The sequence below is a fragment of the Lepidochelys kempii genome, chromosome 27, assembly GCF_965140265.1.
Source record: "Lepidochelys kempii isolate rLepKem1 chromosome 27, rLepKem1.hap2, whole genome shotgun sequence".
Lineage (NCBI taxonomy): Eukaryota > Metazoa > Chordata > Testudines > Cheloniidae > Lepidochelys > Lepidochelys kempii.
In genome coordinates, this window is record NC_133282.1 from 16950426 (window position 1) to 17019599 (window position 69174).

Consider the following 69174-nt stretch of genomic DNA (forward strand, 5'->3'; position numbering starts at 1 on the left):
AGATCTGATCCCAGAAGAGGCTCCCAGGGCTGAGCAGGGAGCGTAAAACCTTCCTCTGAAACTCTGGACATCAAAGTATGTAACAAAAGTTATAAATAGGAGCAGCTGCCAAAATGCAACAGGGTGGCAATAGAATGGCAGAAAATGGCTCAGCAGCATCCAGGTACTGCCAGCAATGGCTTCTACGCAGGTCTGCAGCATCTATTGCTCTGGGAGGAGTTTGCTGATAAAGTCAATGACAAGAGAAGCCGGCTGCACAGTGTCGTACTCGGCAAAGAGATGACAGACATTCTCGGCATCCGTTTGGCTTTTGGCTACAAAGCCAAAGATCCTTTGAAAAAGAGAGAGACCAAAAAAAAAAAAAAAGGCCCAGTTAGCCTGCACTCAGAAATGGCAGAGAACAAGCTGAAACTAGCCGCAGAGTGAACGTCTGAGTCTAGCAATCCCACCTGGCCCATTCCCCAATCACGTTCCAGAGAAAAAACCATACTGGGGTCGTGCTTCTCGCTGTCACCTTCCTGACTGTGAAACATTTCTGGGACACAAAGTAGAGTCATAAAGGAACTTACTTCCTGAGTACTGAGAAAACTTTGGGGGAGGATTAGGGAGTTGAAGGATTTGCTGGGCTCTTTCCACTTAGGGTGAAATTCACCCCGCTGTAGCTACAGCAGAGATCTTACAAAGTTTGGGTCTCTATGGGTAACACTTGTTTCCCCCTTCCATTCCAGGAGGGGTTCGTTACAAAGCACTGATGAATTCTCCTAACTCTGTTCAAGCCAGCCACTAAAGTTTGTTTCTCCTCCGATCACTGGGGTTTTAATTTTTAAGTTTAAACTGCTGTTTGAAATGTGTCCATATAAATAACCAGAACCCCGTAACTGAAGCCCCTTTCCTCCTGCGTTTTCGGGAGGTTTCTTTGGATGAAGCTTACCTTGAAGACTTGCAGTACTTTTGCCACCTGAAAGGAAAGAGACGAATAAGCTTACAAGAGAAATCCAGATATTTAATTTTATTAGCTGCGTATAATTACTGTGTAACTAGAAAACTGTTACTTTTACTGGGGAAAAAAGCTGAACTTCAGATTAGTCTTTTCTGAAAATCTGGAATTTTGATCTGTTCTTTCAATTTTGACTTTCTACTCAGGTCCAGTCCTTGGTCCCATCCGGTGCCCACCGGGCATGAGACACATGGCAGTTATTTTCCATCAAGGGTCAGATGAACACTACAGCACCCAGCCTGCACCCTGAATAACTTAACTGCCCCGACTTGCAGAGTAAGTTGCAACTTACTTTCTGTTCTCAGGATCCATGCTACAGAAACTGAGGGCAGCGAGGGGATAGTGCCTTCGGAAAAACACCCTGCAGAGGGGAAGAAGAAGAAGAAGAGAAGGCTTTAAAAGGGGCAGCGTCTGGATAGCTCAATGGGGAGAAATACACTTCTTCAAAGTCAAACCATTCTTGCTGAGCCAAGGAGCCCATCGGTGCCTAAGGGCTGGGATCAGATCCATCTCGGCTGAGCAGTGACATGAATTTAGCGCCCGATTCTAACTCCCATCACCAAAGGGCCAGTGGCAGTTACAGTGGCTTTGCTCCAAGTGGAATCCTGTCCCTGTACTAGTAAATGTAATGGGTCAAATACAGCCTGGGGGTTACGCCTCCAATTACAGAAGGGATTAATTTGTCCCAGAGGACCAGTTTCCCCTGTAATTTACATGGGGCTTGCAACACTGGAACCGGGAGGAGGCTTTGGCCCCATTTCGGAGAGGAAGCTCAGGATTAAGATAACGAGGTTGTATGCAGCCCTGTCCCCATTCATGCTGGAATCTAGCCACTCGGCCAGCCCTGACCAATCCCAGCATCTCCGCTGGACCGGGCAGGCTCGTCCCAGATGACCGTCCTTACTTTCTCTGGACGTCGGTCAGGGTTATTCCTTGCTCGGTCACTTTGAAGTGAACAATGGTGGGCACGGGCAGCGTCTCCGGCTCGAAGGTGGAGGAGACGGCTTTCTGAACCGCCGAGGCGCCGGTCAGCGTCTCCACGCTCACGGAGTTGAGGTACAAGACATTGCAGGCTGCAAGGGCACAGCACAAAACCAAGGTCAGCGCCACGCTGGGTCTGCGGGTCCCGCCTGCCTGCTTTGAAGAGCGAGCAGGGGACCAGCTCTTTGTTCTGTGTTTGTACAGCACCTAGCGCACTGGGGCCCCTGCCCACGGCACGACAGTCAGACCCGCAATAATTATACTACATTTCTCTCCCTGGTCCTCAGCCCTCGCCCGCAGCGCACCTGTTACTGGCTGCATACTCAGGACAGGAGAATGACCTTTACATCCTGCTAGCCCGGGAGTCTTTACACTTCCCCCATTAGGCCCCCTATGCTTGTCCGCACAGCAGCTCGAAGCAGCCACAACAGCACTGCCCCAGGACCGCCAAATCCCAGGTGTTCAGAAATCAGTAGTCGGGTTCTCTTCCTTTGCCTTCGGAGGTTTGAGCCGTTTGCAAACGTTTCTCAGGCATGAGAGCTGGCTGCTGCCTTTCATTTTAAAGCAAGCTGAGATTCTCAGGCAGTCCCCGATTCCTGGGATTGGGGCTACAAGAAGAACACCAGGGGCCACACGACTTGTGATAAAATGGTGCAAACTGGCACCGCCGCTCCCCTCCCGCTCCCCCAAGCTCAGCTGCTCCTCCACTGCTTCCGCGACTTGTGTCAGAATTGATCACAACGGTGAAAAAAAAAATCGCAGTGTCGGGTGCGTTACAGGTGAAATCACTCTGCACGGGGTGAAGTCCAAAGGCCTGCAGGATGGCGACAGTTGCCCCTCCAGCAAATAAAGCCCGGAAGAAACCTGGTTGCTTTTCTTTGCTCACCAGCAGTTTGCTTCCTTGCAGAAAGTGCAGATTCCAGGGGGGTCTCAGGGCTATTTTCTCCGCCAGCGAAATCTGTGCAAGGAACAAACAGAACCGTGAGGCATGGACGGAGCAAGCAGCTCTGAAATCAACGGTTGGCCAGGGGTGAAATTCACCCTCTGTTCAGAGGACACACAGAGCCCAGGAGCCGGTTAAGTCTTAGGGTCTCTGCACGCGGGTGAATTTCACCCGCTGTGAATAGGCCACATCTATTCAGGGATCCAGGGACATCCCCCACCATCACCCTCCACCTCTTCCAAGCCCTTCGTGTCTGTGTCCTCCCTCCACCTCTGTGATCTGACCCCTCCTTGTTCGTCCACACTGCTCCGCCTTTCCGGCCCTGATGCAGATTGTGGTGCTTTGCGGCTGCCGGGCCAGCTCTCCGGAGCCCTCTTCCCAGCCTAGGGGTCTCTCTACGGGCTCACGTGCACCCCCCACCCCTTGGACTGCTGCAGAGGCTGCTCGCACCCCGCCCGCTCGCTGGGTTTAGCAACGGCAGCCGGCGGGTTGGTATCGCTGCACGGGATTGAGAAGACAGCGTCCGCTCTGCCCACAGCCAGGGAGGTATTGGCCAGTTTTCCTCATCACCCCTCACCACAGTGGCACTTACAGCTGCCAACCCTTCATGCCTCTCCCTGACCCCCGACCCCACCTACCAGTGCTGTCCCCCATTCCCACTGACGTGTCCGCACTGCGGTAATGGCCAGGCCCTATGCGTGCCATGTGCTGGCCCCTTCCAAACTCCCATTTTGCTGGACTGGGGGAGAGGAGGGCCATTCCGCAGCTGTGAAGTCCAGACGTGTCCGCAATGGCCACCTAGCCGCCCCCCTCGCTAACTCCCAGGATTTCTGCCCGCTGGTCTCCTCCAAGTCGGCCCCGTACCTCGTGTGGGGATGGCCAGCTTGCAGGGCAGGGCTAGCGGTGTGATGGCGTGCTGGTAGACGAAGGCCGACAGGCTCCCTGCAACCGAGACAGCGAGAGGCTTACCGGACGGCAGGAACACGTGAACCCACCAGCTCCCACGTCCTCCCACCTCCCTGCCCCGGTCTCAGCTGGCCGGAGCGAAGACGGTGGCGTTGGTCTATTACCTAGCGCTTTTACCCGTTGTATGCGCAGCTCTGACTGGTCACGCGGCACACGCTGGGAGGCGTCTGCCACAAGCATTTACGCCTTGGTGTAGACAAGCACCAGGCACAGCTGCGGTCGGGGCCCTGGTGCTACCATAATACATGTAATACTCCTCCCGTAGCTGCCGCTCCAGGACAGACATATCCTTACCAAAATAGGGCTCCTCGCTGGCCCCTTTAAGGTGCACTCCTTTGGCAGATGACTCAATGAGGAAGTGTCGGACCAGGTCGCTGCTGTCCTCACCTTCAAGCAAAATGCAAGAGAGGCTCTACCACAATCTCCAGTGTTACTGCCCACCCTGTTTTTGACCCTCCACTTTCCCTGCATGCCTCCGGGCTGGGTGGTAACTGCATGACCCCCTTTAGTTCAGCTCTACCTGCAGGGTGGGATTTTCAAAATGCCATTTCAATGGTGCTTCTGGGCCACCTCCAGGCAATTTGGCACTGACCCTTACGTCCCCCTGCAGGCCTGTTTTGAGGTTTCAAGTGATGTGTGGCCCTTTTGCTGACCCACAGGGGGTGGGTCCCTAATCAAGCAAAACTCTCATTGCTTATTGGCTCCGTTACAAACCGCTGAACCTGGCTTACACGATTCTCCTGGAAGTTTAGCTCTGTGTTCTTAAGAGGCCTCTCTGTACCTGTCTCGCAGCTGGATGGTGAGCTGAGAACCTTCATCGCCAGCCCGAACGACCCGCGGTACGATGTGCTGTCCCGCATGAGGAAAGCCCCTGGTTCCGCCTCCTTCAGAAGTTGGATGGCTGAAGGCACAGAGGAGAGGGTTACCCATGCAATGCAAGCGGCATTTCGGCATTTCTGAACTCAGCATTCCCTCTGTCTAGTGCTGTAACCATCCCCAGGGGGGAGTGAAATGCAGCGGGGTGGGTTTCAGGATGCATATGAGTATTTCCTTCAGGCATGTGCAACCCAAGCTAACAGTCTGGTGCTTTGTCTCCCTTTAGTGGCTAGACCGCATATCCTCATTTAATGAATCTGCTAATGTTAGGTCCTCCGAACTAATGGACCTGCTTCTTTAGCTGTTGCCTCATTGAGCTTTTAAATTCAGAGGTCCAGGCTCTGTCCTTGTAGAAGACCTGACCAGAATGGTGCTACTGCACAGGGGTGATTCAAGAAGCATTTGACTTCAGCCAGGATCCGTATCCTGGGAATTGAAAAATACAGTCGGCCCTTTCCAAAACCAAGCTCACTCAACTGATTGGTAGAAAGGGGAGCGTATTCTTCTCGACTCGGACAGCACAGACAGAGTGAAGACCTGGTGTTTCCTGAGCATCATCTGTAGAGTGGTGAGTGGCTCTTTCACTCCTGTAACACCAGCTTTTATTGGGTTAGGATGCAATTAGGAAATAAGTCACTATGGGACCTAAGTGATGCATAGCGCGTCTGCGGGTCCTCTGCCACCCCATGAGACGAGCAGCTCTCCAAGAACTATGCAGAAGGGTAGATTTGGTAATGGGATAGGCCTAGCAACAAAATCTCCACTCTTTTTACCTTGGTCCCTTGTAATGCTTGGCTTGAACCAGTATTTTGACGTGTCCATCACAAACTTCATGGTTGGCTCACTATCTTTGGAGGGACCTGCAAGAGACAATGGCATTCCCTCATGCATGGCACATGACACGAACCTCTCTCTTTGCAGAGAGACCTAGGCATGTGTTATAGGTATTTAGATCCCAGGGAGTCTCTTCCCTGGCATCTTTAAGGGGAGAAGAACCCTAACAAAGACTGTTTCTCTTTTAACTGAGCTTGGATTTAAATGTTTGCTCAAGTCTTTCCATTAGAACTTCCTCTCCGGTTTCCAGCATAATTCGCTCCCCACTTCATTGTCTTCTTGGCAAACCACAGTCAAGATCAGAAAGATAATAGGCTACTCCTCGGCTGGTGTGTATCGGCCCAACTCCACTGAAGTCAAGAGCGCTATGTTGAGAGACATCCCTCTTTTCTTTCCCGGGAGAGTCCAGATGAAAAGTCTCTGTCGGGAGCTACCCCCGTAAACTATTCCAGAGAACAATGGCCCAGTTGTTTACTCTTGAACTAGGAACCTCGTGTTTCCCAAACTTTTGGTATCTTTAGATGTCCTCCAAAAACAAATGGGGGCAAAAAAGTCTTAGCCCTGAAATAAGGATGAAATTAAAACATTATGGGTCACGTTCTCAGCCAGTGTAAATGAGCAAAGCTCCATCTGCTTCAATGGAACTACCCTGGTCACGCCAGCTGAGGATGGGGCCCTATAATTTTACAGAACCTCATCGTTACCGGATGTTTTTAATCCCCTTTTTAATGAACAATTCTTGAACATTTCTGCACACAATTTTCTGCAGGAGAGAGTTTTCATTTATACGACATCTTGGTCACACTTTATATTGGGGTTCCACTTTATGAAGGGTTAAAAATGATGACTAGCTATTTCAATAAATGATTAATCAATCATTCTAGATCTTGAGAGAGTCCAACAGGTTGCTTACAACCATGACTTATAACCATCTCTAACACCTCTGATGACGGGGTTATCACCATCAAGGACACCGTCAAGGATATCTACAATATCTATTAGTGTCTTATTAACTATTTATACATGAAAGCTTGATTGGAAGTGGAAACACAATCTCCAGTTTCATCCTGTCTTTCCACCTTGGTAACCCAATGGGATTCTCTGTGTTGGATAACTTCACTCTGAAGCAGAGAGTGGTTCCAACTCAAAACAGGCACAACTTACCGTTCGTGGAGAAGGAGAGAGACGTTTCAGAAGAGGTCTTATTCAAGCTGCTTATCCCTGAGAAGGAGCTGGAACTGGGTGGAATTTTCTGCTTGACGGAACCCTGGAAGTCTTTGCCCATCCTGGGAGACGTCTCACCATGTTCCAGACATCCGTTGACCAGCAGTATGGGGATATCAGCGACGGAGTTAACAATGGACGGGGGACAGCTGCTGGCGTGTCCCTTCTGGAGTGGCAGGCAGGAAGAGGTGTTCACTTTGTTGGAACTGGGACCTGGGCTAAAGGCTTCTCCAAAACCATGGACTTGGACGCCTGGGGAAGTGAGACAAGGGCTACCGAAGGAGCCAATAGATAAGGGGCTTTTCTCCACTAATCTGTGGGCAGGTTGGTAAGAGTCGGAATCATCGTTGAGAAGCGACTGGGTGCTGCTGCAGAAGAAAAGCAGAAGGTACAGGGAAATTGGAGGGCTTGTTCTCCAGTTGACGTGCTATGCAGCAAGCCAAATAAGAGGTTGCCTAGGGGCAGGGTGGAGCGGGGGGAACCTTGCCTGGCTCCTGTGACATCAAATAACCACCCAAGGGGGGAATAAAGCACTGTGGGATTGTGCCGGCACAGCCAGCTCCCTCTTCTGTCCTTTCCTCTGCTCCCACTCTCCAGTCTTTTCCCGCGACATGAACCGCTCCTTGCGGAAAGGCAGGAGGGGGGCACCAGCACATCTGCTGTTTCCTGGGAGAATGCAGCACTGTGGTATGTTAGGCTTTGAACCCCCCAAGAGCTTTCTGCCCATCCCCACCCACCTGGCTTCTGAACGGGGCCATCTCCATAAAGGTGGAGAAACTCTCTGCCATGGCTCGTTCTTTGCGGAAACACACCCGAGCCGCTGAATGCACAGACATCACAAAGGCGGATTTACCTTCCGAGCACGTAACTGGTATCTGATCCCGGGCTCGTGGAGAGCATGGAGACCCTGCTGGTTCTCTGCTGAGCCCGGCCAATGTACAAAGCCCTCCGCAAACTCTCCAGGCCGGGAGAGGTGGCAAGGAGAGTATTTGGCCTATAGGAGATGCAATCCTTCGGACCACGCTGCGGGATGGACACACATTCAGACACTCTGTAGCTGGTCTGGGGGGAGCTCCCAGTGGGTGGCTGATTTTGAGGAGCTGCCTGGTTGCTGTCGGGCCCGGAGGGGCTCGAGAAGACAAGACTGCCATTCGGGGTGCAGTTGTCCCGGGCTAGCGCCCCTCTTGGGAGCAGGAAGCAGTTGCCTTGGGGCGACATGGAGAGCGGAGTGATGCAAGGACTGGCAGAGCCTTGCATCGATTCATGGCTCTTGGCTTGGGTGGGGGTCATTTCGATGTACTTGATCTCTGGGGGGAAAAAGGGAGGGGTTAACAATAAGGTATTTGGGCAGGTTCATCAGCCAAACATAGGAGGAGAATTATTATGGATTTAGGCTGCAATTTCCAAAACCACCCAGGGGATTTTGTTACACAGTTCCCATTTACTGGGCACCCAAATTCCTTAGGTAGCTTTTGGAACCTCAGCATCATATTCTGACAGCACCTCCCAGCATCAATCTGGATCAGGCCCCACATTCACACTGAAGGTGACGTGGTCCCTGTCTGGGGGAACTGACAATCTAGACACAACAAGGGAGCGCAACGGACAATTGCAAGTGCAAAGAAAGTTTGTGTTTGATGGGAATTTCAACCCCCCCGTGCCAAACACAAGACCCACAACGGTGCTTTCCCTGCACTAGTGCTTAGATGCAACCTCAATGCTTCATTAGGCCTGGGCTGTGGTTAATTCCCTTCTTCATAAGCCCGCAGGGGCTGCAGGCATTGTGTGGCCATTAGCCAAGGAACAGGGAACGTTACAGAGCCGCTTCCTGCCAGAGTTCTGAGGAACCCCTTTCTCCCAGGTCACAAGGCCAGGCCTTGCATTACAGCTCCCAGAAGCAGATTCCTACCTCACCTCTCTGAAATGGTGACACTTTGCTTCTAATTACAGCCGGAATGCCCTGCCCCCAGCCTAACAGGAGCAGCCCCAAGGAAGACAGGGTTATGTCTGGTCATCTTGGAGAGCGCAGAACCCCTTGTGATGATTACATGTTGATGCCTGTAGCAAAGGGTGGATGCGTCTATTTGTCTTCCTTAAACAGCAGTTCAGTTTGTACCTGACTAAAGAAAAAAACATCTGGCTACTCCCAAGTGAGTGATCACATCAGACGCATGGGCAAAGGGCGTGTGAGGCGGGATGGGTTTTCTGGCTCCTGCATACCACTTACAGCTCACCTGGTGCACAGCCCCGTGTTTGGCTGTGTGCACAGGGTGTACTTCGCCTATTCCCAGGCGTGGCTGGATGCTTGGAGCATTGCTAACCATGCCCAGAATCAGCGTGGTGCCATTTGTGTGCAGAGAGAAGCTGCTGGTTACAAGGCACCTGCACATTTCTAGCTGATCAGATCCCGGGCTGAGCATTCCAGCAGCAAAAGCAGCCGGAACCTGGGGCAGGGGAGCAGTTCGGTCGAGTCCGTTGTCCCAATTTGGGCAGGAGTCCTTTGGTTACTGAAGTAGCTCTTCAAGGCGATTCAAGATCTTTCAAGTATGTGCACCCCAATGTCTATCCCAGAACTGCTCTCCCTCACGTCCCTCTCTTTCATGGGACACCCCAAAGAGAACACGTATGTATTTGTATATTGCTGTGCCTGTCCACACACTTGTGAAGGGGAAAGTTTTGTTTCCAAGCAGATCTAAGAAAGCCTAACCTTCAAAAATAGATTTCTGCAGACTTGTGCACTCACACTAACCGGCTTTCTTGCTCTGGAAGTTAAGAGTGGGATCCCAGGTTCTATTCCTGGCTCTGGTAGGGGAACAGAGGGTCTAGTGGTTAGAGCAGGGGGGACTAGGAGATAGGGTTTCTGGGTTCCATGCCCAGCTCTGCCACTGCCTCATGTGACTCTTAGCACATCATTATTTAACCGCTCGGTCCCTTAGTTTTCCCGTCTGTAACACAGGGATCAAAACAGCTAACGGGCAGGAGGGATCGTGACACTCAATTAGTCAATGTCTGTAACTTGCTTTGAGATCCTCACTGAGAAGAGCCAGAGAAATGCCACATACTAGGGGCCAGTGCATGGTCACCGTACGCTGATTTACAATGGTGAGCTCTCTGGGGGCTCTGCCGGCGTCCCTTATTCATTAACAAGTGCTGCTTTCACCAGCCCATCCTGGTTTATTTTTAAATAGGAAATAGCCAAGGCCGTGGTGTCTGGTGGGAGATGACGCTGGGCAGAGATGGGGCTGGGACTGCTCACTACCAGCATGGAACAAGGTGCTTCCTCAGCTCTTTGGGCGGTTTCCGGCTTTTGAAAGGCAGATACCACAGAAGAGACATGCGCCCGACTCAGCTGTGGGCCAGAGCACATGAAATCTAATCTGAGCTACTCTCATCTTCTATGGACATATAAGAACTGTATAATTCAGTGGATTCAGAGCCCAGCGCCGGTGGGTGGACACCCACTCCAAGTATTTCTAGATTCCTAGATTTTAAGGCCAGGAGGGACTGTTACGATCATCTGACCTCGGCACAGCACAGGCCAGATTTCACCCAGCCGTTCCCGCATCAAGCCCACTTTTGGCTAAGCTACAGGAGCTTTTCGAAAGAGACGCCCAGTCTTGATTTAAAGCCTTTGGGCGACGGCGAATCCACTGTGCCCCGGGGTGCGTTGTTCCTGCACCCTTAACACTGTGCATTGCGTTTCTAGTCTGAATGGGTCTAGCTTCCGCTGCCAGCCGCTGGGTCTTGTCCTGCCTTTGAAGCTGGGAGCGTTCCTTGCACCACTGTTAAAGGCATCAGTAGGATGGAATATTTTTTTGCGTAATAAAAAACTGCTCTTAAAAGTCTTGTGTTTCTTGCTGTTCATTTGACATGCCTGGTTGCTATCTTATGGCGTGTGGTTAGTGAGTAGATGACTCTGGGAGGATGGTTAATTGCCAAAGGCTGCGGTCACTGCTTCTTGTAAGAAACAACTGGGCCTCGAAGGCATCAGGTTCTAGGACAAGTCCGCACAAAAGTTACTCTTTGGTTGCCTTCTTGGTGCCAGGCCCCGAGGCAAAGCACTGGCAGACGTTCAGTTTAATTGGGCTGGTGAATCTGTCTACTGTTGAGAAACCAATTTTAAAAGAAAACAGGCTATGCATAGAGAACACGCAGAAGGGAGCTGGATCAGCAGCAGAAGGGAGCTGGATCAGCAGCCCCATCCAGCACATCAGAGCCCACGATACTCACGGCTGCAAGGGTTTCCCTTGCAGGCAGCGATGCCAGGCCTGCTACAGCAGAGAACACCAGCCCTGGGGCCCCACCTGCCAGAACTGGGCTGGGCTGATCTGACGCTGCCATTGCAACTCAGACCTACCCGAGACTGCTGCCCAGTGGGTGAGCCGGGGAGCACGAAAGGTGCTGCAGCCCGCCAGAGCGACAGGGCTAGGGGGATCTGCCGGAAGCTTGTCAAGTCCTTTAGAGAAACCCTGACTAAAAATAAACACGCGGCAGTTCTCTCTCACGCCTCAACCTTTCCCCCAAATCTCCCCTCCCTGCTCTTGCTAACAAGCAGCGATCACCCTGTCAAAGACAGTCCTGGCCAGGGCTCGGTCACCAGTTTGTCCCTGTGTCAGCTCACTAGTGTCCAGAGCCCTTGCGACCAGCTCCTGGCTGGACACACTGTATCCAGGAGGTCTCCCTCCAAAGGAAAAAGGAAGGAAAGATTGTAACTCAGAAGGGTCCTGTTAGGAGAAATAATTGGCTGTTTCCAGGTCATCACTTTAACCCAGCTGTGTGCCTGCTGTCTTGAAGCTCTTGCCAAGGATTTAATATTAGCTTATGGTCCTAGCTAATTTTTTGGCACCAGGAAGCGGCAGGTTTGACTTCAAAACAGCAGCCTGACTGTGACCATGCTGTGCAGGGCCCAGAGGGCCTGTCTAACATTCTCAGCCACTAAGTACTAGAGAGAATTAGCTTCAGCCATGAATATCTCCCATGAACACACCGTGGGTTATGCAAACTCTCCCTGAGTGGAAGGTTCAAACGCACACACCAGGATTTTCATTCCTCAAAGAATGACAATGGAAAACCTGCAGGTGTACCCAGGGCCTTTGCAGAAATGATTTCTCAGGGGCCACCGCATCCCTAAAAGTCTTCACTCAACACGTTACTTTGTGCAAGCCACTCTCTGCCATCAGTCCCCCTCCACTCTCTGCCTTGCAAAGGAATTCGCAGCAAGAACCCAGGGGAACGTGTTGCCATTCACAGCCGCTCCCCATTGTTCCTTGTCAATATGCCCGGGCTCATTCAGCTGCCCCCTTATGTCATTCCCAGCATGACGCTATCTGAGTGCCTCCCCAGTTGTGAAGGGCTTAGCCTCACCGCACCCCAGCAAGGTAAAGCAGTGCTGTTAGCTGCATTTTACAGATGGGGAAACTGAGGCACAGAAGTTGAGCACACACTAGAGTTTTTTAGGAACAATCCCACAGCTGTAGAGAGCGGCCTCCATGGTGGTGATGGTGGGTGCTACGTTCACCAGCGTGCCGGCGAACCCGGCTCTGCGCAGGGCCCAGTGGCTAAGCCTTGCTCTCCCTCTGTTGCTGCCAGCGGCGGGGTTCGCTCTCACAGCTGGGGACAGACTTTCGAAGGAGCTCGCTCTGCACCTGACACATGGGGCTCTGCTGAAAGTCCAGCCACTCCTTTGGGGGCCTAAATGAGAGCGGAGCTCCACCGGAAACAGACTGGCCCAGGGTCACACAGGGATTCTGCAGCAAGGCTGCGAACTGAACTCAGAGCCCCAAGTCTGTCTCAGCACCTTAATTAGCCTCCCTCTGAGGGCGGTTCCCCCCCCCTCCAGAGAAACTGCAGGACAAACAAAACTCAAACACACCTCTCCTCAGGCCCACAGGCTGCAGGCTCGGGCTGCTCTGATCTTTATGCTAATTCACTCGCCCCCTGCGCCTTACTTCTGAGCTCCTGCCTTACCCATTAATCCCTCATTAAGCCACACACCTGCCCTGGCTTTAAGTCCAGCCAGGTGACTGTAAACTGTTAGCTCCTCCACTAACCTAGCCTATCTGTGCCTCAGTTTCCCAGCTGTGAAATGGGGATAACAGCTCTGCCCTGCAGCACAGAGGGTCTATGGGGATAAATACATTATGGATTGAGAGCGGCCTCAGACACTATGGTGATGGGGGCCCATGGAAGTCAGAGAGAAAACTTGCCAGCCCAGCGACAAAATCAACTTGCCTGTCCCTGATGTGATAGGCAAGAAGAATCACATCCAAACCCTGACTGTACTTTGGGTAAAATTACGTTTCACCAGTGTCCTTTTTGAGGACTTGGGCAGCACCTCCACCTTGTGCCTGCCCGCTGCCCGGGGTGAATTCTCTGGGATTGCACGTGGCACAGGCAATGCATGGAAACACTTTGGGACTTTCATGCTACTTTGCTAGGGCTGAGCTCGCTGTTCTCTGGCTCCACTGTACGTTGATGACCCTCACCTCACCTAATAAATCTGGGTCTGGTTTCTCAGTCACAGCCGCGTTGCCAGGAGATGTGGGTTGGGCAGCGTACTTCTTGCTGCTGTCTGGTTTGAGCTGGAGGGGCTGAAAGGTCGGGTCGATTTCTAGGATCAGTTGGTTCAGGCTTTCTATCGACACGTCCAGGGTTGGAGATACTGGACTGGCCTCAGGATTCCCCTCAGTCTCCTCCTCACCCTCTGGCTGATGTGTGGGACCGGCTCTTTCCAAAGAGGCAACAGGACGCTCTTTCCCGGGTGGGGGAAAGGCCACACAGGTGAACGTGGCATTCGAGTTAGGTCCATGCAGTCCCCCATTTGGCAGCAGCCGTGCTTTGGTTTGTGCCATCATAGGCTGGCTGAGCCAACCCTCGGCTGAATAATAAGAACATTTTGTCGTCAAGCTAGAGCAGCAGGGGCTCCTGGCTGGATGTAAGCTTCTGCTTTCTTCCTGGGATGCAACACGTATCGTCTGGCCAACCCGCAGCACGTGGCTGGGTATGACCTGAGACATCACTTCGGCTTCCTGCCTTAATATTCAGCCTGGGAGCGTTGTCTTGGAGGCGAGTTCTCCACGTGCCTTTTTCCGCCCAGGGCCACGACAAACCTTTTCTTTAATCTGCCGTCTCAAGCGGAAGGCACACGAAGGGAACCTACAGAATGCAAAGAACGAGCGGTTAGACACTAGGCTCTCTGGGAGCTGGAACCTACGTTAGCAGAGTAATATCTAAAGTAGGGAAGCAGGGGTCAAACTTGGAATTCAATTGGAAAAAAAAAACAAGAAAATGACTCTGCAAATTTTCCTTTGCGCTTGAATCCACCAGTGTGACCTGAGTCCCCCGGTGCATTAGGGCAAGCTGCAAATTCATCCTGACTGCAACAGCTTTCGACCCCCTCCCCAGCCCTCCAGAGAGCTGAATTCTCTCTGCCCCATTTGCATCCCATCTTTTCCTTGGCTGAGAATTACACAACCTGTCATTGCCTCAATCTAGCCCTTTGGATGGCTTCCGAGAAAACTGGGGCCCTCTCAAAGGTGACAGTGATAGACAGGTGACCCTAACCAAGACGGTGAACTCTTGCGATGGGTAGGAGGGCTGGTCTGATTGCCAGTTCAGATCGTTGCATGGGGATGACCGTGCGTCGTCCCATTGTTTTGCTGATAAAGTGTGACCCAGGGGCTGGCTGCATAGGAGGCTGAAGTGACGCACTAGGAACGTGGTTAATGTGAAGTTCTGTCTAGTCCCTGAGTGCGTTTGGTTTGTGTTTAAAAGCCCTGGGTGGAAGCAGGAATCTGCACTGAAAACTGGAAGCCATCACTTTAAATTCTCTGGGGTTTTCCTGGATAGCTTGTAGCCTCTGGGTCTCTATTGGGAGGCATGTGATCTGGGTCTTTCAGCAGTTAGTCTGCAAAGATCCATCCTAGAGCAAGGTAGCATGAATTGTGCAGCCTGTTTTCTCACACTCTGTTTTGTGTGTTTGTGGGTTAACCCTACCCTCACCAAGATCATAGAATCATAGAATATCAGGGTTGGAAGGGACCTCAGGAGGTCATCTAGTCCAACCCCCTGCTCAAAGCAGGACCAATCCCCAACTAAATCATCCCAGCCAGGGCTTTGTCAAGCCTGACCTTAAAAACTTCTGAGGAAGGAGATTCCACCACCTCCCTAGGTAACACATTCCAGTGTTTCACCACCCTCCTAGTGAAAAAGTTTTTCCTAATATCCAACCTAAACCTCCCCCACTGCAACTTGAGACCATTACTCCTCCTTCTGTCATCTGCTACCACTGAGAACAGTCTAGAGCCATCCTCTTTGGAACCCCCTTTCAGGTAGTTGATGTGTGACATTGCAACCTTCCAGCAAGAGTATTTTATGTTTCTATCTAATTTCTCTGTATGTCCTGAACATAACACAATCAAACCTGGGCCCGCTGCATCTACAACCACAAGCCCCTCCTGCCTGACCCGAGTCCCAGCTCTGACAGCTCTGAAATGCGAGCCCTGGAGCACCTTCCGACATCCACCAGTCGCAAGAGGACAGAGACACAGGCGTTTGGGGCTCGAGAGCAAACGACGCCCTCCTTAGTCATCGGAGGCCTGTTCTGGGACTCGCCCGGATTAACAGGGCGCGTCAGTGAAGTTGAGGAAAACATTTGCCATGGTGATGCCGGCTGTGTTTTGATTGCCGAACAGAAGCCATATCATATAGCAAGTATTGATCTGCCCCTGGCTATTAGGGAGTTAGCACGCCAGAGCACGAGGCAGCCTGTGCTGGTGGAGAAGCCGGAAGCTGGGTCTGACTGCAGTGTGTGGAGGGGGAGGTTGAGTTTTCAGATGACAGAGACTCTTCTGAAAACAGGGATGACTCTAAATAGCCAGCAGCACCAAGAAGGCTCTTAGAAACTTGACACCATGTTGCCAACATTCACATTTTGATCAGGAGTCTTATGCTCTCTGGTCTTTTTCTTAAAGCTCCAGCTCCTGGAATCATGGGATTGCAGCAGAATCCCATCTTTCATTGGGAAAAGGTTTTTAGCCCTGCTGGTTGCAGAGAAAAGCTTGTAAACTTGACCCCTCAATTTAAAACACAAACAAAACGCCCCAGAGACGACAAAAACCCCAACTGCCCCAAGTTTATGTTTCGTTTGGTAAAATGTCAGGACTGTTAAGCCAATCCCAGGACTTTTGGAACTGGACGTGTGACTTTGGAACAGTCAGGGCTGGCAGGACTGAATCTGCGCGCCAGTCAGCCCCCTCAAGCCTCGCCTCGGCCCGTAGTGAAGAGAGACACGCTGCTTCCCTAGCCACAGGAACCTCAGCACAGCTGCACTGCTCAGCCGTGGCTGCTGTGTGGTTCCCTCCCTTGCTCCTCGGAGAAGCCGAGCTGTAGGAGTTTGCAGGCGCTTTGCTACTTTGACAACTTGGGAGAACAACAGCTGAAAACTCAGGAAAGTAAAATCTGAATCCTATGAAGGGGATTTCAGTTCAAATAAAATGAAATAAAGTCCTCTACCCAGTATTAATTAATCAGGGAACATCTGAGACAAGATACCTAGATTGGAGGCTTTTCCTCTCCAGGGATAACAGCAGGTTCCTTAGCTATGGCATGGATTTTCTATCTCTGCCACTGATCTGCTGGGTGACTGTGGACATGTCATGTCCCCTGTCTGTGCCTCAGTTTCCCCACCTGTAAAATGGGGGTAATGGTACTGGCCTTCCTTGGTAAAGCACCACGGGTGAAAAGTATCTCTAAGAGAACTCAGTATTGTCTCCGTGAGCATGTTGTTGTTTTGGATGGTGCCCATGCCAAAGGAGCATCAGCCCAGAGAAGCTTTTTTGCAGGGGTTGTCTGACCTCTGAAAAAGCTGGGGCAGGATACCCCACTGAAGTCACTGAGATGAGGAGGCTCAGCCCTTCCTTGGACTGCCCCCCACCCACCATCCTTTTGCCTTGGGGGATTCTAACCCAGATTTTGATTGTTTTTTGCTTGTTTTTCTTTGGGTTCAGATCCTAGGAAATCCCTCGCCTGGAAACTGTAACCCTGCACAAAGCGCCCCGCCAACGGCCAGGCGCTCTTCCCTCTGCCTCCCGTCTGCCGGCCACGGCCCTTTTGAGAGAGCACCACTCTATGGCCCATTTCTAACCAGTATAAATTCCAGACCATGGCAGTATCTACAGTGGTTAGAGCACTGGTCTGAGGCTCCGCCCCAGCTGTGACCTTCCACTCTCTCTGTGCCTTGTTTCCCCTCCAACCCTTTGTCTGTCTTGTCTGTTTGGACTGTAACCTCTTCGGGGCAGAGCCTGTCTCTTGCCTGTGCCTGGACAGTGCTTGGCCCAATGAGCTCAGCTGGGGCCTCTAGTTGCTACCCTACAATAATAATAAAACCGAAAGCCCCGTTATTAGGCAAATGGGACAAGAGGCCTGAGCTTCTTTCAACAGCTTATCTCCAGACTAGCCTGCCACTCCAAATCCCTCCCGGCCCTGCCAAATGCATCATCCCTGCTGACTTTCAGAGGCTGCAGGCTTATCTGCACTTGGCTTCTGGACCAGTCCTTTTCCTCCTGACCCCCCCAGACTGCAGCACCTCCAGCTAGGCAGACGTCTCACTGCAGGGGGATATTGCTATTGTCTCAACTCTCAATAGCACGGGAGGAGGCTGCAGCTGAGGGGGGGGACTCAGGCCGTGCTCCGTTTCTGTAGGCTAAGCAGGTGTCCGTTGTCCCGAGGGTTATCCATCCTGGTGCAATGTGCATGTGACGTGCATCACTCAATGGTTAAATATGCTCAAACCCCAACCAGGGAAGGAAAATCATACGTAAGAATAAAATCAAATAAAAATTGAAAACAGTAAGAAACAAATCTACTCCTATGGCCTCGGAATAAATCTAAAGCCCTGTAATGTCCAACAGATCATCCAACACCCCCTACCCTGAGTAAATACAACTGGTGCCTTTGCCAGTCCGCTGCATTGTTCAGACAAGAACCACCATGTCCTGGCTAATTTGACATCTCTCCTGGATATTTGCTCTCAGGGGAAAAGAAAAAAAAGGCAGGAAATAAATCACCAGCTAAAGACAAAGCAGCAGAGGAAGGAGAACAATAGCGAAGAACAAGATGAACTGATGCAATTTGAAACAAAACGAACGGGAAGATTCATGAGGAAAGACCCCTGGAAAACAAGGTGCATGCAAGGCGAGCACTCCAAACAGCGTACCTGAGCTGCACTTCCTTGCGCCTTCCCTCGCCCCGGCTCCTGCTGCAACACCTCCTTCGGGAACTCTGCTCTTTATGAATCAGGGCAAGGGGGAGTGTGCAAGTGCCTGCGTTTTAACACCAGCCCTTTCCGCCCACGTCAGGTTGAGCTGGCCACGCCTGCCCTCCCCCATTCCCCACACTGCCACGCATGTTCTAGTCCAAGCCCAGGTGTGCCGTAAAAGGGATGGTCCAGATGCTGTAGTCTAAGGGAGGATCCCAGTGCAGCTGGCAGAGGGTCAGGCTCCTTCCAAAACTGCTGGTAGGTAGCTCACAGGAAGTGCAGGAGGCCTGAACACCCGGAGCTGTGCAAGTACCATGCATGCTCCTCTGAGCTGCAAAGGATAGTGCCAGGGAGATGGCAGCAGGCTCCCAGCCCAGCCCAGCATGGGCACAGGTGTCACCAACACCGGCCACGCATGATAATAATTAATTCTCTGGGGGGTGCTAGCCCACTTTGAGATCCTCAGAAAGAAAAATCTAGAGATGGGCAAACTATTAATCTTTTTATTGGTTTCAGAGGAGCAGCCGTGTTAGTCGGTATCCGCAAAAAGAACAGGAGGACTTGGGGCACCTCAGAGACTAACCCATTTATCTGAGCATGAGCTTTCGTGAGCTACAGCTCACTTAGTCGGGTGCATTCAGTGGAAAGTACAATCTTTTTATTACTGACCTCGACACAAAAAGTGGGAGTGAGCTAATAAAGTTTGTGGATGATACAAAGCTGGGAGGTATTGCCAATTTAGAGAAGGACCGGGATGTCATACAGGAGGATCTGGATGACCTTGTGAACTGGAGTAATAGTAATAGGATGAAATTTAATAGTGAGAAGTGTAAGGTCATGCATTTAGGGATTAATAACAAGAATTTTAGTTATAAGCTGGGGATGCATCAATTAGAAGTAACGGAGGAGGAGAAGGACCTTGGAGTATTGGCTGATCATAGGATGACTATGAGCCGCCAATGTGATATGGCCGTGAAGAAAGCTAATGCGGTCTTGGGATGCATCAGGCGAGGTATTTCCAGTAGGGATAAGGAGGTTTTAGTACTGTTATACAAGGCACTGGTGAGACCTCACCTGGAATATTGTGTGCAGTTCTGGTCTCCCATGTTTAAGAAGGATGAATTCAAACTGGAACAGGTACAGAGAAGGGCTACTAGGATGATCCGAGGAATGGAAAACCTGTCTTATGAAAGGAGACTCAAGGAGCTTGGCTTGTTTAGCCTAACTAAAAGAAGGCTGAGGGAAGATAGGATTGCTCTCTATAAATATATCAGAGGGATAAATATTGGAGAGGGAGAGGAATTATTTAAGCTCAGTACCAAGTGGACACAAGAACAAATGGATATAAACTGGCCACCAGGAAGTTTAGACTTGAAATTAGACGAAGGTTTCTAACCATCAGAGGAGTGAAGTTTTGGAATAGCCTTCCAAGGGAAGCAGTGGGGGCAAAAGATCTATCTGGCTTTAAGATTAAACCCAATAAGTTTATGGAGGAGATGGTATGATGGGATAACATGATTTTGGTAATTAATTGATCTTTAAATATTCATGGTAAATAGGCCTAATGGCCTGTGATGGGATGTTAGAAGGGGTGGGATCTGAGTTACCCAGGAAAGAATTTTCTGTAGTATCTGGCTGGTGTATCTTGTCCATATACTCAGGATTTAGCTGATCACCATATTTGGGGTCAGGAAGGAATTTTCCTCCAGGGCAGATTGGAAGAGGCCCTGGAGGTTTTTCACCTTCCTCTGTAGCATGGGGCATGGGTCACTTGCTGGAGGTTTCTCTGCTCCTTGAAGTCTTTAAACCACAATTTGAGGACTTCAATAGCTCAGACATAGGTGAGGTTTTCGCAGGAGTGGGTGGGTGAGATTCTGTGGCCTGCATTGTGCAGGAGGTCAGACTAGATGATCATAATGGTCCCTTCTGACCTTAGTATCTATGAATCTATTATTATAATCAAGCTTAAGAGGTCAGTGATGCAAACCCTGGGGAATAATATTGTAATCCAGCCAGCAACCACTACTCCTGGGGGAATTCTGCACCAAAAAAATAAAAATTCTGCGCACAATATTTTAAAATTCTGCAAAATTCTGCATCTTTTTTGTCAAAATAATGCAATATAATCCAGCTAGTTTCAATTATTTTGGTAATTGGTTTAAACTACAATACAGTGGATAGAGGATGGGAGTGGGAAGCATTGGAGGAAATCCCCAAACCCTCTCTGTCTAATAGTAATGTAGCTTGTATTGACCCTTTACCTCTAAGTATTAGTCAACAAATATATGCAGACATAGTGTTATGTGTTACATCATAGGCAACTGAAGAGCAAGTGAGGGCTGTGGACTCAAACTCACAATTTTTTCTGAGTACTGACCAGCTCCAGAAAGGTCAGTAGCAAACAGTTCATGGAGCACATTTTGATAGGAAATTTTTTCAGGCCAAAAATTCAGACCAGTTCTAATCACTGAAGCACCATAAGCATTTATAAGGTGACACTGTCCTTTACAATAAGTCTCCTTTACACCACTCCGGCAATGTAAGAAGCCTTAACATTTTTACACCTGTTTTATACTCCTGGGGGAATTCACTAAGAATAATGGGAACAATTCACAAGCAGGCAGACTGCTACATTCTCCTCTGCCAGAGGGAACAGAGCCTGCCCTATGCCTACCTCTTTGGAAATACCCCAAAGCCCTGCTCCTCCAGGCTGAGCGTGCTGCAATAGCGAATGAGAGGGACAGTGTGTGTCTCTCTCTCTCACACACATGACTACCCAACCTCCCCCCAGGCAGTGATTTACGTCTCTACTGGCTGCTCTGAGTGCCCAAACCGACCTGTCTGCACTGCCAGGGAGTGGGCACATGACCGTTCTTGCGGCTTCCATTTGCTTCCCCGTCAGAAGTCATTTTTCTGTGGATAAGCCAAGAAATCTGTGGGGGCCATGAATTCTGTGCATGTGCGGTGATGCAGAATTCCCCACAGGAGTAAACCACCTGGGATGTTACAGCTCTTTCTATGTTGCACTCCAAGGAGATTGAGAACTTCATGGTGACAGTGAGGATAGAACTTACCCTCCTGCTCCAAAACCCCAAGCCTTTAACACCCGAATCAAGGGGGGATCTCCATTAGAGGTTAGTAGTACAGAACTCATGAAACACAGATGTCAATTCAGATTCCATCCACCTTCAAACACGTAATGTTAATTTCTCCCCTTCAGGCACCTCTGCGGCAGCTGGATACAGATATACCAGGCTTGGATAAATGGATGCACAAGGTGTGTTGCTTGACTGGTGCAGGCTGAAGTGGGACACTGTCTGTGTGAAAGGTCATTTCTAATGGAAGGTCCTGATTCTGCTACCATTGCAAGATGGTGATAAAAACTCCTCAGGTGGTGTAAATCAACACAGCTCCATGGAAATCGGCTGAGGCTCTGACCCGATGGCTTCCGTAAACCTGGGCTCTAGCATTCCACACTCTCATCCTGCTGTAGCCAATTGGTTCGTATGTAACAGTACACGCACCGCGGCCGGGAGCCCCGGGAGATGGCGACCACCCGCTGCACGGACAGAGAATGGACGTGGAGCATAACTCAGACTCGCTCTTGAAACGTAGAGATTGGAAAAGAAAGTCAGGAAAGGGACACACCTGTCTGTACTCCCTAGCACGAGCCTCTCAATTCCTTTCTCTCTCTGGTCCTACCCACTGTTCTAGGATTATTAGACAATTACACAACTTGTCCCTTATGGGAGAGATGTGCAAGGGACAGCTGGGCACCTACCTAACTCCCTGTTGTACGGTGCCAAGCAAAATGGGGCCCAGTCTGGTCCTTATAGTCAGGCACTACCATAATATAAATGTATAATAATAATAACTGATCATTTGTGCCTTTGAAAACTCTCTGTATAAACAAGTAATTGAACCATAACTGTTGTAGAATTTAAAGACTTACGATTTCAGTAAGGCATTTATTTGTGCTACATGTAGGAATGATGAGATATCGAGTTTATTACAATTACTGTTTTATTGTTTATCCCCCTATCCATCCATCCTCTTATAGGGGTGCACATCTCCACAGCATCTGTGTGCCTCGCACATGACAACCTCAAAGACCTCATGACCACCTCCCTTGGGTGGCTCTACCCAGAGCAATCTTTATAACACAGATTTTACCGGAGAGATTTACAGATTGAACCTTCATATTTTTCACAGAAGCACCATGAATCATTGCCCTTCTGAGATTCTCTTAAAAGCGCTAAGTCAGATTCTGCAGTCCTTATTCCTGCAAAACTCCCCCGAAGCAGGCCACCAAGGCTGGGTATTAAGCAGTGAAAAGATGAGACATGTAGTATCTGTCCATCCTACCTTACATATTTTTTAGATAGCTCTAGATTTGGGGCCATTGAAACCAATGGGCATTTTGCCACCAGTTTCAGTGGGAGCGAGGACTGCTCTTTAAAAGAATAAATCCATTCAGGGAGAGACTCACTCTGTATACCCCTATGTGCTTTGATTTACCTGACCACCTGGCATTGTTAGCTAACTCTCTGAAATCTCCGACTACCAGGAAATCCATTTGACCACAATATAAACTTCCTTCCTTATTGCTCCTTGATCTCTTTTAACAATCTACCTAGTGTTCAGTTTAACACCCCTTATTGGTTTTTCCTCCCTTAACATTCCTGGGTAAACAGTATTTTCTTGGAATAGTCATTGGGTTGTAACTTTCTGCACAGATGTTTTCCCCATAAAAACGGCGAGATTGTATGAGAAAGTAATCGCCTGGCAAATTTTATTTTCCTTTAATGGCAAAATCCACCAAAATCATTGCTGTGGGGCTCAAAAGCCAGATTTAGATCTAGAACTGGGATATTTATTAGTGCTCTTCATACATCTTTACGGTAGCATCATGGGGTTCCGACCAAGATTAGGGCCCCATTGTTCTGGGTGCTGGACACTCACAAAGTGAGAGATGCTCCCTGCCCCAAGGAGTTTACAATCTAAAAAGACAAGGGAAGTGTTACCACCCCCTTGTACAGACGGAGAGTGGAGGCAGAGAGAGATGAAGTGACTTGCCCAAGGTCAAAGTGGTTGTCGGTGGCATAGCTGGGAGCTGAGCCCAGATTCCCAGAGTTGCAAGGCTGGCCTTCCTTGGGAGATATTTGGCTTTGCAGCCGACAGGGATGCACCATATCTGAGAGCTAAAGATAAGCGCAATGATGAAAAGCACCGACTCGGACTAGTGGTGAGAGAGGAAGGAGGAATTGGGTGGTTTGATGATAGGATACGGAGACATTAGCCTCTGGATTACCATATTGTGTGACCTCGAAGCCCTGGCCAGCTGGTGGTTCTCAGTCCAGCTCCTTGTGGGCTTTCAAGGAATCCACATGACAACACACCCCAGCATAGGCAGCCTCCGCAAAGAGGCCAATGTCTAAATGGAACCCGAACTCCCCTCTTGCCCCTGAAGGGCATCCCTCCAGCCAGGTGCAGCAGCGGGTAATGGGGCTTCCTTGGCGATCCCCCATGGCTGCAGCCTCTCTCACCTCAGATCCCTTTGCCAACAGTAAACTCACTTGACAAACAGAAAACAAAACTCCAGCCTACATGCGTCCAGCTTTCACCCAGACCACACGGCACGATCCATTGTCTACAGCCAAGCTCTGCGATACAACCGCGTTTGCTCCAACCCCTCAGACAGAGACAAACACCTACAAGATCTCTATCAAGCGTTCTTACAACTACAGTACCCACCTGCTGAAGTGAAGAAACAGACGGACAGAGCCAGAAGAGTCTCCAGAAGTCACCTACTACAGGACAGGCCCAACAAAGAAAACAACAGAACGCCACTAGCCATCACCTTCAGCCCCCAACTAAAAACCTCTCCAACGCATCATCAAGGATCTACAACCTGTCCTGAAGGACGACCCATCACTCTCACAAATCTTGAGAGACAGGCCAGTCCTTGCCTACAGACAGCCCCCCAACCTGAGGCAAATACTCACCAGCAACCACACACCACACAACAGAACCACTAACCCAGGAACTTATCCTTGCAACAAAGCCCATTGCCAACTGTGTCCACATATCTATTCAGGGGACACCATCACAGGGCCTAATCACATCAGCCACACTATCAGAGGCTCGTTCACCTGCACATCCATCAATGTGATATATGCCATCATATGCCAGCAATGCCCCTCTGCCATGTACATTGGCCAAACTGGACAGTCTCTACATAAAAGAATAAATGGACACAAATCCCCCGTTCCTCAGACATTCCTGTTAACACCTTGAAATGTGCTGGAAATGGCCCACCTTGATTATTACTTCAAAGGTTTTCTCTCCCCCCTACCCCACTCTCCTGCTGGTAATAGCTCATCTTAAGTGATCACTCTCCTTACAACGTATATTTTGTCATGGTCTGTGTGTATATATAAAATCTCCTCACTGTACTTTCCACTTTATGCATCCCATGAAGTGAGCTGTAGCTCACGAAAGCTCATGCTCAGATAAATTGGTTAGTCTCTAAGGTGCCACAAGTCCTGCTTTTCTTTTTGAGAAAACAAAACCCAACTCGCAAAAAAAAAGGGAAGACTTTTGCTGTGTCTTTAACATTCGACTAACGGCCTGACGGGCTCTGTGTCCTAGAGGGATGCAGTTCTTTGTACTGTATTGTTACTGCTCTTGGCACTTTCAAGGCCAAACTGAAATCCTGTGTTGCTTTTTTATGTTGCTCTGCTGTAGACCAGTCATTCCCGACTCTGTGCTTTCCCATTCCCATCCCGCACGGCGTTCGGACTCACCCCGGAGGGCCCAGCTGCCATAGAGAGAGGCCTGTTTGTTGCAGTCCTTTTAAACTCCCCCATGAATTCTGACCTGAGCAAAAAGGGAGATATTCTAAGATCCCTCTGAAAAACATTTCCAAGCCCAGGAAAGGCAGGTGCCCCACAGAACCCACTGGGGTTCTATTAGGTTACAAGCCCAGTCACTGAATCAGTGAAGGAGCAGAAGTGCGATCGCTTGGGTTTCGGGAAAGGACAGATTCCCCCCAGCGTTACTGGCCTGGAGGAGTAAAGCAAGGGAAATTCTTTCAATAAAAAAAACACCAGGCAGCCTTTCCCAGGACGAGGGCGATTTTATAAATATCTGATTCCTGGTTCTGGTGCCTGAACTGCATCAATACCCGTAACGGTACGAGCCTGACCAAACACCAGGGGGTCTTTTCAACCGGGACAACCATGGGGTGAAGGAGGTTTCTTAATGCTCAGATGGAACAGCCGTGCCTATTTACAGTGAGAAAGTGACACAGGTTTTAAAACTCTCTCTCTGCTGGTGCTCTCTGCCTGGAGCGAGGAGGTGGCTTTTGGGCAGCCTGTGCCCTGAGGAGGAGGCACAGCCCAGCAGGATGGCAAAGAAGGCTGCAAGCCCTTGGGATCTGGGCAGTTCCAGAAGCAGAAATGCTGGAGCGGCGTCTAAGGGCTAGGGCAGGGGGCAGGATCTGTTCCATCCGTCCTCACCCTAGGAAAACTCTCCTACACTCAGCTCTGCAGACTCTTCAGAGCAGGGACTTGCTCCCTCTTTTCCTCCCTGGCTCACACAGAAGCACGCCTGCCCGTGCCTGCGTCCCGACCTGGACTTGTCTAACACAGCCCTGGCCGGGGGTCATTTTATAAAAGCAAAGTATGAATCTGGCAACGGGCTGGGAAACATAAAAGCAGGTAGAATTGCTGGGCCAGTTCCTTGCTGCTGCCCCGGCCTGTGAACTCAGGCATTCCTTATGGAGCTGAAAGGCCTGGGGTGGTGAAAACGCCTAAGCCCTGTGACATGGATTAATCTCTCCCCCGCCCCCGGCCCCCGAGCCCACCACAGGCTGTAGAAATCCTTGCAAAGCCTCAGCAAAATAAGAACTAGTTAAGTGGCAGTGGGCCCAAAAGATCAAAGTGACTCACAGGAAGTTCGATAAGGCAGTTAAGCAGAGCAGGAAACAAACAAACACTATTTTGGATCTCAAATTATAAAGAAAAACTCCCCTCCAAAATCCACCCGGACAAGCGACACAGAACTGTCGGTCTGCTGGGAGGGAGGACAGGACTTTCCCAGGAGGAGTCAGGCCATGCCGGTTGGGGTGAAAGCCACTTTTACACGAACTCCTGCCGCTGTACACTAACTGGGCCCTGGTCCACCGCAGGCTGCAAAAGGCAGTGTGGGCTAATGAACAGGGCATCAGGATGGGAAACCTGGGATCTATTCTGGATCTGCCCTGACTTCTATGTGAATTCACTAGCCCTCGTGCTCTGTCTCTGGTCTATTTAGATTGCAGGTTCTCTGGGGCTGGGACTGTCTGTTACTTTGCGTACATGCAGCACCGAGCACGACGGTGCCCTGATCTTGGCTGGAGCCTTTAGTGGCTATTGTAATGGGCTAAGTACTTTGGGAAGGACTCCTATTAACAGCAATGGCCTTTGGCTCAGGCCCAAGTCTCCAGCCAAACACAGAAGCATGACTAGTCCCGTTGGCTTGGAATTCTGATGAGCTGCAAAAAGCTCCCTGGGACCCCAAAGAATCGTAGCTCCCCGCGACTGCCCCGAGCCAGGCACGCGGTGACGTCAGAGCGCAGAGAACATCGAGGTCTGGCGGGCAATGCCGAGGAGCAGCACTGCCTCCTGGCCTGCAATGCTGGGGCTCAGTTCACGGCATCATGCCAGTCCTGGGTGCCAGCCCCATGGCGGCTGCGGTAGGGCTCCCAGCTCCCCCAGAGCACTGTGCTCTGCATGTTCCTCCTCGGTCCTGCTTGTGCCGTCTGCTCCCGCTAGCGGGACCTTTGTTCTTCTGAGGATTTCTCAGCGAGCTGCCTTTTGATTGACAGACCCAAAACGCTGCTTTGGGACGCTCGTCCTGTTCCTGTCGCAGGGTTTAAAACCTTCTCTCCAGTTCATGTGTTCAAACAAGGCATCCAGGCACAGGCGCAGACCTGGAGCACCCATGGAGAAAAATTAGTGGGTGCTTAGCACCCACCGGCAGCCCAGCTCCGCTCCCTCCCCCCACTCTGCCTGCCACCGATCCCTGCCGATCATCTCCTCCCCCTCCCTCCCAGCGCCTCCTGTATGCCATGGAACAGCTGTTCAGCGGCATGCAGGAGGTGCTGGGAGGAAGGGACAGAGGGGGAGGATTGGGGAGGGGGCGTGCTCGGGGGAGGGGGCGGAAAGAGGCAGGGAAGAGGTGAGGCCCCACAGGAAGGGGTGGAATAGGGGTGGGGCCTGGGGCTGAGCAGGGGCGGAGCACACCCCCCAACGGGGAAAATTAGAAGCCGGCACCTATGCATCCAGGTCAGCTGAAAAGGATTTGCAAAATGTTCCTGATCCCAAAGGGAACCCTGGCACTTTGTTATGTGCCCAGCGAAGCAGGATGGACAATTCTGCAAACCCCTCTTATTTCAGACCACCCGGGGAGGAGCCCCAACGAAGCCTTACAATGGGAAGGACAAAAGGGCCAGACCCAGCTCTGCAGTGAAACTTCCTCGCCGGGGTGCAGGAGCGGGCTAATGCTGGAGAGAAAGCACCTAGGACTGCACAGCTGTTCCTGTGTAACCTGCTGCAGCCACTCAGAAAGTCACGGCAACCCAGGCCAAATCTCCCTGCGCCAAAAGGCCCCGTTGCTCTGCGTCCGGCTAGCTCGACTCCTATGCCATGTGTTCCACTCGTGGCTGTTTCTGCAGTCTGCTCTTTTACAGTTCAGAACGTAGGACTTGGAAGACTTTGGGCCCCCTGCGCCTTTCCCTCGCAACTCATTGCCACTGCGCAGGTGAAAGCATTTTGCAGGACTCACTCAAGGTGCGGATACAGCGCTCGGGACTCACTCCAGTTCGGTTTCCTGCACAGCGTGCGCTGCTCGGAGCTCCCAGTGTCCGGACGGGAAAGCACTGTGTGAGCACAGTGGCTGGTTATTATCCGAGCTGGAGTTTTGCGAGTCACCTGTGACATCTGGTGAAGTGCTCTGAAAGGCACACTGCCATCCGGGACGCTGTATAACGGGTGCCGGGTTTTTGATCATTTCAACCATGTTGTGTGAATTTGTCGGTCATGAAAGTTACCAATCACTGGCACACTCGCAGGGCTGGCCATGCAGCCTTCCCCCACGTCTGCCCACGCACCTCAGTCTTGGTTTGCAACTCCTTTACTCCAGAATTCCTCCTGCCCTGGGGTCCCCACACAGCTCTGGAAGCCCCTGCAGTCCGGGCCTGAGGCTCCCAGCTCTTCCAGTCTTGGGATCTCCATATGCAGCCCGTTGATGCACCTTGGCCCTGATCTGCAGCCCCCTATTTTACCCCTTAGAGTGACCAGACAGTAAGTGTGAAAAATTGGGACGAGGGTGGGGGGTAATAGGCATCTGTATAAGAAAAATCCCAAAATATCAGGATGGTGCCTATAAAATCGGGACATCAGGTCACTCTGCCTCCCCTTGAACATTGAACCTCACTCTGAACCTGCAAACACTGCAGTTCTGATGGCTCCTAGGCAGAACCACCGCCCCAGGCCCCGCAGATCATGCGCTGGGGCCAACAAACTCGTTTTGGCTGAGACGAGATTTGAAGGCAGGTCTCCAGAGCCGACGTTGGCGTGACCCGTGCAGCCTGCTCGGCTGGTTCACAGCCACGGGAGGACAGAAGAGCAGACCCTGAGGCAACAGAATCTGAGATTTAGAGGCACAGGCCAGGGCAGCCAGTGGGGTTGCACCAGGGACGAATTTGGTCCATAGCCTCATGCTAGAAACCCGGGGTGGGGGAGTGAAAAGCAGCAGGTCCCTGGTTCCTGAGAAGAGGGTTCTCCCCACCCCACCCCTGCCAAGCCACAAGCTCCGGCAGGGTCTGCAGAACCGCCCCACGTGCTGCCAGGTGAGTCACCTGCCTGCTGAACACGTTTACTCAGAGCAGGGACGCTCCCCCAGAGCTACTTTTATCAGCCTCCCTCTGCTGAACAGGGACCTTTTGTGTTCCCTGTGAGACAACAAACCCTGCGGCCACTCGCATCCGCTCCCAGGGACCGGATCATTCTGGGATGCAACAATGAGCCTTGTTAGGGAAAGACTCAGCACCTCCACCCCTGACACACACAGTCTGAGGCCTGGGCTAGCCGCGGCTGCCCCAGGGTGATGGGTGGGTCTGTGCAGGAGGGAACGTGAGCCTGGCCGTTACCGCGCGGCGCGTGTCGCAGGTTGTAGCTCTCGGCAGGGGTGGCGATGCCTTGTGATGAAGTGGGACTGTTCTTAATGTTTCCTCTGAATAGTGTGGGGGTGCCTCAGTTTCCCCTAGGCAGTTATTAAGTATCTAGGTGGTGGGGTAAGGGTGTATGATCATTGCAGAGCCCTAGAGGGCAGGTGTGTGCAGGGGTCTGGACACAGAGAATGGCCGACACCCTGTTTCCTGGCAACTGATGGCCTGGGCCCTTCCCCCCTGCGAGGTGAGAGCTAAAGGGTTGGAGAACAAAGGAACCAGGTGCCCTCCTGGCCCGGGAAAGGGACAAAGCCCAGGGGAGGAGGGGCTGGGGGGAGTTTCAGTTTGGGGCTGGCTGGAGTCATGGGGTGAAGGGCAGACGGGGTTGTCTGGCTCACTGCCCCCCAAAATGGACCCAGCTGAGGGGTCCTGTTCTCTGCACCTACAAGCTCTGTTTTAGACCATGTTCCTGTCGTCTAATAAACCTCTGTTTTACTGGCTGGCTGAGAGTCCCGTCTGACTGTGGAGTTGGGGGCAGGACCCTCTGGCTTCCCCAGGACCCCGCCTGGGTGGACTCGCTGTGGGAAGCGCACGGAGGGGCAGAGGAGGCTGAATGCTCCGAGGTCAGACCCAGGAAGGTGGAAGCCGGGTGAGCTGTGTGTCCTGCAGACAGGCTGCTCCCCGAGAGGAGACTTCCCCAGAGTCCTGCCTGGCTTCATGGGGAGCAGGTCCAGAGCATCGCCCGGGGACTTTGTGACACGCCTGTCTTCACACGGTGCAGTGAACCCTGCAGCATCCTGTTCATGGTGCCCACGGCCTGGGGGGTGGGAGTTGCTCTCCGGGGGCAGGTCAGCACAGCAGGCCCAGTGCTTGCTTGTTTCCTGCTTTCTGCCTCCATCAGTGGCTCCAGATTGGGCCCTATTGGGAATCCTGGCGGTGAGCAAAGACCGATCCTGGGAGGTGCTGAGCGCCCTCCGCACCAGGAGACGTTAGGGGTGTTGAGTGCGGATAGGGGTCCTGATCCAAAGCCCACTCAGGCCATGGAGTGGACTGCAGCCATCCCCATCTTTAATACAAAAGTGACCCCCACACACACACCGAGGCTGCAGCGCTCAGCTGGTCCCTGCATCCCTGCACCGCCCACTGGCTCGCTGCCTCCCTGTTAGCGATTAAAGGCAGCCCTGGGCTGTGTATCAAACTCGGCAGGTTGCATTTGTCCACTAGCTCGTGCTCTTGGCTGGGCAGCACATCCAGGAGACCCAGGATACAGGCCGCAGCTTCTCCAGCCCACCTGGAGCAGTGTGTCCCAGGAGTCAGGGGAAGAGCACACAGGAGCCCGCGGAAAGGCCAGAGGCAGTCCCCCTATCATTTACTTTTGTTCATGTGTTTTCCCTTATAAAGCCTGGGCCATATCTGCAGCGTTTTCCCCTGGCCAGGCTGATGTTTCCTTTAATTAATCATTTCCTGAGGTGGGATTTTTTAATGAGGAGGTTTGCTTAAAACAACCCCCCCCCCCGGCGAAGCTGTCTGGTGGGGGATGTCCCCAGGGGTGGAGGGGGCAGTTTGGCTGGTGCTGGCCGCCCCTGAGTGGGTGGTGCCCACTCTTTGGAAATCCACACGTCAGGGGTCCAAAGCTTTCCTTATAAAGGTGCCTCTGGGAGCTTCCTAGCTGCAGTTCTGAACAAGTTCCCTGTTTATGTAAGAGCTGGGATGAATCATGGGCTCGCCAGACATCGTCTAACATATGCCCTGCGATGCCACCGCCTTGCTGCCAATCCCCACCGAGCAGCGCAAGCACCGGTGCCCCCCACCTTCCCAATTGCAATCGCAGGGGCTTCCTGGGGAGCTGGACTGGGGCAGTCTCCCGGGGCAGGGGAGATTCCCGACGCCGTGTTGGCTCAGCAATGCGGGGCTGAGCCAAAGCCCAAAGAACTTGGCTCCCATTGGTGTCAAAGGGACTTTTAGCGCAGGCCCTAGAGGGGCTAGTTGAGGAGCCGTGGACAGGTTTGGAATCGTGGCCCCGTTCGTCATTCCCAGGGACGGATTTACTGATGGGGCCAGGCATTCACGCCTCTCTCGCTGACGTGCAGGTGTGACTTGAGCTCTGTTTCTTTGGTCTCCAGTCCCTAAGCGGGGGCCTCGGGCTGTGATCCCACCGGCTCTCACCAGCCAAGCCCAGCTAGAACGTGGCTCGGAGACCGCCCAGGAACACCTGGGTGACCCGCGGGCGATGGAGTCGATGTAGGCGCTCAGGGTTAGGGGGCATCGCGGAGAGGTCCTGACCACTCCCACCCCTTAACAATCCTCTGGCACCTTTCTCAAGGGGAGGGACCTACACTCCAGGATCCAGGCCAAATTCCCATGTGGGCAGCCACTGGGCTTCCCTAAATTCGCTCTCCCGTTTCAGAGGGATACAATGTTCCTCCCTGTTTCCCGACCTGGCCTATGTTGTTGTGTGTCTGAGCACTGCAGTGTGGATGCACCAGCATGGTGGGGAAGCCCAGATTTCCATTGCTGTCCGGATGCTCAGACACGGGTTTGGAAACGTGTGTTCCACAGAGCCAGGCTCGGGGTGCAGTGTGGACAGACCCCGCCCCCAGTGAAATCATTGAGCGTTTCACCATTCACTTCAATAGGAGTTGGAGCAGAACCTCAAACAGCCCTGACATCCCATCCCAGAGGTGACTGCACTGCCGTGCTGGGTGATGCTTTCCCTGCATAGTTTGTGAAGCACCTTGGGATCCTTCAGGATGAAAAACCCTCTAGATATCGTGCAGTAATAGAGCCCATCAGAGCAAAGGGCGAGACCAAGGCAAGTCAAGGCTCCAAAGGGCTCGTTTCACCTTCAGATCAGCCCCTGAGAAGCCCGGTGTTATGAAAAGCAGCATGTCAGCGTGAAAGCAATGCATTTTGGGGTGGATCCAGTGGGCCCGTCTCCAGTGCAAGTGACTGATTGCAGGGCGGATGCAACACTCACGAGGAAAACGAGTCATTAGTTAAACCCTGGCCTGAATCATCGGCTCTCTCAAGTACCAACAGAATCCGGGTCCTGACGGGAGGCTTGGGGGCGTGTCATTTTATTGTCAGCCAGGAACATTCCTCACATAATCCCCCAATGAGCACGGAGCAGAGAAATTGCTAATACAAGCTGCAGAGGAGAACAAGACGTTGCTAATTAAAGAATCTCCCAGACTGATGTGGGATGAGTCCTTGATCAAACCTGGCGGTTACTTTGGGGTGACAAAGGGGATGGCTTAAAGAATGTGGGGGTTCCCCCAAAATGTCAGCAAAGCCAAATGGTCTGCATGTGGGGTTGAGCCTGCATTCAGGTGTACGTACGCAAGCAGTGTGTGTGTATACATGCGGCATCTGCACACCTTTACCAGGTGTCTGTAGGCGTGCACAGCTGGACCAGAAGTGCGGGAAGGCTGGAAATAGAAACCAGGTTTGAAAATGTTCATTTTAGGAAAATCTGGATTTGTTAGAGGTGAGGAAGGTGGGGTGTGCGTTTGGGGAGGATAGAAAAACTCCTGTTGGAGCTGCCCACCCGCTATATCTTGAAGGAAATGTTGCAGAATCTCATCCAACCTAGAGTGTAGTCGAATCTCTTGCACGGAGGCGTCAGGTGGAGCGCGGGGCGTATGGGCCAGGACGTGGGAGTGTCCTGATCCCTGCCTGTGGCACGCAACAGTCCTGTCCCCTGAGGGCTGACACTCCATGTTGGTGGAGGGGTTTAGTGTGCGGGTGCCGGGAGGGCGGGGGTCTGGCTGTACAGGAGGTCAGACCCGCGATCTGGGGCTCCCTTCTGGCCGTACACTATGGCTCTGAGCAGCAGCTATGGTCAGAGGTGCTCTCTGCTGGGAGTTCACTGCCAGGTCTCCCAGTCCAGACATCCCGATTCTTGGAGGAAGAAGAACTTTAAGGCAACACAGCAGCATTGATGACACGTTTCTCCCCGGCCCCTGCTTTTTCCCAGACATCCAGGAGCGGACACCGGGGATGTTACACCGAGGTATTTACACAGGGGAAGCAGCTGCTGTCTGGGTGGCCCCTAATGCTACATTAACAGCAAAGGGGTAGTGGGGAGAAGCTACAATAAAATAAAGAAGGTGACAGTTGTTGTAGATTGGGCTAGGGCCACCTGATGCTCTGGGTCTTGATCCATTCCATCCATCTCAGGTCTTCGCACAGCCCCCATCCCCATAGGGTCTTCGCAGCTCACGATTTTGTTAATGTCTTTATGCTCCTAGCCGGGGAAGCAGGCAGGGCTGTTGTCCCCATTTCACAGATAAGGAGCTGAGAGAGAGACTGAGATGCAGATTTGTAAAGGTATTCAGGCCTTGGCATCATGATACCGAACTGACCAAGGAGCCTCCATGTCATTTTCAGCAGAGATTTAGGCATGTAGGAGCCAAAATCTCGTTGACAGTCACCACAATCTCGTTGACAGTTACCTGAAAGGGGGTTCCAAAGAGGATGGCTCTAGACTGTTCTCAATGGTAGCAGATGACAGAAGGAGGAGTAATGGTCTCAAGTTGCAGTGGGGGAGATTTAGGTTGGATATTAGGAAAAACTTTTTCACTAAGAGGGTGGTGAAGCACTGGAATGCGTTACCTAGGGAGGTGGTAGAATCTCCTTCCTTAGAGGTTTTTAAGGTCAGGCTTGACAAAGCCCTGGCTGGGATGATTTAACTGGGAATTGGTCCTGCTTCGAGCAGGGGGTTGGACTAGATGACCTTCTGGGGTCCCTTCCAACCCTGATATTCTATGATTCTATGATTCTATGATTCACAACACCTGGACACCTTTAGAAATCTGGGGCTAAGTGGCTTGTCCACAATCCCACACCAAGCTTGTGACAGAGCAGGGACCTGCCTGTCCTGGGAACCCGGCTACCACTCTAACCACTGGACTATCCTTCCTCTCAGGGCACCATTCACTATCAATCGACAGCACTCTCTGGATTCCCTAGTCCAGAACAGCTCACCCAGCCAGGAATGGCTCTCCCATTGCCATTCAGACTGGAAAGAACACTTACACTTTTGACAGTGAGGGTAATTAGCCAGTGGAACAATTTCCCCAGCACCAGCGGTTTTGAAATCAGGATGGAGTGTTGCTTTAGGAATTATTGTGGGGAAGGTCCCTGGCCTGTGCCGTACAGGGGGTCAGATGACATGCGCACAGTGATCCCTTCTGGCCTTGGGATCTAGGACCCTGGAGGCAAGGAACTGTAAAAGGCAAAGCTATTGTTTGGGAGCCAGGTTCTTTGTCAGCAAGGTGAAGTAAGAATAATCCCCCTCCACGCAGATTTTTCCTCTTCTGTCTCCACAGCCCGCGCTGTTTGTCCAGGTCTCATTACCACCGAGCGGGATGATTGATAGGGAAGTAACCCTGGACAGGAAGCTGCACCCAAGTTTGCTCAGCAGAATGGCCAGATGGTGGGAGGCATTTCTGGCCTTGGCCAAGTGTGTTAATTACACTTGGCACTGGTGATAAGGAGGGCGAAGCTGGGAAGGAGGGGGAGCTGGAGATGGGAAGGGAGAGGCAGGGTCACAAGCTGCTGGGACTGATGGAAGGGTGAGGAGGCAGAGGATCAAGAAGAAAGAGGTGAGAACAGAGAACCATAGAAATATGGGACTGGAAGGAACCTTGAGAGGTCATCTAGTCCAGGTCCCTGCACTGAGGCAAGACAAGGTATTATCTAGAACATCCCTAATAGGTGTTTGTCCAACCTGCTCTTAAAACCTCCAGTGAGGGAGATTTCACAATCTCCCTATGTAATTTGTTATAGTTCTTAACTACCCTTACAGTCAGGAAATGTCTAACCCGAACCTCATTGCTGCAATTTAAGCCCATGGTTTCCCGTCCTGTCGTCAGAGGTTAAGGAGAACAATTTATCATCCTTTTCTTATAACAGCTATTTAAGTCCTTGAAGACTTATCATGTCCCCTCTCAGTCTTCTCTTCTCCAAACTAAACAAACCATTTTTTCCCACTCTTTCCTTATAGGTCATGTTTTCTGGACCTTGAATCATTTGTGTTGCTCTCCTTTGGACTTCCTCTAATTTGTCCACATCTTTCCTGAAGCGTGGTGCCCAGAACTGGACACAATACTCCAGTTGAGGCTTTATTCGTGCTGAGTAAAGCGGAAGAATTACTTCTTGTGTCTTGGTTACAACATTTCTGCTAATACGTCCCAGACTGGTGTTCACTTTTTTCCCCAACGATATTACATTGTTGACTCAGTTTAGCTTGTGATCCACTATGACCCCCCCAGATCCCTTTCCGCAGTACTCCTTCCTAGGCAGTCATTCCCATTTTGTATGTGTGCAACTGATTGTTCCTTCCTCAGTGGAGTACTTTGCATTTGTCCTTATTGAATTTCATCCTACTTATTGCAAATAATTTCTTAGTTTGTCCAGATCATTTTGGATTCAAATCCTGTCCGCAAAGTGCTTGTAACCCCTCCCAGCTTGGTATCGTCTGCAACCTTTGTAAGAGTACTCTCTATGTCATTATCCAAATCATTTACAAAGATATTGAATAGAACCAGACTGAGGCCAGATCCCTGCAGGACCCCTTTTGATACGACCTTCCAGTTTGACTGGGAACCATTGATAGCTACTGTCTGAGTATGGTTTTCCAACCAGTTGTGCACCCACCTTATGATAGGTTCATCTAGGCCACATTTCCCTAGTTTTCTTACGAGAATGTCACTTGAGACAGTATCAGAAACATTGCTAAAGTGGAGATATATCACTTCTACTGTTTTCCCCTATCCACAAGGTTTGTTACCTGTCAAAGAAGGACACATGAGGTTTGTTTGACCTGATTTGCTCTTGACAAAGTTGACGGTTACTTATCACCTTATTATCTTCTAGGTGCTTACAAATGGATTGTCTGATTATTTGCTCCATTATCCCTCCAGGTACTGGAGTTAATAATTCCCCAGGTTGTCCTTATTCCCCTTTTTATACCTAGATAGTATATTTTCTTTTTTCCAGGCCTCTGGGATCTCTCCCCTCCTCCCCATTCTGAACAATCATTGCTCATGCCTCAGAGAGCTCTTCAGCCGGTTGTGTTCTAGGATGTATTTCGTCAGGCCTGTTGACCTGAAGACTTGTCTAAGTAATTCTTAACTTGTTCTTTCCCTATTTTAGCCTCAGATCCTACCCCATTTACACTGATGTTCACTATGCTAATCAGCTGATCGCTGCTCACCTTTTCACTGAAAACTGAAACAAAACAGGTATTTGGCACTTCAGCCATATCGTAAGCCTATGGGGTTGTGGCAGGTGCGAATCACGGAGAGCTGGAAACCTGCCAGGAGGTCATTGTGGGTGGGCCAGTGGGGTGCTGGGAGCCTAAGAACATAAGAGCAGCCATTCTGGGTCAGACCACATGTCCATCTAGCCCAGTGTCCTGTCTTCCGACGATGACCAATGCCAGGTGCCCCAGAGGGAATGAACAGAACAGGTAATCAACAAGTGATCCATCATCCCCTGTCGCCCATTCCCCGCTTCTGACAAACAGAGGTTAGGGACACCATCCCTGCCCATCCTGGCTTATAGTCATTGATGGACCTATCCTCCATGAACTTATCTAGTTCTGTTTTGAACCCTGTTATAGTTTTGGCAAGGAGTTCCACAGGTTGACTGTGCGTGTTGTGAAAAAAATCACATTTGGGATCTACTTATACAGCTCCTAGAATAACAGGATCCTGGCCCATGGCTGGGTACTACGTTCATACAAATAATAAATAATAATGATGCTCATTCACCATGGGCCTGACCTAATCCCCAGTGAAGACTATGGGAGCCTTTCCACTGAGTTTGGTGGGCTTTGGATGAGGCCCAAGGGAACCACTGTATATCTCCGCAACCTCTTCTGTCTGAGTCAGGGAGCTCCATCCGTTTGTTTTCCATGCTCTGACTAGGCACCGCTTGGGCACCAGCTGCAACCCTGGTGTCCTGCAGCAAGAGTCTGGTTCCGTTGTGGCACTGCAAGGCGTTTGCTTTGCCTTGGTTTGCAGTCGCTGAGTGGCAGTTGGTGCTGCAGATGGGCCCCTCCGCTGCTCACATTCCTCCGCGTTTGCTCACAGGGGAGAGCCCAGAGATGGTAAAGCCAGGGCTGCCCTGCCCAAAAGCATTGCAACAGGCTGACACCTGGCTACCGCCGCTCTAGGCTGAAAACACTTCTGACATCAGCTGGAGCAGGTGACAGTGTGGCCACCTGGCCTACCTACTTCCTCCTGACCTAGTCAGCCACCGTATGGCTCAACGCTGGACTGCAATACGCCTGCTCGACCGGTCCTGCTCCCCCACCCAGCCCACCGTTCCAGCGCTGGAGACACATGTGCAGCTGTCAGGGCACCTCCCTGCTGACACCGACTCCCTGCTACTCCAGTTCTAGGCGTCCCACATTCTGACGCCCCTCGGGCCAGCCCTGCGGCGCCCCCCGGCAGGAGCACACTAACCAGCTCCCCTCTTCCGCAGCCCCAGCGGAAAGATCCAGGATTGAGGCGCAGTCTGTCCAGGAGCGGGGTTGAGGTAGAATTGCTGGGGTGCTTGCCTTGCTGCTGTCCATATTCTAACTGTCCCGTGAATAAACAGAGACTTCAGCTTGCAAGTGCTGGCAAGGCACTAAATCCACCTCAAGGACAGAGCAGTGGGAGCTGCTCATGGAGCTGGAAGCGATTTTCCCGGGAGGAAGGCAAACTGCCCTGGAAAGAAAGCACTGCACAGCTCACTAGCAGGTTTCAGAGGAGCAGCCGTGTTAGTCTGTATTCGCAAAAAGAAAAGGAGGACTTGTGGCACCTTAGAGACTAACCAATTTATTTGAGCATAAGCTTTCGTGAGCTACAGCTCACTTCATCGGATGCATCTCTAAGGTGCCACAAGTACTCCTTTTCTTTTTGCGAACACAGACTAACATGGCTGTTACTCTGAAATGGGTGTTATGTTACACACTGTAACCACAAAAAGAAAAGGAGGACTTGTGGCACCTTAGAGACTAACCAATTTATTAGAGCATAAGCTTTCGTGAGCTACAGCTCACTTCATCGGATGCATAGCATGGAACATATAGTAAGATATATATACACATACAGAGAAGTTGGAAGTTACCATACAAACTGTGAGAGGCTAATTAGTTAAGATGAGCTATTATCAGCAGGAGAAAAAGCTTTTGTAGTGATAATCCAGATGGCCATTTAGACGGTGGACAAGAAGGTGTGAGGATACTTCACTTAAGGAAATAGATGCAATATGTGTAATGACACTGGTAGATATCTGCCATCATGTGCCAGCAATGCCCCTCTGCCATGTACATTGGCCAAACCAGACAGTCCCTACGCAAAAGAATAAATGGACACAAATCTGACATCAGGAATCATAACATTCAAAAACCAGTCGGAGAACCCTTCAACTTCTGTTGCCACTCAGTAAAAAATCTAAGGGTGGCAATTTTGCAACAGAAAAGCTTCAAAAACAGACTCCAAGGAGAAACTGCTGAGCTTGAATTAATATGCAAACTAGATACCATTAACCTGGGTTTGAATAGAGTCTGGGAGTGGGGCTGGGTCATTACACATATTGCATCTATTTCCCTAAGTGAAGTATCCTCACACCTTGTCAACTGTCTAAATGGGCCATCTGGATTATCACTACAAAAGCTTTTTCTCCTGCTGATAATAGCTCATCTTAACTAATTAGCCTCTCACAGTTTGTATGATAACTTCCAACTTCTCTGTATGTGTGTGTGTGTATATATATATATATAATCTTACTATATGTTCCATGCTATGCATCCGATGAAGCGAGCTGTAGCTCACGAAAGCTTATGCTCTAATAAATGTGTTAGTCTCTAAGATGCCACAAGTCCTCCAGCACACTAGCACTTCCTCAGCCGCCCCCCGCCCCCCCGGGCTCAGGGCTTCAGGTTCAGAAGTAAGATTTGCAATTCCAGCAGACTGACAAGGCACAGCGCCCCCCACCTCCCCGAGAGGGGAAACGTCTGGCATGAGGGCAGCTAGTCTGAAAGACATTGGACACCAAAGCCCCCTGCCCCTTCCGCACCCAGAGCCTGCTAAAGCCTTTCCTAACACAGGCACCTCCACAGTGAAGGACCACCAGTCAGAAATGGATCTTGGCAGTTGCGGGTGAGCTCGACCCATGTGTCAAACTTGCCACCATGGCCTTCTTAATTTTCATCCTGCCATAAGGAATTTCCAGTGCTTTTCTCATGACATTGACCAAACGTGGCATGGGAAAGGGAAGGCACTCAGCATTTATGAGGACAAGATGATCTGCCTTCTGGCTTTATTTGTTTCCTTCGTTAGTGAATTAGCCTGGGAACTCTCTCTCTGTCCCCCTTCTTTTCTGTCCCGAGTCCTAGAGTAACCCATAAGAACGCCCATACTGGGTCAGACTAAAGGTCCATCTAGCCCAGTGTCCTGTCTTCCAACAGTGGCCAGTGCCAGGTGCTTCAGAGGGAATGAACAGAACAGGTAATCATCAAGTGATCCATCCCCTGTCATCCACTCCCAGCTTATAGCAGTCAGAGGTTTAGAGACACCCAGAGTATGGGGCTGCGTCCTTGACCATCTTGGCAAATAGCCATTGACGGACCCATCCTCCATGAACTTATCTAGTTCTTTTTTGAGCCCAGTTATACTTTTGGCTTTCACATCTCCTGCAAGGAGTTCCACAGGCTGACCGCATTGTGTGAAGTACTTCCTTACATTTGTTTTACACCTGCTACTTATTAATCTCATTGGGTGACCCCTGATTCTTCTGTTATGTGAAGGGGTAAATAACATTGCCTCTTCACTTTCTCCAGCGGTTTTATAGACCGCTATCATAGCCTCCCTTAGTCATCTCTTTTCCAAACAGAACAGTCCCAGTCTTTGAAATCTCACCTCATAGGGAAGCCGTTAAATACCCACAATCATTTTTGTTGCCTTTCTCTGTACTTTCTCTTTTCTGAGATGGTGTTACCAGAACTGCATGCAGTATTCAAGGTGTGGGCACACCAGGAATTTATATATGGATTTATATATGTATGATGTCACTGCCCACGTGAGTGTATCATTGAAAGCCAGCCACTCCAATACAAAGGAAGGGTCTGCTCCTAGTACTGCGATGGGTAGTTAATGGGAAAATAAATATAGGTTGCAGGCAGGTAGACAGCTTGTTTATTTCTTCCTGTTGAATGACAAAAGTGTCATGTAAATATTTTCCTGTTAAACTGAGTACCATGAAAACAGGCTCAGAAATGACCTCACTGATAAAGCATATGATGTTTAAAGTCCATTCAAATTCAGAGCTCTGGGCCAGTCCAAGACTGTAAAATGAACTCCCCTGGGATTTAAGCACCATCTCAAACCTCACCACCTTCCATTGCATGTGCAAGGCACTGTTATTCTACTTGACTTTGCTAATATAAACACTTAGCACATACCACACATACTCTGTTCCCCCCCCCACAGGGAGACAGAGAGAGAGAGAAAGAACAAACCACATGTGGCAAATGCTAGTCACATCATTTAATGCACTGTTGGAAGGCGAGCAGATGCCGTCGTCATGGGCTTGGTAGCTGAAGCCAGATATAATAGAATTTTGCAGATTTGCAGATTGTTTTCAGTACCACATATACTGTCAAAACAATGTACTAACAGATGAGTCCATCTGAATCTCAGATTGCTCTGGACTGCCTGCCGGCATGCGTTGCCTAGTACTTAGAGCTGAGGCGTGGGAATCAGTACTCTAGGCTTTTCCTCTGCCTTCTGTGGTTAGCTCACCAGCATTAGTAGGAGAAACCCTGGAGCCGGGATGCCTGGGTTCTGCTCTAGCTCCTTGCCACAGTGCAGCCTTGGGCAAGTCACTTTTTCTCTGCCCCTTAGTTTGTCTCCCGGTAACCTGAGTGACGATGGTGACCCACATCACAAAGGCTTCATCATGAATGTCCGTAAAGAGCTTTGAGATCCTCAGAGGAAAGGCGCTATAGAAATGCAAAGCCCCATCCTCCCCTTAGGTTGTTTATCATTCACAGTAATGGAAAGTGACTAAACATGGATCATGACAACTTTAAGCTGCCATTGCTAGTACTTAGAGGATGCCACAGCTTACATGGCTCAAGGCTGGTTTTAGAATGAGGAAACCTTGACCTTTGCCAGCATCTTATTGTTTCTGGATTTCTCTGGGATTGTCTAACCCTCAACAGTAGCAGCAACAACAAAAAGGGGTTTAATAGAATCCATGGCAGGAAGATGAGGATGTTCAAGCACCAAATGGAGCTTTTAGGCAGTGTTCAGAGTGTAAACAGGATTCCCGGAGGAACTCTGCCTTTAAAGGAAGAATAAAGGGTCATGCTGTGTCACAGAAATCAGAAGAAAATGACGCACAGCTCAAAAGAAGAAATTAGAAAGTCTGTGGGAACCAGAAGTGGAAAGGAAAATACGCTAAAGGGTCTAATTAGAGCTGACCTACAGGGTATGCTCCAGTTCCCCCATCTCTGTGCTGGGCTCTCCTCCCCAGCACAGACAGACACTGCAATGTGGGACTGGTTTCCTCTCATTTTCCCTTTCCACTCATTTTATGCGTATTGCCATTTAATTACTGGGAGGAAGCAGGTTATAGGTGCACAGAGATGTAATAAATCGGATGGTCTAATGTTGCCCTCTAGTGGACAGTAGCTTACAAAGCATGTACACACATTGTGGGAGCCAGGGATTCATTACAACTTGAGGTGATAATGCCCTGGCTCATAAGGCCCAGGCCCAGCTCAGCCCTCTCTTCACATACACACACTTCAACCCCTCTCCTTTTGCTACAAAGCTGCCTCATTTCTTTACAAGGGAGAAGCGATATCTCTCACCCAGTCAGACCAGATATACCCGCTCTTCAATTTTCACTTGTGTTGAAAGGGCTCTGGATTGGGGGGGACTGCCATCACCCCCAGTAAAGCACTAGGGGGAAGGTGTTCTCACTCGATTGCCAGGCACACTGGAAGGATAGCTGAATATTTTGCACACTCCTGCAGCATTCTGCACTACCTTCTGCTGCCCTTTCTCAGCTGGTATTGCCATGGACACTCCTTCCTGATGCTACCCCAGTGATACGTCCATTGTTGCTTCAACATGCCAGCAGCGAACAAATATCTTCCTCCAGGCTGGATTTCTTGAGCAGCAGGGAGTTGCATGGTTAGGAACACATCTACGAATCAACAAAATCAGGCTCTTGTTTAATGCTCTTGCTTTTAATTTATACTCGGATTCTCATTCAGGGTTATTTGCAATATCTGGGACCAGGGATCTTGTTGGGGCTTTTCCTACCTCTAAGATCTTTGGGACCCATACTGTGTATGGCGAGCATCTATCACATTGCAGATGCTACTTAAATAGAAATAACCAGTAATAACTGCTCCTCCTCCTCCTGCTGCTGCTTTCCCCACCACTCAAGCCTCAGTTCAAAACCATCCTTTGCTTCCCTTTTCTCTGTACTCAGCTACATTCTGTGCTATATTTCCCATCAAGAAATGAAAAAAAGACATATAAAGGTGAAATCTTGACTGGCAAATACAGGATGGATCCCTGTAGTCAAATCTGCAGATTATTATTACAGATATGACACTGTGGTATCTGGCTGCAGTGCAGAGGTGAAGTTGAGATACTCTAGTTCTCAGATGCTGTGTTTTTGCCACCTCCATTTGGAAGGGGTGGGATCTTTACAGTCTAGCAGACCTCACCCTCAGGAAGATTTCGCTGCTATTCAGCCCAGTTGGTAGGTTTTCTTACTTCCATCCCTATTCCTCCTAGCTGCACCATTAGTCTATTGCAAACAAGTTACTTGGTCCTTTGGCAGTGTTGCTGTTTGTTAGGTCATGCAGCATCTTCATGTGAGAGTGCAACACTCCATATATCACTCAAATAATATTCAGGCCCTCCAGCTGGTTAGAGATGGTAAAATCCAGCCTCATGTGCAAGGCAAAAGGGGCAGTGTGTGCACAGATGTGTTAGCAGCATATTTCAGCATAGCTCACTGGATGTGAAGCATACACACCACAGTTTCTCATGTCAGCCCTCCAAGAATACAGCATTTTCCCTTCCATGGGGGTGAAGCCTTGGTTAGCGTTAAGGAAATTATGCTCTAAACATGGCCCTGACCCTATGGCCCCATGCTGCATCACGGCACACCTAATTCCTTAGCCACTGCACCATGCCACGCAGGTTTGCAGGGTTAGCTCCCGGGCATCAGACCCTGCCAGTGGGGCAAGTTATAGCGAGATCGCTCGGGTGACAACAGCTGGCTCCGGGGCCCAGAGCCAGGCCAGGCAGCTGCTGCAGCCAGTCACAGAGCTGGGCGAGCGGCCCATGGCTTCAGAGCCCTCTGTGAGCGTCCCACGCTCTCATAACCCCTGGGGATATCCCCCCCCCCGGCCGCCAATGACTTGCTGGGCCAGGGGGCCATGCCCGAACCCACTGCGGCTGCCCCCGGCCCCATCCTCCCTTCTCCAGGCTCTGCCAGGACCCCAGGGCGATGCCCAGCCCCGCAGAGCCAGCTTGTGCCCTGAGCCCCCAGGCCAGGGCCCCCCCCCCTTGCTCCAGCCCATGAGCCCCCAGCACAGGCCAGGGCCCCCCCCTTGCTCCAGCCCATGAGCCCCCAGCACAGGCCAGGGCCTCCCTCCCCCTTTGCTCCAGCCAACCCTGCGCCAAGCCCCACCCCCCTTTAAAGCCTCCTGCGCCGGACGCCCCGCCCGGGCTATTCCAACAAGCCCCCGCTCCCGGGGGGGGAGCGTCCCTCCTTCTCCAGGGAGGGCACGGCGCGGTCACGTGGTTTTGTTGTGGCCCCGCCCCCCCAGCTGTGTTTCTGGCCAGGTGTTCGCGCTGGGGCCACGTGGGGCCGGGGCCGGGCCCTGGCGGGGAGGAGGCGGCGGAGACAAAGGCCGGCCCCGCTCCAGCTGGTTGCGGGGGGGGCTCTTTGTGGGGTGCAGAGGCTCCCTGGGGGCGGGCTCTGGGGGGAGTCCAGGGGCTTCCTGGTGGCTGGTTAGCAGGTGGCCCCCGGGGGCTGGGAGCTTGTCCACACCCAGCTGTCAAATGGGGGGTGGAGTTTGCACCTGTGCGCCCCTGTTAAGCTGATAACTTTTTATTTAAAACCATAAGCTCTGTCCCCGCTTCGTGGTGGGCCCTCCCCTCGGCACTGCCCCAGCCACCCCTTGGCCAGGGCTCCTCTCCCTCTCCCTGGGACATTGCCCGGCCCCCACTCAGCCCTCGGTCATTCCCTGGGGCGGAGGCTTGTGCATGTGGCTTCCAGGGTCTGTTTTGTGGCAGGCTTTGGGGGGGGGGGGGTGCAGGTGTCATTGTTATGAGGGGTTAATTCACCAAATGTGACCCGTCCCCTTGGTAAGAATAACCAGCCCAGTCTGTTTTCCTTCCATCTACGATCGGGCTCTGGGCTCATCCCCGGCCCTGCCGGGGCGCTAAGCGAGGTGATCCCGGGAGTCTGAAGAGTCCAGAGCGCTGATGAGCCTCAGCAGATCAATTCCCAGCACTGCCAGAGACTCACCAAGCGAATGTGGGCAAGTCAGAGAATCCTAGACCTGTAGGGTTAAAAGAGACCGCAAGGGCCATCTAGTGTGACCCCTCCTCCCCGCCTTACTCCCTTTGTGCCTCAGCTCCTCGTCTGTAAAATGGGGACAGTGACCTTTCTTTTCCCTACCCCATCTCATCCGTTTGGACTGTAAGGACTTAGAGGCAGGGGCCGTCTCCTCCTAGGGATCTGTATGGCCCACCGCCCGGGGGCTCTGCTATTGTATGGGCCTCGTAGGCATCACTAGACGGCAAGTAACAGCCTGCACCCGTCACTGCCTCACTGCTCACCTGTGAAACGTGCAGTGCTTGTGTAACCCACGCACCTCCTCGGTGGGGTGCTCTGTCCCATCTCATGGCACCGAGACCACTTAGAGAGAGAGAGAGAGACAATGAGTCTGCTCTACAGCCTGCGCTAACAGCCAGCTGGCTATTAGCTCATGCACTGAACTCCAGAGGCCCCAGGTTCGATCCCGCCTGCCGACAACCGGGGTCTGTCAGTGTTACGCTTGCCGTCAGTAGCTACATTGGGTGCCAGGGTCCCCAGCACTGGGGTTCAGCTCCTTAAGCCGCCCTTTATTGAGGGGCTTCTCAAAGCTTCAGTAGAGCTTATTTAATCTGGCTCCGTTAACCCTCCTCACATGCACTGAAATCTGCTCCTCTGTTCCATGCACATGCTGACTTATTGCTGGGTCACTCCTAAGCACTGGGCTGCTGGCAGCTTCCTGGGTTGGGAAGGGAAATGCCCCTTTAGGGGGGTGAAACCAGGCTTATGTGGAATTTGCAGACTTACAAGGAGAGTGGTGAGCAGTTCTATCAAAAACCCACCCCCTGCCTCTCACAGCAGAAGCGGGACTGTAAAGCAAATTGGCTTTTTGTTTAATTCTAACTTCTTTCAGTTGGGAAAGAGATCACACTTGGCTGTCCCTGCCATGCTGGGAGTGCTGACTGCTCTGACTACACCGAATCTAGTACGGTTCATCGGATTTCCACTAATCACCTGAGGTGCAGAGGGCGGGAGGCTACAAAAGGACCCTGCTGAGCTGGTGTTAACAGGATTTCAGCCTGTCTGGCAGTGTTCAGCCTGGAGTTCTGATAACCACGGAACTGCAAACTGTTCTCAGTGGTAAGCCCCATGTCCATGTGGCTACAGCCATCCTTTAATCACCTGTCTGGTCTTCATCTTCATAATTCATAGCCAAGTATTTCTTTTGCATCCTGTTGCTTCTGTTTCTGCCTGTTGTGGGAGTTTAAATTCTTTTCCCTGTTACTTTATATTTCACTTATGTCTAGAGGCTCCAGTTGCTCGGCCCTGTGGAAACACATCACTAGTCTCTTCCCGAAAGAGTTCAAAATCCGGACAGACAAAGAGTGGGAGAAATAACGAATATCCTCGCTTTACAGGCGAGGAAGGGAGGCCCAGAGACAGTAAGCGGCTTGCCCAAGGTTGCCCAGTGACAGAGCTGCAAATTAAACCCAGATCTCCTGAGTCCCCGTCCAGAGCCACCACCCTGAGACCAGCCTCTCTCCCACCCTTTTATTTCTTCACATTCTGTTGGAGAAATTGTCGCAACCTTCTGAAGTGGGGAGATGGCACTGGCTTGAGGTCCCCTCCAGAATGAGCAAGGGCCTTGCTCAGGATGCTTAGTGGCGTGTGGCTTCGTGTGCAACTTTGCATGGTGTCACGGTTTAAAAAGTAAAGCTTCTGTGTAGCTGGGACTTGGGAAGGTCTTTGCTCCTGTATGGTTTCCTCTGTGCCCTTCAGGGTGCTGGCCACACGTTTCCTAGAGCTTGTCTATGTGGGGACATTGGAGGAAGATTAAGCTAAAGTGAATTAAGCCCACTTCACTTCTGAATGAGAGCGTCTACATAGGATGCTTTAACTGTAACTTCACGCCTTTCATTTTTCTTCTCTTTCCAGAAAGTCCCCATGTAGACAAGCACCAAGTCTCGGTCTCCTTTTTGCAGAACCGGACGGTGGACAACGTTTGTGCCAAGGTGGCTTGAAAACCAGTAGGACTTAAGAGCCTAGGTACTGGTGAAAATTTTACCCAATGTTGTTTAACTTATGAATGAAAAATAATGTACATAATACAGCCAGAGGTTTACCAAACTCTTGGTGGGTGTAATAAATACAGAGGAAAACAAATGCTGCTTCTCTTTGCAAATGCTCTCTGGAAGGAATTGACAGCATCTCTCTCCTTCCCCTTTACACGGATGTGCCAATGCCCATCGGAAACTGAAACTGAACTGCCTTGTGATGTTGCCTTTCAGCGAAAGCGGGAAAGATGCGGATGCCTGGAAGCATCACACCAGTGGTGAATGTTGGAACCAAGAGAGAGACTAGGACCCCGAAGAATGGGAGTGTGGCAGGTAAGAGACAGAGTGACCTTTTCCTTGGGTCTTTCGGAGCTACTGCCCCGGCTGAGAGGGTCAGCCACTCAATACAGGGTTCTCTCATGGGTTGTTACACTTTGGGAGGTGGCGAGAGACTCTCCTGGGGTTGACCAGAGACCGTAACAAAGAGAGAAAGGATCCCTAGGGTCATCCCATTGAAGTAGTAGTCCCTGTCCCTGGCTCTAGATATTCCTGCTAACTGAAATGCAATGGACAATAATCTGCTGTATCTAGGGTGTTGTAAGGGGCAGTGTGCTCAAAGTGTGGCTGCCATCTTTCCCCTAATCCACACCCTCTTCCTCACAGAGCTGCCCGGCTCCTCGTGAACCTGACGAGTCCCTGCCCACAAAGGCGCACGCACGACGAGTTCGCTGCTCTAATTCCAGATGGGCAAAGCCAAGGGCCAGGCTGCCAAGGGCGCTATTTACTGCGAATAAAATGGAGCAAACGCTGCCTCCTTTGATACCAGTAGGGTGGTGCTGGCCATGGAGATTGCAGGTTCCAGTGTGAGTAGTGTATCTTTCTGCCTCGCTCGCGATGGACCATTGCCTAGTCCCTGAAGGCTGCACCCCCAGATTGTCTGTCCATAAAGTCATCTGTGGGCTGCACTGTGTCTGCCCCGATTCAAATAGGCTTAGAGCCCAGTCCGGCGGTGGTGGGGAAGGAAAAGCACTCTTCATTGTTTTTCATGTGCTGGGATTATTTGGATTTCAGGTGTCACTTCCTGCCGACATGGGGGTTAACTGTTTTAATCACCGCCCTTACCACATAGGTGGTGATTGGGCCATGCCAAGTCACTTGCAGGTGGGAAGTGTGAAAACCGGTTTGCACAATTTACACCTTATCCGCCAGCTCTGAAGAGGCAGCTCCTCCCATCTCCAAGTTAGGTTTGTCTGTTTGCTTTTGGAGATAAGCCTCAGTCCCCAGGAACTATGAGAGAGCGAATGCAGTACTCACTGGAGAATAGCTTTACGATTTGTATTTAGCTAGTAGGGAAACCTGCATGATTTTGCCTCTTGGAGAAAAAAAAACAGGACAGGAGGAGAGGAGGAATAACACATAATTCTTAACTAGAATCCCCCCTCCCCAAGCCCCCCAGTGCAAACATCCCTGTATTTTGGATTGGGCCCACATTGTGATATAGGTGAACGCTAGTGGCGAAATTTTAAAAAGGTTATTAGTGTTGTGCAGGGGGAGAGGATTTTCTTACTGGGTTTGCACCACAGGAATGATAAACAAGCTATTGAGCTTGTCTGCGTGGCCTAGCAGTTACGTGTAGCTTGTGAATATACCATTTTTACCCAGTGGGATGTGGCCCCGCCATCCCCCCCAAGTTGGCAGCCAAACTTCTGTTTCCTTTTGAGAAAATGATGTCTCGAATAGAGACTGAGCCCTGGCGTGAACAAAAACCTTCTAGCACAACCGTTCTGCCCTTCCAAGGAAGTTGATCATGTTTATTGTCCAGGTGGAAGATGTTTTATCTTGTCCATTCCCGTTCGCATACCCAACAAACCCCAGTTCTTTTGCCTTGGGGAAGAAAATACTCTGACTCTTGTGCTGTTCTGAGCAGAAGGATTAGTGGATGGTTATTTTGGGTCCAAAGACTAGTCCTGCTTTGCCTTTCCTGTTTGGCTTCTTGTCTTGCTGTCACGCTCGAGCAGATGTTCATTCTCCAGCAGTTCAGGTGAAAAAGATTGCAGTAAGATATTGGGCATCTCTGAACCTGTCTGCTCTGCTTGGGCACCAGGACTAGATCTTTCTGCTTCCTCCCCAGTGCTCAGACATCCCACAGGTTCATTATCATTAGGGTGGATCGCATCACACAGTGGAGATACAGTCAAAGTAGAAACAGTCTTTCTTCCCCCTCACTTGGCTCGTGGGGTGGTGGGTGAGGTCTCTATCTAAGCCCTATCTGAAGCCATAGCTTATGTCATGTGGGAAACTTGTTAACTTTGTGTGTTGTGGCAGCACTAGGAGCCCCAGTCGCAGACCTGGCTCCCGTTGTGCCAGGTGCTGTACAAAGACAGAACAAAAGAGCTCACGCTCTGTGTAAGGCAGACAGATGGGGGGAGTACAAGGGAACAGTTAGACCACAATGGTCAGCGTGATGTTAGAGACAAGCTGCAGACACAGTGTCCTAAGCCATAATCCGTTCCCTGCTCTGCCTTCCCAGCATGCCTCACCTCCAGGTTTCCCATTGCTGGAGCCACATGCTAGAAAGCAAGAGGAGAGGGGAGGGTGGGTCACTGGTGGTAGAAACTGTTCCGTGTAACCTCTTGGAAGCTGCAAAGGGAGGCTGAACTCCTCACCCTGCTATGTGTACATTGTTATTCGAGGGTTGCGTGCAGTTAGGGTGGAGGGGGAGGTCAGTGAACAAAACAGTAAAACACTTGGGGTTGGGGTGGGTGGGGGAATATTTCTAGGTGACAGACTTCACACACACACACACACATTGTTTTGGTGGGGTGTGGGCAGAGCGCCTTCCAGGGAGCTGTCAGCATAGGTGGAGTAGAGACAAACGGTAGCAGTTGTTTTTCTTCATTTGAACCTCTGCAAAAAGCCACAGCTAAAGGGCACCTCTTCTATGCAAGTGAGAGAGAGATTGTCAAAGCCAGCTGCCATGGAGAGGGGAGGTATCAGTTTGCAGCAAACGCGATCATTTTCCCCTTAAAGCATAGTAAACGAACACTCGGCAATACAGAACCAGCCCTTCTGATTTCATGAATGGCAGAGTCCATGTGTAGATGAGGAGCAGTATGGTACAGTACAACCCCAGCTGTGAGGGTGGATCGTGGAAACGTGGGAATCCTTCAGAGAGAGGGAGCTGTACTAGAAGCTTTGACAATAGTGGCTGTAACTGAAGTTAAAGCCTTGCCAGCGTTAGGCTCCATTGAAGTTGAGCATCTAAAACTAACTTCTAGTTTCTGCATATTGGACAAGAACTGCAGCTGCAGGCTTTACAGCAGTGGTGGGCAACCTGCGGCCCATCAGGGTAAGCTGATTGTGGGCCGTGAGACATTTTGTGGTCAGTGTCCACAGGCACGGCGCCCTGTAGCTCCCAGTGGCCACGGTTCGCCATTCCCGGCCAATGGGAGCTGGAGGAAGCGGCAGTCACCACATCTGTGTGGCCTGCAGCTCCCATTGGCCAGGAATGGCGAACCGCGGCCACTGGGAGCTGCAGGGGGCCGTGCCTGTGGACATTGACTGTCCACAAAATGTCTCGCGGCCCACAATCAGCTTACCCTGATGGGCCGCCGGTTGCCCACCACTGCTTTACAGGGACTGCATGTGTGAACATTAGCAGCTGGGAGGAGGGTCAGTTTTTATTAACTGGCTGCAAACTATCCTAATCTGGTAACTTTTTGCCAGCTGTATTCACAGTCTTTTGCCTAAGAAGATATGCATTGCTATGCTACACTGGATCTTACCAACAGTCTGTCTAGCCTGGTATCCTGTCTTTGACAGGAGACTACACAGAAAGGTGCTAGAAACCGTTAATGGACAATTATGGTATCATCCACATATAGGAGAAGTTTTTTCCTGACCCCTATCAGTTAATGGCTGTCCTGTCCTGAAGCCTGAGGATTGTGTTTTCTAACCGTGTTTTAAAATACTAATCAATGTGTCTGTGGATGTTCTCTTCCATATAAACCTTTCTAACTGTTGAGTCCCGGATCAAGCTTTTGGCTTCAGGCAGTGAGTGCCATGGGCTAGCTATTTTTTTCATGCAGCTTATTTCTTTTACCAGTTTTAAATTTGATACGTTTCAAATTTACTGACTGGCCCCTGGTGTTTCTCTGTTGCATTCCCCTCTTATTTGTTTCAGAGTAACAGCCATGTTAGTCTGTATTCGCAAAAAGAAAAGGAGTACTTGTGGCACCTTAGAGACTAACCAATTTATTGAGCATAAGCTTTCATGAGCTACCTCTGAACTAAACAACCCCAGCCTTTCCACCCGCTCTTCATAGGAAAGTATCTCCAGGTTTCTAATTGTTTTTTGTTGACTATCTCTGAACTCCACCTATTTCTACTGTGTTTCCTTTTCTGAGAGCGGGTGTCCAGACCATAACACGGGAGCCCAGAGGAGGCGACCCTCTTGAATGGCATTATGTCTTGTTTTGGTGTTTTCCACCCCATCCCATCTGGAACAGCTGGAAGGATACACCTTTACTTCAGATAATACTGGGAAGAGGGCAGTGTTGGGCTAGAGGGCTGTAGAATATACAGAAATTGAGAGCACCAAAGGTTACATTCAAGGCAACATGTTTTCAATGAGCTGCATAAAACTGTTGTTTAAGCCCGAATTGCAGCACTAACCTCCCAAGCATAACACGATGCTTTAGAAAATCCAGCTGTTCCTTATCTCTACCCAGGGGGTGTGTCACAGTCAGCTGATGCCTCCTGAGGAAAACCTTTATTTGTAGAACTCATTTGATCAGCGAGAGCTTTAATGTAAGTCAGATTCCTTCCCTCCATGATCACCAGTATAACCTAACTCTGACACCTTGGAAGACTCTGCCTTCAACTGAGGGATGCCACCAGAAGTGGATACACTCTGAAGCTGCTGCAATGATGCTGGTTTTCTGCAGACTCTGTAGTGATCAGATGAACAAGGGGAGGCTGAAGTCTCTAAAGTGACCTAGGGACCTGAACACTCCAGTTAATGGATGGTGACGTGTCTAAATCCCTGAGCCTGCTCCGAAAAATCTTGTCTGCCGAATGCAAGCAGAGCAGTCTGTGTAGGGACCACTTACCGACGTTTCCCACAAGGTGTCAGCATCCCTTAAAGAGAGCTCAGTCAGTGTTCCTGTCCCACAGCATGCAGGCTGTTTTACCCAGGCAGGCCTTCGCCTGGTCCCAGGGAAGCTTTCCAGGAGTTAATACCCTTGCATCTCTTTATTATCTAACACAGTGGGAAGGGAGCAAGTCGAAGAGAAGAATATGCCGTAGAAATGTTCATGCGGCTGTACGTTCTGCAGCTGTCAGGATCCAAAGCAAGGTCCGTAGCCACACACTGACTGCTTTCCACGTGCAAAGAGCAAAGCAATTGCATCAGCATGTGAGTTTTAAAGCATAAACTAGACACTGCTTGATGTGTTCTGTCTGTTCCTGGAACCAGACGGGTAACAGGCAGCCTCTTGTCCTACTCCTGAGACAGCAATTCAATAACTAAGTTAGGAAGTTGTCTACCCTGGTGGTAGCACTTGCTTCCAGAATTGTTGGGCCTCTTACACGAGTTACTGCACAGTGTGTTCTGAGTTTGTGCCCAGGTTTAGAAGCAGCTGCCTGCCACTAGTTTTTTTTTTTTTTTTTGCAGCTCTTTGCTTGTTTTAGCAGGCACTGCATTCGCTCTGTTGAGCGTGAAAGACCATCCTGTCACTTGCATTTGTTTATTAGTTACAGTCTGATAAGCAAGCCCGATTGTTTTCCCTAAGACACCCTCTCTACTCAGAACAGCAAACAGTTTGTGTGTGCGAGAGCAAAAGGCAATCCAAGTGTCTGCCTTGTTTCTAATGGCTTCTTATAGCAGCTCAACATAATTGCCACTTACAGACCATTGTCTGGTATTGTAATGTCTCCTAACACGCTGATCGGGGATCTGAATTGGAGACTGCCCTTGGAATTCAGATCTTATGCAGTTAGCCAAGCTGTTCCTGTGTGGCTAGTGGCATGGTCCCGGTGATGTGGCTCTGGATAATGATTTCACTTGGCATGAAGACAGCCCTGCATTGTAAGAGTGCAGAGAATGCTGAGCCAGGGCTAATGCTGCTTTCATTTCAAAGCGAACTCTGGGCTGGATCAACCAAAATCATGGCAGTAGAACAGATAAGGACAAGGCCAGCAGCAGCATGTGCTTCCCCTGCAAACGCCTCAACCTGCACCTAGAGGGGGACATTTAATCTCCCTGGTCCTTTAAGGACCTTATCCTGCAAGGTGAATGGTGACCTCAACTCTTGTCAAAGTCCATAGGAATTGAGCGTGCTGGGCATGTAGCAGGATTTGGCCTCTCTGTGGCCCAGGGGACGCTCTCTGGCCTGCACTCCCCAGGGGTCACATCAGAAATGGCCCGCTTTGGCCTTCAGATCTCGGCATTTATCTTCGGCCTCTCTGCTGAGCCTGCCAGTAAAGGGGCCGTGCCACTTCTGGTGTGGACCCCTGTCCCAGTGGGGGGCTGGACTGAAACCCCTCCCCGCCCCCATTCATCCCACATTGGCCATGGATGGGTTGGATTCCAACCTGTGCCTGACCTGAATGCCTGATATGGTGAAGAGCAAATTGTCACATGGGAATTTGCAGACATCTTGGGAAATCTGTTGTCTGCACAGTGTATATAGTTGTATTCTGTCCAGTCAGTTTTCAGTTTTCTTCGCGGGACTCCTTAGACACAGTCTGCAGACAGAGCATGTGTTGAAAACCACTGCCCTAATCTGTGCATTTCATCTGTATTCTGTCTTCAGATAGGTTCCCTTCACAGGAAGAGTGACATGTTTACATTTCAGCCGCTGGTCACTGCAGAATTATTGCAGTGGACGGCTTAGGCCATGACCCACATACCAGACACACGTCTGCGGGGCTTTATGGGGAAAGAATCCTTTTTATTAGTGATATAAAATGAATTAACTTGCAAGCGGGAGATCACCACTTCTGCTGGGCAGGGGTACGCCCCCTGCCCTCCAAAACATTGGTGTGAGAGCCAAGGGATTAGCCAGAAAGCCTGGTGAATTGTTACAGACCTGAGGCATCCTGCTTAATCACATCCTGTTTGTGTATCCACGCCCGCACCCCTGTGTATTGATCCCCACCAAACAATTCTTGGATGACTGGAGGGAAATACATGGTGTTGCTGGCGCGTGACCGGTTTAAGTCTGTGCTGCAGTTTTGTCTGCTCCTGACAGACAATGGCCCTGCTGCAAGAAAGAAGCAGAAGCCTCCAGGCACCGTTTCTGTCCCCCATGCTGGTCACTGGAGCTGCGGAGGGGACATTGGGGCGTTCCCTGCACCACGTTGATGCAGGAGCCCGGATTGCAATGCACGGCTCCTTCCCTGCTCTAGTCTAGGGGTGGCTGGGAGCGCTCTCGAGTCAGCATCTTCAGGCACAGTCCCAGCTGCTCGGGGAGAGGGCAGAAGTGAGTCAAATGAAGGGCCTCATTGTATTGGTGAGTTTCAAAGGGCGCATCTTGTCCAGTCCTCTTTGGCCAGAAGAACAATGGCTCTGACACAGGGGCTGGTGGAAGTGGCTCTGGTTACGACCAAATATAAAGGGGCAAATACATCTCCTCTCTCCGTCTTCTGGGGACGCCGGTGGCAGGACAGTGCGATGTTCAGCCGTGCAGTTCCCTGAGTAGGATGCTGGGCCGAGAAGCTGGGGTTCGAAGGCTATTTCAGGTCTCGGTGGTGGTGGCTAGCAGGCCTGTTCCTGGGTTTCTCACTGTCTGCGGTGCGCTTTCAAACAATCCCCAGTCTGATGCTGGAGCTTGCTCGGACATCGCAGCCATGTGGCGCGCTTCTGCTTGTAGAGTTACCTTGGGGCTGCATCAGAAGCAGCCGGCATGGAAGACATGGTGCTCAATTATCATTTATCTTATTTGCCAGCCCTCTTGCAGCCCCTTCTAAAGCGCTTGTGAAGTCGGGCCCTTGTGCAGCACTGCTCCGTGCGAGGAGGTAATCCTGTGGTTAGGCTTGGGGGCGTTGAGTGTATCTGGTCTTGACGCCTGAGGCACCTCTGGGAATGTTCAGCTACGCCGAAGAAAGTGCTCTGCCACTGAGTTGTCAAAACCTCTTCAGAGGAGCCCTGCGTGGCTGCCGGCAGAAGCTGTACGGCCCGCACTTGCTGTTAGCTGGGTTTAGTCATTCTGAGAGAGGCTGTTTCCCCCTTGTCTTCTCCCTCCCAGCCCAGACACCACTGTACCGACTGTTTCTGCCCGACTGAATGCTGCGTGTGGGGTCCTTGGGAGCCTTCACAAACTCTTCCCACAAAACCACCAACTCTTACTTGCCAGGCTCTGCTGGTGGGACGTAGATAACGTTTAAATGTTGCGTGTAATGGCAGCAGCCAGGGTCTGCCCACGCTGGGACCAGGGCCCTCCTGCGCTGGGCAGCTTGCGAACATGTATCAGGCAGTTCCCTGCAGTCTCGAGTAAGGACGAATAAGATGTAAAGTTGGTGGGGGTGGGCGGGGATAATGGAGGATGGGGAAGGGTGGTGTGGGAATGTCAAAGTTGCATAGACCAGCTGTGCTCAGACCAGCTGTGCTCGTTAAATAAGAGTGAGTGATGGCTACACAAGCCAGTCACCATGTAGACAGGTTACCTTGCCCCAGGCAGAAGCAGAAAGAAGTGTGTCTTCCCCTGCCTTGTAACTGGGGTGGGTGGCACTTCGGTGAATTGAAATGGAAGGTTGTCTGGGATTAATGTCGGTTTACAGGTCTCTCTGACGACTCCTCCTCCTTTCTGGAACTCCACTGTGAGGAGTTGAGGGTCTGAGATCCCTCCTGCTGACATATGGAGGAGCTGTGGGGCCTACTCATATGGTTGGGTGCTAATCGCTTTGGGCACGTCTGAAAATTTTACCCAAATTCCAAGTGACTTAAAAGCATAACTTCCCTTGACTTTGGCCAAGATTTTCAAAAGTGACTTGGGTTGTTTGTAGTTTTTCGGGGCCATGCATGAGACACCTTAAAGGGGCCTGACTGTCAGAAGGTGGGCGGCTTTCTCAAAAACAGGTCCTTTGACCTGCTTTCCATTGGGGCACCAAAAGCTGGAGGCACCTGAAATCTCTAGTCGCTTCTGAAAACGTACAAGGCTTCATCCGTACGCTGGTCGGGTGCCAAAGTTGCTTTTGAAAATGGGTCTTAGGCTCATCGCTCAGGGGGGTCTTAGGCACTCATGGAAACGTTACCCTTCCTCACGAACTCCTGCCTGCGCTGTCTGGAGTGTGGGAATACTTGTTGCTGAAGTAAAGTGGGGCTGAAAAGGTGCAAAATAGCATTTCTGGAGAAGAGTTTGCAGAGGCTCTTCTGAAATTCTTCAAGCCTTTCCGTGCAGTTACGGAGGAACCTGCTGCTCTGATATCAAAGCAGCTTCGGAATAGGTAATCGATAGCCGCAATGTTTTATTCAGTAAAACTTAAAAATAGGTACAGCTTGGATGGTTCTGGGTGTCTCCTGGGGTTTTACCCCTGTACTGTTGTGTATGTCAGAGATTCATACAGATCTTCATCCAAGGCTCACTGAAGTCAACAGAAAGACTCCCATTAACTTCAGTGAACTTTGGATCAGGCAAATGGTGAAACAGGAGGGAGCTAGAACCAAGTAGGGGAAAAAACGCAGCAACCTGTTTCTTTAACAGTCAAATACCCAAGACTTCAGTTCGTTAGCTGATGCCCGTCCGACTGCTTTCCACGTGAGCTGGCTTGGGTGTTTCCTCCCTTCTTAAAACTTCAGATCTACCTCTAACTCACACGTTGTCAGAAACGGTAGGCCCAACCTCCGTATGGCACCTGGCACTTGTGTGCCCTGCAAAACTGGGACTTTATTATCAAACAAAGCCACACAAATAGCTAGAAAATAAATAGCTGTTCAATACCTTGTTTTAGACAATTAAATGAAAAACAAAGCAGCTAGAAGGGAAGTGGTAGTTTCAGTTCCCACAATCTGCAGCTTTGCGTTCGTACTGCAATGGCAAGAACGCCAAATCCTGCCGAAAGTCGCTCTCTGTTGAGAACTGTTGAGCTTCTGCTCGCCAAGGCAAGATTTTAAGATTTTTTTGTACCAGTTGTTGGCATGAAGGCTGCCTAAATCAGTGTTGGGAGAGACAGCTGCCTTCTGTGTCTTAGGTGTTTGCAGGAGAAATAGACCCTTGACACAAGATCTTGCTGGATGATTAAAGTAAAAAATGTCTTCCAGCAATGCTTTGTCTGTAACTTAAAATTCTGTGTGTGTCTGGTGACTTGAGATTTTAATACACTGTTGACAAAATCACATAAGTTTGCTTTTCTGTCTTAATGAGCAAGGGGAAATCTCATGCATTTAAGAATACCTAGCTCTTACTTACCTCCTTTGTAAAGTATCATTATCCCCATTTTACAGATGGGGAAACTGAGGCGTATAGTGTGACTTGCCCAAGGTCACATGGGAAGCCAGTGGCAGAGCTGGGACTAGAAACTACATCTCCTAAGTCCCAGTCCAGTGCTCTGTCCTATAGGCCACACTGCTCCTCTACATACCCTGTCTTTGGGTGGAAACACTGAAGCATGTCTAAAATTCTTCAGGACTGTATAAAAACTGAAGCCAGCTTAGCAGTGTCCTCTCCAGCTATCTTCATTTGGGGTCAGCGATCTGGTTGCCCCAAAGAACTGCAGTGCACATGCACTGTAAGGGGCTTTCAGAGCAGAAACAGCTCAGGTACTGGGCCATGATTGTCAAATAGTCTACTACCACTAAACAGCAAAGCTTTACTGTGCATCTTCCTATGGCTTTGCTATTCTTACCTTTTGAGCTCGAGTCCCATAATTAACACAGAATGACTCCAGCCATAAGCTACCAGTTTAGAAAGACATCTTTAAAAAAATTGTCAAGTTTCCCCCTTTTCACATATTTTGTTTTATGGTCACCAATATTCTCAGCCCTGAGTGCGCTGTATTAAATGCCTGTTCTCTAATATCTTGTTCTCTTCCAGCTCTCCCAAGCAAACTCTCATTATATCAGGAGCCATAAGGAGGGTAAGGCTGTCTAACACTGTATCTTGTAGCCTAGCATTGTATTGCTGTTCATACCCATAGCTTTTTCAGTGTGTTTTGTGGGGATCTGTTTCCCTCCATGGACCTGTACCTCTTGTAGGAACAACCAGACAGAGACTTTTGTGTATTTCCGAGCTTCTCTTCTGGTCCCTGCATGTATTGGCTCAGGAGTTCCCGACCTGGGCTAACTTCCCAGGGGGGAGGCAAGGGCCAGTTGCAAGCAGGATTCCTACCATGCTGCCCTTCCCATATTGCTAACTGGGAATGATGGTCCTGGCTAGATTGACGGGGGATCCTTGATACACAAAGGGCTCAAAACTGCTGTATTAAATCCATCAAATGTAGCTTTAAGAGGAGACAAACTCCTCTGTAGAGCTGCTAATAACAATAAAAACTAGTAGTAACGATAAAAATTCCTCTTATAAAGTGTTTGTCACCAGTAGGTCTCCAAGTGCTTCACACTCCTGTGTTTCTCCTCACAACACCCCTGGGAGGCAGGGCAGGGCTGTTATTCCCCATTGTACAGCTGGGAGAACTGAGGCATGGAGAGGCTAGGTGACTTGCCCAAGGTCCCATAGGAAGTCTGTGCAGGGACTTGAACCTAGGCCTCCCACATCTTAAGCTAGTGCCCAAACCACTGGAACATCCCGCTACTGGCTGGCTGACAAGCATAAGAGCAGCCAGACTGGGTCAAACCAAGGGTCCATCTAGCCCAGTGTCCTGTCTTCTGACAGTGGCCAATTGCAGCTGCCCCAGAGGGAGTGAACAGAACAGGGAATCATCAAGTGATCCATCCCGTCGCCCATTCCTAGCGTCTGGCAAACGGAGGCTAGGGACACCGTCCCTGCCCATCCTGGCTAATAGCCACTGATGGACCTATCCTCCATGAAGTTATCTAGCTCTTTTTTTGAACACTGTTATAGTCTTGTCCTTCACAACATCCTCTGGCAAGGACTTCCACAGGTTGACTGTGCATTGTGTGAAGAAATACTTCCTTGTGTTTGTTTTAAACCTGCTGCCTATTTCATAACATCCTCCCCACTTCCCAAACTCTGACACTCCCCACCCGCCATTTGACAAACTGAACCAGGCCTGCGTTAGGAGGTGGGGAGGAGAGGGGAGCTCTTAGCCCACCACCTGCTGCTAATTCAATATCTGCTTATTCAATATCTTCATAAATGATCTGGAGGATGGTGTGGATTGCACTCTCAGCAAATTTGCGGATGATACTAAACTGGGAGGAGTGGTAGATACGCTGGAGGGGAGGGATAGGATACAGAAGGACCTAGACCAATTGGAAGATTGGGCCAAAAGGAATCTGATGAGGTTCAATAAGGATAAGTGCAGGGTCCTGCACTTAGGACGGAAGAACCCAATGCACAGCTACAGACTAGGGACCGAATGGCTAGGCAGCAGTTCTGCGGAAAAGGACCTAGGGGTGACAGTGGACGAGAAGCTGGATATGAGTCAGCAGTGTGCCCTTGTTGCCAAGAAGGCCAATGGCATTTTGGGATGTATAAGTAGGGGCATAGCGAGCAGATCGAGGGACGTGATCGTTCCCCTCTATTCGACATTGGTGAGGCCTCATCTGGAGTACTGTGTCCAGTTTTGGGCCCCACACTTCAAGAAGGATGTGGATAAATTGAGTCCAGCGAAGGGCAACAAAAATGATTAGGGGACTGGAACACATGAGTTATGAGGAGAGGCTGAGGGAGCTGGGATTGTTTAGCCTGCAGAAGAGAAGAATGAGGGGGGATTTGATAGCTGCTTTCAACTACCTGAAAGGGGCTTCCAAAGAGGATGGCTCTAGACTGTTCTCAATGGTAGCAGATGACAGAACGAGGAGTAATGGTCTCAAGTTGCAGTGGGGGAGGTTTAGATTGGATATTAGGAAAAACTTTTTCACTAAGAGGGTGGTGAAACACTGGAATGAGTTACCTAGGGAGGTGGTAGAATCTCCTTCCTTAGAGGTTTTTAAGGTCAGGCTTGACAAAGCCCTGGCTGGGATGATTTAACTGGGAATTGGTCCTGCTTTGAGCAGGGGGTTGGACTAGATGACCTTCTGGGGTCCCTTCCAACCCTGATATTCTATGATTCTATGATTCTATGCTGAGTGTGTTACTGCTCCTCCTTGTGACCTACGTTCATTTAGTCAAGGTCTGTCCGATTTAGCCCCTACTCATTCTTTCAAGGGCGGCAAAGACTTCCCTCCCGCCACTGCCCAGGTGGCTCACGAGAAACTGCAGCCCTGCGTGGAGAAGTTTGCCCCACAGCAACGCATCAATCACCACATCCACCAGCCCCGCAAGTGACCCGGCAGGAAGCAGCACCTGGGCCTGAAAGGATGAGGATGAGCACGTGAGAGAAGGCTAAAAACAGACTGGGGAGCAAAGCCAAATCTCATGCTGAGCCACACAGAACAACAGCGTCCTTTGTATTTAGTGAGGCTTGAAACCAGTTCACCCTTCATTTCTCCCTCCTCCCCCAAGGTTCAGTCAATGGCTAGAGCTTTTAAGACTCCCTTGTAAAATAGAGAGAGCTATGTTTGTTTGCGGGGGGGGGGGAGCAGAATCAGGGAGCCAGCCTTAGTAAGCTGGAGCAGTCTGTTCATGTCTGGAGCAGTATGGATTGAATTTGGATCCCAGCCCTTAAAATGGTGATGGCTTTCTCTTAAGCTCTCGAAGTGACTCGGAGAAGCAGTAGTGGTCGTCATGCGGAATCCAGATGGCTGAATGGACACGTAGCCAGCTGTCCTGCTTTTTATGTGGTGCAGGTGGGGTCTCCTTAATGGGGACAAGAGGTGCAGTTCTTGGCTGTAGGAGGATGGGGTGGACGTGCTTGGCATTGAACACTTGCCAGAGAGGGAGGAAAAGAGGGCTTTTTGTGACTTGCACTATTTTCTATGGCTCTGTGTAGTGACCACAGGCTGAAGGGGACAGGGAATGGGGAAAGGACCAACAAACTGGTTGGCTACAGAGCAACCTCAGTGACACCAAGACTGCCTTCAGTCTTCACTGACTAGTGAGATAACTCGGTGCTTTGAAAGAGAACATACCGGTTTGAATTCTGATTGGTTTTGCCTTTTGGAGGGGGCCAGCTGAACTTTGAGACTAATTACATGGTTTCGCCTGGTCCCTTCTAATGCACTGGGAATTTATCTTCACACTGCTGTGGAGCTGTTCTTTATGGCCTGGACTCTGTTTTATTTCTCTTTCTGTGCCTGTATGTTTGGGATTTTTTTTCTACATTTAAAAATAGCAAGTCCATTAGCAGAAGAGTTCAGTATTAGTCCAGATTAATTACGGACTGGGTTGGTTTTGCCTTGCCCTGCCCTGAACGTAGCTTCCAGAGACTGAATTGTGCCTCTACTTTGTTGTTCTGCCATGTGTATTTTGACAGACGTGTGGTCAGGAGCTGGGCTCTGAAAATGCCTGAACTTGAGTGTCATGTAGCTGGTTCCAGACCCCATCTGTAAAATGCTTGTGTGAAGTGTTAGTAGTATCTAGTTAAACCTGGAATCCCCTCTTCTAAATTCAGGCAGCAGGGCCCCTAATTAACTAAAATTATCTTGTCTGCATCATTCATAAAAAATTCTTCCTGGTGATCTTGTGGTTGGTTTGGTTAATTGTCTTTTTAAATAAAGGTTTAAAACTGAAATTCACATGAATCCCCTGAGCAGTTAAGTCACTTTTCTCTGTAGTTTGCCAATGGAGGGCATTAAAAGCTGGGCCACCCCTGGGCAAGTGGGATGGTGGGGTATATACAGCTTCTTCTCAGGCTGTAATCTGAGAAGGTTGTTAATGGACCTCGGCTGTAACATTCTAAATGAAGATCTGAACTTGCCCAAAGATCCAGGGTTTTCAGATTGAGAAGCTGGGATCAGATCCACCTCTAGCAGGACAGGTCGGCGTTCTGTACCCACACCACGGGGGAGACCGATCGTAAACTGTAGCCTTGCAGCAGCTCAATGGTCAGGCAGACTCGGAGGTCTGATGGATCTGATCCAGAGTCTGTCGAAAGGCTCCCATTGAGTTCAGTGGGCTTTCAGTCAGTCCTTACGCCCTGACCTTGCAGAGGCTTGCTTGAGGGAGCGGCGTATGCCGCGAGACACCCACAGGGCAGGGCAGTAACTGCAAAATTAAGAAATTAGTATGGTTTCTATGCAGTAGAGTTGCTCCTGCTTACCTAGTTGGTAAATTTGGCCTGAGCTGTATTAAAAACCCTCTTCTCGCATATTTGCCACCTCAAACAGTACGGTGGCGGCGCATCCTTTAGATGATATCTCTTATTGCTACCTGAAGGGTGGGCTGACTTTGAAACTGGTTGAATGCTTTAGCGCTAGAGAGGAACCTTTAGTAACTTGCGTTGCTTGGTGAAAGCCGAAAGGAGCCTTATTCTCTAGGGGCTGAAGCCTAGGGGGGGGGTGTGTGTGGGGGGGGCCTTCTGGTGTCACCTGAGGTTTTGTTCCCCTTTGATTCCATGCACCTCAGAATCCTGACTGTGACTGACACCTGACCTGCTCTGTTATGAACGGCAAAAAGGATATTTTTGTTTGGCCTCGTGTTCATCCGAAGTAACACCTGCCCCGGAGCAGGTGACAGTGTGGCTTGTTGACCAGGGATTTAGAAGAGAATGCGTTTCAGTACAAAACCAAAAAAAAAACCCAACAACCTGCTTTTTATTCTTGTATTTGACTAAAGCAAACTCATGCCTGTGAGCTCTGCCAGGGACTGCACATGTGCCCTGCAGTTGGGAATCCAGCCATTTCTATCGCTGCATGCTTAGGGCTTCTTCACTTTTCTCTCCGTTGGTGCTGCTCCCAAAATGCAGTTTTGCTCGGACCACGTCACTCAGTCATTTCGGTGACTTGAGATTGGCTTGCTCACAAGGGATGGAGACCACTCTCTGTTTCAAGTGCAATCTGTATTTTATAAGACAAATTGGAAGCTGTGGTTGTCCCTGGTATGTGAACCGACCTTGCATCATGTGAGTCCAACATGGGGAGCTTGCCATTAGTGAAATGGCTCTTTGCAGAGGGGACAAGTGTGTGCCCTTTGAGAGCGGGCCAGAGCCTGCTGCCTCATGCCTGTCAATCATCACTCTGTGTCCTGAAAAATGACAAATGCTGCTGCTGTGTGTCTGCCAGCAGGTCCTAGGGATTCTCTGCTGATGCGGTCCCTTTGCATCAGAGATCAGAATCCAGCCCAGACTTTGCAAGTGCACAGCATGCTTGCAAAACACTTCATGTTCAGTTCTGGATAGCGCTGCATGCCCGTAGTCAGTTAAGCACCTTAATTCATGGTTAAAATGTTAGTTAATGGGATGCAAATTACAAAAAGGCGATTTTAAAGAAAAAAATCTTTAAGCCTAGTTTTGTTCAGGGCCCTTTGAGTTTTTTAGACTGTGTTGGTTAGATCATCTTTTTTACTGAGGTGTGTATGTAACTGAATACTTTATAAGATGTGGTTGGTCTTTTTAAATGTCTTAGGTTATTTTCACTTGTAAAATAATGAAGGCTGATGGACTGAGAAGCATCTTTCTGTTTGTTTGTTGTTTTTGATTGATCCCATCCACGTCACAGGCCAATTTCATTTTACAACAGCAGTAACTCCTTCTGATTTAACTGTCATGTCGCTACAGGATTGTTGATGTGGTTAAGGGTTAAAAATATCCCAGGATAAAACTGCCATAGTTAAGTTATAAGACAATTTTTATAATGGATATCAACCCTCATGCTTTAGGTAATAAGCCAACCTTGGAGGTTAGGAATAATTTTCCTCTGTGTATAGATTGTGGGATAACTGTCCATCATGGGGTGTTTTTGTTCTGTTTTTGTTTTGTACCTTCCTCTGGCACTGGCCAAAGTCAGAGATAGGAGACTAAAATAGCTGGACAACTGGTCTGATAATTTTTTTAAATACAGGATTCCTAGAAACTAACAAAAATAAAGGTGAATTCCAGCCAGGAGCAATGCTGTCGTCATCTCATCATGTGAACAACTTCCACAAAGTGACCAAAAAATAAGACCTCCTCGTTACTGAATTTGTTTTATTAAAGATAAAATTGTTAACAGTACAAAATACCCTCTTACATATGCAGTAATAAAAAAAGGCATCAGATTTACACAGTAACTGAGCAGCATTGAGGCAAATGGGTTAGAATAAGAATAAACACCATTGTTTTAAAATACACCGGTAAGTTATTTTACTGTATTTATCACCTATAGGTGAAGGAAAATAAGATCTCCAGATAAATTCCCAATTAAGGATATTTTACACACCTTTTTCTATAGAGTAATATTGATGTGAAGCTAGGCTGGGCAAAGGAAACAAACCAACAAAACATCTCTCTAGAGGACTAGAAGGATCGAACATTAACCTTTATGATCAGTAGAAGCTCCACGTCATGGAAAATATACCGGTGGAGGGAAAAAACAAGGTGTGTTTTTAGTTAACGGTAATGTTACTTTTTGCATCACTGGCAAAAACTCATCTTGACAGTCTGTTTTCAGTTTAAAATGTGGTTCAGAACAGGTTAGAAAAAAAGGTCTGTCAGGGATGGGATGGGTAGGTAGACTTAAGACTGCCCCAGTGCAGGGAATGAACTCGAGGATTCTTGAGGTCCTTTCCAACCTGACACTGCTGTGATTCTATTTGGCCCCTAAAGTTAGGCTCCTGAGTCAATATTAGACATCTAAATAAGTGGCCTGCTTTTGTGTTTTTGTTTTTGAGTAACTAGGTACATTGAGATCAACAGTGTCTCCTATGGAAGATACATTTGGTTCTTCGAGTCTCGAGTCAGAAGGGGCCTCTTTGATCACCTAGTGCAGTGGTTCTCAAACTGTGGGTCAGGATCCCAAACTGGGTCATGACCCTATTTTAATGGGGTCACCAGGGCTGTCTTCGACTTGCTGGGGCCAAAGCCCGAGCCTCACCACCTGGGGTTGAAGCTGAAGCCTGACTGCTTCAGCCCTGGGCAGTGGGGCTCAGGTTACAGGCTCCCTGCCTGGGACTGAAACCCTTGGTCTTTGGCCCTCTCACCTGGGGCGACAGGGCTCAGGTGAGCTCGGCTTCAATCCTCCATCCTGGGGTCATGTAGTCATTTTTGTTGTCAGAAGGGGGTCGCAGTGCAGTGAAGTTGGAGAACCCCTGACCTAGTGTGACAGAGGCCACAGGACTCACCTGCATTAATTCCTCTTGAAATAGAGCAGATCTTTTAGAAGAAAAATCCAATCTTGATGTAAAAATTTCCAATGATGGAGAATCCACCACAGCCCTTGGTGAGTTGATCCAGTGGTTAATTTCTCTCTCTCAAAAATGTACAGCTTAGTTCCAGTCTAAATTTGTCTAGCTTCAACTTCCAGCTATTGAATCTTATCAGACCTTTGTCTGGTAGATTGAAGAGCCCTGTATTATCGAGATTTTGTACTCCGCTTTATGAGAGCTGAAGTGCTCAGCACTCTTAGACACGTGGCCTGACTTGCCAAATGCCTAATGTGGACTTAGAGCCTAACTTTAGGCCCACCACTTGCAAAAGATCTTGGGCCAAATGTTTAAGTATCTGGCTCTTCTGTATTTACATAATTTGTGTGTAACTTTACCCAGCATTCTGCTAATATTCCTTTAATAATCTGTCTCATGTAGGCACTGATGCCATAAGGGCTTGAAGTATGTCCTCATTTCAGAGGATGGAATGAGGATTGAGAATCAACATGGCTTTTATAAAGGAAAATCCTCCCTCACCAATCTACTAGAATTCTTTGAGGGTGTTCACAAACATGTGGACAAGGGCAATCGAGTGGATACAGGGTAGTTGGACTTTCAGAAAGCCTTCTGACAAGGTCCCTCACTAAAGGCTCTTAAGCAAAGTAAGGAGTCGTAGAATAACTGGTTAAAAGACAGGAAGCAAACAGTAGGAATAAAGGGTCAGTTTTCACAATGGAAAGAGGTAGATAGTGGGGTCCCACAAGGATCTGTACTGGGACCAGTGCTGTTCAACATACATTCATAAAGGGGTAAACAGGTGGCAAAGTTTGCAGATGATACAAAATTACTGAAGTTAGTTAAGTCTAAAGCTGATGTGAAGAGCTACAAAGGGATCTCACAAAACTGGACAACTGGGCAAGAAAATGGCAGATGGAAATTCAGTGTTGATAAATGCAAGGTAATGCACATTGGAAAACATAATCCCAACCATAGATACACAATGATGGGATCTAAATTAGCTGTTACCACTCAAGAGCAAGATCTTGGAGTCATCATGGCTAGTTCTCTGAAAACATCTACTCAGCATGCAATGGCAGTCAAAAAAGCAAACAATGTTTGGAACCATTAGGAAAAGGATAGATAAGACAGAAAATATAATGCCACTGTATAAACCCTGGTATGCCCACAACATGAATACTACGTGCAGTTCTGATTGCCCCATCTCAAAAAACATATATTAGAATTGGAAAAAGTACAAAGGGCAACAAAATGGATATGGGTACGGAATGGCTTTCCTAGGCAGAGAGATTAAAAAGACTGGCCTAATCAGCATGGAAAAGAGATGACTACGAGGGGAGATGACAGAGGTCTATAAAATCATGCATGGTGTGGAGACAGTGAATAGGGAAGTGTTATTTACCCCTTCATTTAACACAATCAAATTAATAGGATGTAGGTTTCAAGCAAAGAAGAGGAAGTATTTCTTCACAGAATGCACAGTCAACCTGCGGAACTCATTTCAGGGAATGTTGTGACAGCCAAAATATAACTGGGCTCAAAAAAGAATGAGAAATTCATGGAGGGTAGATCCAGCAGTGGCTATTTGCCAAGATGGTCAGGGACGCAACCCCAGGCTCTGGGTGTCCGTAGACCTCCAACTGCTAGAAGCTGGGACTGGATGACAAAGGATGGATCACTCAGTTGCTCTGTTCTATTCACTCCCTCTGGCACTGGTGGAAGACAGCCTACTGGGCCAGATGGACCATTGGTTTGACCCCATATGGCCATTCGTATGTTGTTGTTGTTATAAGACTTGATAAAATTACAATTGCATTTTCTTGGTGACAGTTTTTTTAAATGAAAAATGAATTCGCTTGAACATGTTTAGGCCAGAAAAAACTTAGGGCTTGTCTCCACAAATGGTTCTCAGAAAGCCGTAGCGGGACTCTACCCAGCACTTGTCTGCCACAGACTGACTGTTGGCGTAGGCCTTGGTAGTTCACGTTAACCGTTTGTTAATGTGCTTTGATCTAGTCCCATTTCAAAGAGGATTAGATCAAAGCACATTAACAAAACTGTTAATGCAAATCTGCAGTGTGTACTTGAACAAATTAGTCCACAACAGATTAGTGCAGGGAAGATTCACACCCCAGGTTCCCATAAATGAATTGTTTGTATAGACAAACCCTGTTTCTAGGCAGTACAGCCTTACAGAATACATTCATGTACAAATTCACCTCTCTTATTCTACGTATAGCAACTTTATCTGAATATACAGTACAAGTCAATCCTATTGATGCACCAAAATAAGACCCTGTATTAGACTTATTCCTTGCTCTGGCAAACACATTGAGAGATGATTGGTAGCTTTCCTGAATAAGGAGGGCAGGATCAAACCAAAAAAAACTAAATATCCAGTGTGTCAGTTCACAGCCCCTATTACTTAGGGCTACTAAGAAAGCAGCACTCATTAGGCAAGAGACATGGGCACCATGAAACACTACACAATCCTATTTGATTGTTTGTAATCCTAAATACATCAACTGTGCAGAGCAGAATTTGTTTTCTCCTTTAAGGCAGTGTATCCTTTACTGAAATCTCTTGCCCCCGATCAAAAGCTTTCAAGAGGGTTATTTTTATAGTGAACTATTGTGTAGCAGGGTGCAAGAAGGATCAGCTAGAGGCTGTTTGGCTTCTTGCCAGGGAGGGCAGAATTTGGGTTTAGTGTGCCAAGAGGATGGGAGTTAGGAGCTTCCTTCTGTGTCACTCGGATGTTGTACAACGGCCCCTCCCACAGATGCTGGGGTAATGCCAGGATCTTTTGCCCTCGGTAACTGGTTCAAGGGAGACCTGTCTCTCTGTGTGCTTTAATGATTACATCTCTGTAGTCAGAACAGCTGCCATGGCAGACTGAATTACAGAGACTCCTACTCCAGTGCCATTCAGTCATCCCATGACAGCAATTCCCAGGATGTCCCTCCACAGGTTTGAGTCCTTCAGGCTTCCACTAAATGCACCAACTGGCATGACACTCTGGGCTTCTTTTCCATGTCTTAGTTTACATGACAGTAATCTATTGCTTATCTGCCGCGGCCACATGGCTGGCTGCCACTTGCGAATCAAACTGTAACAAAGAGCACCGTTAATAGCACTGACTGTGTGAATATAAGATGCACTTTCAGGAGTTTATGGAGGTTTATTTTTTAAAATTTCCCTTGCTTTATCAAAAGGCACCAATTACCGCTTCTTCTAGGGAAAAGAGAGGTTGGGTGGCGAACTCGCATCCACATGTTCCTCTATTAAACTGAGGTCAGTAAAGTGAGAATAAAGAACGCTCCTCCGTGAGGAAAACCTGCCTCCCATCTCATGAAAAGCCTGAGCAGCCTTTATGACAGGCTCCAAAGCTTGGCATACATAAGCGGTCAAATCAAGGGCAGAAACAAATTCCAGATGAGAGCCCTCCACTGAGAAATATATATTATATAGCTATAGGGGCCCTGGACTCATTCCTGCTAAGCACTTTGGCCCAGTCCAGCAAAATGCTTATTACACATGTGCTTAAAGTCAGGCATGTGAGTAATTCTATTTGACTTTGTTGGGGTGGCAGGGGCTGGGGACTGTCCGGGTGCTTAAAATTAAGTATATGCTTAAGTATCATGTTAGATTGGGGCCAGAGTACTCTGGCCCCATTTTCAGGATCAGGCAGTAGTGCCCCAGATATTTTCAACTGGTAGTTTACAAACACCGAGGGCTTATCTATGCAGGGACGCTCAGGAAAGTAAATCCAAATTAACTAAAGGTGTGAATTTAAAGCACATTAGTTAAAGTTCATTAACGAATTAAATCAAATCAAATTAAGGCTATTTTAATTCGGAAGTGTCCACATAGGGGTTTAATGTGGTTTAACTAATCCACTTTAAATTCACACCATTAGTTAATTTGGATTATTTATCTGGAGTCT

At 49.7% G+C, this 69174-nt stretch overlaps 2 protein-coding genes and 1 long non-coding RNA gene across 5 annotated transcripts in view; 1 reads left to right on the forward strand and 2 right to left on the reverse strand.

Annotated features, from left to right (window-relative positions):
* Positions 1–201: 201 nt before the first annotated feature.
* Positions 202–13837, reverse strand: TNS4 (tensin 4). Its single transcript, XM_073325526.1, has 13 exons — positions 13565–13837; positions 13312–13504; positions 7675–8128; positions 6762–7186; positions 5537–5623; positions 4669–4788; positions 4182–4274; positions 3786–3863; positions 2865–2936; positions 1902–2070; positions 1290–1358; positions 932–958; positions 202–331 (listed from the first exon to the last, which is right to left on the reverse strand). Exons 1-13 carry the CDS (start codon positions 13835–13837, stop codon positions 202–204), a joined length of 2190 nt encoding a protein of 729 aa, XP_073181627.1.
* Positions 13838–46801: 32964 nt separating this feature from the next.
* Positions 46802–47748, forward strand: LOC140903859 (uncharacterized). The gene is made up of 3 exons (XR_012156351.1): positions 46802–46906; positions 47149–47247; positions 47578–47748. It is a non-coding gene; the product is annotated as an uncharacterized lncRNA (long non-coding RNA).
* Positions 47749–64055: 16307 nt separating this feature from the next.
* The window catches only part of CCR7 (C-C motif chemokine receptor 7), a 19761-nt gene continuing 14642 nt past the window's right edge, over positions 64056–69174 (reverse strand). For all 3 annotated transcript variants that reach the window (XM_073325765.1, XM_073325768.1, XM_073325767.1), the window contains exon 3: positions 64056–69174. This exon is cut by the window's right edge and continues 2102 nt beyond it. The gene's annotated coding sequence lies outside the window, so the exon portion shown is untranslated.

Bases quoted from the DNA above. Each gene is read 5' to 3' on its own strand.
- TNS4 (XM_073325526.1), bottom strand. From the start codon at position 13,837: ATGTCTCAGGTCATACCCAGCCACGTGCTGCGGGTTGGCCAGACGATA. The intron at 8,129-13,311 runs GTGAGGTGAGGG...TTTTCCCCCCAG, and splicing joins ACCAGACCCAGATTTATTAG to AGATCAAGTACATCGAAATG. The intron at 5,624-6,761 runs GTAAGTTGTGCC...TGTCTCTTGCAG, and splicing joins TCTCTCCTTCTCCACGAACG to GTCCCTCCAAAGATAGTGAG.